Source organism: Larimichthys crocea, chromosome III, assembly GCF_000972845.2.
Source record: "Larimichthys crocea isolate SSNF chromosome III, L_crocea_2.0, whole genome shotgun sequence".
Classification (NCBI taxonomy): domain Eukaryota; kingdom Metazoa; phylum Chordata; class Actinopteri; family Sciaenidae; genus Larimichthys; species Larimichthys crocea.
This window is the reverse complement of record NC_040013.1, coordinates 15,848,603-15,920,691: the sequence shown is the minus strand read 5'-3', so window position 1 is coordinate 15,920,691 and position 72,089 is coordinate 15,848,603. Positions and strand designations below refer to the sequence as shown.

The window sequence follows — 72,089 nt, the reverse complement described above, 5'->3', positions numbered from 1 at the left end:
GGAACATTTCACCCTGAGTAGATAAGAAATGGCAATAAACGGTTAAAGGCAAGAAGTGGAATAATGAGAATAATAAAGCGTTGGTCTTCAGGTCTTTATTGAAAGCAGAGAGCCAGACACTTTTTTATGCTGCAGGAAGCGGCTTTTTTCCTATTCTATGCACTGTCTGCCTCTCTTTACTCTCCCGCTTCCCTCTCCTTTCACTCCTCTCTATTCGGCTCTCTCAGACAATCAGACTTCAGCCAGTCCCATTCTCTGCTTGCCTCTCTTGTCCTGTCATGTCGACTAATTAGTGGGGAGCTCAGTAATTGGCCTTCTAGCTAATTGGCCTGGTGGCTGCCAGACCCAAACAAAGGCCTAGCAGGCTGGGACACAGTGGGGACTGTCCCCCTCCACTGTCTAAAGACTCTCATCAACTCCCTCGCTCCCCCTCTCAGCACTGACTGCTTTTGTAAAAAGGCTGCTCAAGTAGTCGTGGTGCATACACACACACTGATGCACACACACACACACACACACACACACACACACACACACACACCTATTTCTCTCTATTTAGTTCCCACTCGTCCTCTCAGAGCTCACTATTGGCCAATCTGTCTGTTCTCTTACTCATTGCAAGCAATATTTCCATTTTTTTTTTGTGTGAATCAGATCTTTCTCAGAAACCTCAGAGTTGTAAATTTCCTTTATTATTTCCTCCATCTTGGGTTTATTTCTTCCTTTACTGACACTCTGCAGACCAACCTGTGAGCTGCATGCATGACAGCTCGGAGTCAGACATTCTCCAGTCACTCAGTAGATTGACTGATTAGCTGTTGATGGATGTCTGCTGATAAAGGTGTGTGTCTGTATGCATGTGTGTGTGTGTCACCTTTTCAGTTAAGATGCATTTAACATAACAGCCCATTAATCTTAACTCAGTGAGTGATCTGGCCGCCGGAGTCTCTCAGTCTCCTGTCTGTCTGTCTCTCTCAGTCTGTCTCTGTCCCTCCCTGAGGCGTATGTAGATGGCAGAGACCTGTCCTCAACTGTCCACTTAGTCCACAACTTTGCCCCCGTAGCCTTTCTCTGCTTTTCTCTCTCTCACTGACCTCCTCTGGATATTCTCTCAATTAAACTTTCATCTGTCATCGCTGTGCGGGGAAACCATATGAGCCTCACAGCCGTTTTCAGGTTTTCACTGTTTCTGGCACAGCATTCTCTTGAACGTTCATCTGTCTTAGTAATGTTGTTACTTCAATTAATCAAAGTCCTCACATTTCCAGAGACACACTATATTTCCTCAGTTTGACTTACCTTCAATAGTGTTTTAGTTTTGCATTCATGTCTGCACAACACGACTCACAGTATAACAATAATTTGAATTGTTATGATAGTTTAAACCAATTTAGGATACTTGCTAATATGTATATTGATATTGCTTACTAAAATGCATGTTATACCTTCATCATTAACCACTAGATCTTTTACAATATAAACCATGTTGAACAGAATATTAACTTATATTAGCTTTTCAATGTTTTTCTCCAGATTTATTTAACTTTACAACTTTATTGTGATTTGGTTACTGAGATTGTCACTTGACTTTTTTATATTATTAACAGTGAAATTAGAGTCATGTTTATATGTTGTACAGAAAACACATTTTACTTTCTTCTGTAAAAGCCATAATTCAAACTTTTGACCAGTTACTTCATTAGGAGCCACACTAAAATAAAAGTAATCTACACTTTTAACGTGTTTGTGAGACTAGATGGTGTCCTGTGTGTGCTTGAATGAGGGTGTGTGTTGGAGTGGGTATAGTTGCACATAGCTTGCTTACCTGGTGGCTGGGTCGCATGGTTCCCAGTGAACTGCATGGGGATGCAGAGGTCGTTATCAATGGGAAACTTATCGCAGGTCAGCATCTCTGGCCAGGGGAAGCCGTAGGTCTCCATCACGGGAGCACAGCTGTCCCTCACGGCCTCACACAGCGAGCGGCAGGGATAGATGGGCCTGTCCAGGCACACTGGTGCAAACAGCGAGCACAGGAACACCTGGGTATCAGCATGGCACCGTTTGGCCAGGAGGGGCACCCAGCTGCCCGCCTGCTGCTTGACTTCTGGCATGGTCTCGTGATCCAGTAGGTTGGGCAGCCTCATCTTCTTGTAGCCCACATTGTGGCACAGGCGCAGGTCAGCTGGTATGTCCACACACTGGGGCTGCTTGGTGTAGAAGCGGCCATTGTGGAAGTTGTCTGACTGCCAGCTGTAGTAGTCGTACTCATCTGCAGCCGAGACGGTGAGAAGGAGGAGGAAGAGAGAGAAGAGCGACAGGCCCAGTGCCAAGCTGAAGGAGCCCTGGGTTAATGCCCACCTGGGGCTCTTTTGTCCGTGTGCCATGCCTCTCTGAGCTCGAAACAACAATTCAAGAAGGTTGTATCCAAAGTCTCCAAAGTAAGTCAGAGAAGACAAAATGCAGAGAGAAGAGAGAGAAACAAGTGGGCAGGCGTACAAGCTGTAATCCCTTTTTGTGTCCTGAGTATAGACGCGGTGGATTGAAAACAAAAGTGTTTAATTCCCTTCTTCCCTGGAGAGTCAGCCCTCTAAGCTCCCTGAATCACCTCCCTGTGTGTGTGTGTGTGTGAGCCTCAGGTAGTGGAGTGGGGAGGCAGCAGTCAAGGAAGGGTGAGCACACAAGCAGGGCTGCTTATTTTCTAACTTTCCCTGTTTCACAATTTCTCACTCTCCTTCCCTCTCCCTCTCTTAGCACTGTCTCCCTCCCCTGCTCTCTGTCTATCAGTTTGTAGCTGTAATGAGGAGTACCTAAGGTTTTAAGAGGCAGTGGTGGTTGCTCTCAGTGGCTGCCTGCCCCCTAGCAGGCTCCCAGACCACTCACCTTCTTACTGGCGTCCCCTGCACTCACTCACAACAGTCTGAGCCAATCATAACCCTGGGGGCAGGATCCCACTTGCCTTCAGACACTCCTCCTTCCTCTTATCCTCCACAAAACCCCTCCTCTACAACAAGTTAAAGAAAGAGAGAGAGAGAGAGAGAGAGAGAGAGAGAGAGAGAGAGAAAGAGAGAGAGAGGGGGAGAACAAACTATGGCAAGTTTCTCCAGCTGTATTTTTAAATTCATCTCTCTAATATGAACAAGACTCTTTGGTTAGAAACATCCACAAACACAAACAGAGAGACATCATCACCCTCTTTGTCATGCTGTTTTTGTCATTTAAAGACTTTCTATCCCTCTTACATTTACTCATGGGGGGGCTTCAAGAAGCTCACTGCACATTGCTCCACACATAACAAATGATGTCTGCTTGCCATTCAAGCCTTCTCACTTCATTAGTTTAAAACAGTCTGACAGAACGAGGCTTCGGCTGGCATCAACAGTTAGGAAACTTACTCAAACACACACACATGAACAAGCACACATGTAAATGCAGGAGAAAGAAGAAAGTGAATGAATTGGGTGGGAAATGCAGAGGGTGGGTTGTGCAGCTTACAGGTGGTTAGGTGGTTTTACCCGCACTATGGGAGTTATGCAAATGTGTATGTTGGCGGTGAAAAGAGGCACGCTGCCCCTCTGTCTCTTTCTATCAGTGCCACCGACACAGTGAGGTCTTGCGCCTTGGCAGCAAATTCACTAGAGGGGTCAGATTCGGATTCAAAAGGCTGTAGCATTGTGAGCAGGATGCGGGGTCGGTGGCTCACAGGGAGTGTGTTCTTGCATCTTGCGTTTGATCTACGTCACGCATTAATGCTCGTCCTCATGTGAATGGTCTCTAAATGCAGGTTCACGCAAAGACAGCTATATTGTTTGTAAGCCGGTGCAAGCTGACATTTTATCACGATGTAGCAGGATTGTCGGGACACAATCTGCGGCCGGATACTAAGACGAAGTAAAAAGACATGTGATTTTTTTGTATGATTATTATTATTATCTGTATGTGGCAGTACAAACAAGAAGACTAGGAAAGCGTGTGTGTGTGTGTGTGTGTTTTGCAAACAGTTGGAGGTGTACTTGGATGAGAATCAGGGACAGTATTGTTCTTCGCCTGTAGTGTGGAAGATAAAATTCCAGAAACAGCAGTCGGTCCATAAAATCTAATTCAATAAGATGAAATCAAATAGATAGAAATGTGGTTCAATATCAGGAGAGCAGGGACACCAATAAAACTCCATATTATCCAAGCACTTGTATAGTTTTATAGTACCTTGACCACAATTTCACTTATTTCCATAGCCAGAGGGTTATAAATAAGATTACTGCAGCATCTAATCATTTTTTACTTGAGATTGAAGTTGAACAAGTTTCAGGCTTATCGTCCAGAGCTACAGTTCAAATCCCTCTTGACGTATTGGTGCACGCAGACACTGCAGAGTGATTTTTCTGGGAATCGAACGCTGCTAGTAAAGCAAACAAGCTCAATCTTTTCTTAGAGAAGTTTTCGTAACCTGTGATGTGGAAAGATGAGATGGCGGGGAGCTGAAATCACCCCTGAAATCCCCATCGTTATTCAAAGCATCGTTGAGTGGATATAAAGCGCTGCTTTGGTTTTATGCATTTATTGCCAAGGCTAATTGACCATATTTCCTCACCTCTTGTCTTCCATCACTCTCCTCCTGCTTTCATTCTCTAAAGTGTTTTGTTATTCACAGATAGTAACAAGCTCTACTAACCTTTGCACCGCAGCTAATCAATATTACTCACAGCTAATAACCTGTGGACCTTACACTCTCATGAAGAGGCGGTGAGATTGCCGGCGAGATCGCGGTGACGTATCTTGTATACATGTTAGTGTGGTGGTGACCTATTTCAAGACTGCTAGCATTTCCTCTTGATACAGGCACAGTGTACTGCCTTCAAGTCTGTAACAAAAGTGTCTTTCATGGTAATCAATCAACAATGGTTGTCTCCTCTTGTTCTCCTTCCCCTAACTGGCCCCTGTGGCCACCAGCCAATCAATTCCACTCTTCAGTTTCCAGCCCTCTGATTGGACAAGGGCTGTAAGATTAGGTCCAGTCTGTATTGTTGGGCCTAAAGGTTTAGCATGGTTTGAAAAGAGTGTCTCAGCAATTGTATGAGTGAGTGTGTGTGTGTGTGTGTTTAGAGATGGTGGTGGTGGTGGTGGTGTGTGTGTGTGTGTGTGTATGTGTGTGTGTGTGTGTGTGTGTGCGCGTGTGTGCGTGTGCGTGTGTCTGGGATATTCTAAAGAGGAAAGCCCGGGGTGGGTGAGGTGGCCCACCGCCCAGATATGCCCTCCAAGCAGAGTCTGAATTCCAAACCACACAAGAAGATGGAGGGGATGATGTGAAAGACAACAGACACATCCGCATGTTGTCTTTCTCTGACTCAACCTGAACACAAACTGCAGAAAGTACAGCTGATATAACTTCAGTTTGTCAGAGTAAAAGCTTAACAGCTTACTGAACGCTTCTTAGATACTGTATACTGCAGTGCAGCTGGGGTTTTTTTTTTTTCAAGGAATTCCTTCACATTTCAAAAATAAAATTTTCAAGAAAGCTCACAGATTCAAAACAGATGCAAAGTTATGTAACTACAGTCTCCAACAAGAACATGTATCAGGAGACTATACAGAGGATTTAGCCATGCAGGTTTCCTCCAAGAGTAAACCCTCACCTCTTCACCGCACACACTCACAGACACCTCCCAGCCTTGCAACGCAACAATAGGGATTAGCTTGCACAACTGTCAAAACGGGTGTGAAACACACAGACCAGTGTCTCCCACAAATAGTTTTTCCTTCTTTCTCTCTTTATCTCTCTCAGTCTCTCTGTCTCTCTCTCTCACACACACACACACACACACTGAGACTGTAACGGCAAACTGTGGTAGAGGCATAACCGCTGAAGAAGCCACTGCAATAATACCACAAGAGGAATTATTTGAGCATTTTAATTAGTCTAGTCATTTTTCTCACCATGCAAAAGCAACAGTTTTATAGTCGTAAAGTGGCTTCTCAGTTCACAGTGTAGATTATACCTGTCACTGTGCTCCATTAAAGGATCATCAGTTCAGGATAAATGCAGCAGTTTGATTATATTTCCCTTTTAATCTTTATCTTGAAAACTGCTTAAACCGAGGAATGAGAATGAGCTGTATTAGATGTAAAGTCTATGATTTGAAAATCAGCATGAGCAATTAAGGCGTGTTGGGTAATCTGCCTCCTTATCCTGCTTGTTTGCAAATAGCAGGGTTAGTCAGTCCACAGACACACAAACAAACAGAGATTTAGCTCTCCAAGAATGTCACAGACTGGCAACTTGAATGAAACTTGAAATGGATAGCTTGTTGTACAATATGACTGATTTCTGCCTCAGTTCGCCTCTGTTCACCGAGCTGTAGGCCAGGAATGACTTCGTCACGGGGGACTGTTGCACGTAGTTGCTGAAATGTGATGAAATTATGTTGGAAGACTTTAGCACCACACAGTCACATAGTGTTATGCCCATAGATGTCTGTCACGCTGGGCAGTGGTGAGGAGATATGCTGACAAGTGTTTGCTCTCTTCTGTCTTTGGCCCTCTTGTGCACAAATTCACTATCAGCCAAAGTAGCCAAAGTATTTATTTTTTTCTTTTGATAATTTTCACTTGTTTCTTGTTCCAGTTGCAGCATCGGATGCTTTTTCTTTAGCCATCAGGGCTCACACACGGGGTCAGAAGGTACATTCAGTCACACAAACAGACAATGTGACAGTCCTCCATCTGCCGGCTCACCACACACACTCAGACACACACACACACACACGCACACACACCTCCCTTCACTGTCAACTTAAACCCTTACAACTGGCTTCAGCTTCCCCCAATCGGAGTCTTTGTAAAGACGCTTTGACCAGATCACCGTCATGGAACCCAATGTAAAGAGACAGAGAGGAGAAAGGGATACCAAAACTGGGGTGGAGGGCTTTTTGTGTGTGTGTGTGTGTGTGTGTGTGTGTGTGTGTGTGTGTGTGTGTGTGTGTGTGTGTGAGTGTGTGTGTGTGGCCACCAGCTAGTCGGCTTCCAGTAAAAGTGATGGGAGACCTCTGAATCTTGTGACACACATATATGCATATAAACACAAGAAGCAGCCACCTCCAACAGACTGTTATTGTAATGCGGCCGGAGATGATGGCTCTTGTCAGCATTTTGAGTAAAACTTCCTACCACAGTGTTAGAATTCACACAATCGGTACATGTGTGTAAGTGTGAGCATGCTTGCATATCCAGTCCGATATCTCTAACATGGAAAAAAAAATGTGTTTCCTCCAACTGTGGTATGTGCAGTAAGTGTCAGCTCCAGTCTACGTCAGTCAGCTTATTTCAGGCAGTACATTTCAAATGCATGATGTTTGTCCACGTGTCGCACACGGTACTTAACTGCGTAGTCAGCTAGTATGACAGGAAGCCAGACAGGACAGGAGAACTGGAGAGGAGGTGAAAAAGGTGACGAGAGCTCTCTTCACCTTTTTCACCTCCTCTGGCCACAAGAATTTCTTCACAAAGCAGTCGTGGCACATTTATCGAACTTTGTTTGTCAGAAATCAAAAACTTTTATTGACTGAGCTCACTAACTTCATTACAAGCTGGACAAAGTTAAGAGTAACCTCTGTTTTTACCACTTGATTGATATATTTTTTAAGAAAATAGGACGGGATCACTTCAAAGTAGAGTTTTTTTTTATTAGTTTTGAAGATTCAACAGAGGTTTAGCAAAGTGCCAGGCAGTGAAACAAAAAAATTAAATGCTCAAACAAACCACGGGTCCGACTGAGTACCAGCAATTCCAGCTACACTCACATAATCGGATATGTAGAATAAATAAATAAATAAATGCAGGGCTTTTTGAAACGTTGATTTATTTAAATAAAGGATGTTGCATCTTTTTGAAGCTCACCAGATTCCTCTTTGACCCCTCCATTTGACTCACAACCTGTATGTGAGCTAGTGTATAGCCGAGTATTTTAGTAGAGCTGTTATATTGAGTCTTTGGTGTTGTTCCAAGTGTTACTGTTCGTAATGTGAACCCAACTGTGAGCAAGTTGTGGGTTAAGGCTGTTACTCCAAGATCTGCTGTGATTTATGAACTGTGGGCTTCATTGTTAAGCACTTTCCTGTCACTTGATCTGTTTGCTGCTTATGTGTGTGTGTGCGTGAGAGTGTGTGAGTTTATCGATCCATCTGCTCGTCTTTCAACGTGCAATCCCAAATATGTCAGTGAGGACAGTGAGAACCCATTTTTTCTCTTCACACTATCTCTTCATCTTCTTGTTTATGTGTGTGATGTGCATGTGTGCGTCCACATGCCCTCTCCACTCGTCTCTCTGTAATGGCCGGGGTCATCAGTTAAGGATCATACCTCACCTCTGTTGAGAAATAGAGAGATAGGAGTTTCAACAAACAGGGAAGGATTTCCCATATCTCAGTGAAAGATCACTTGATAACATTTTTGGCTGACGAGAGAAAAGGTCTTGGCATTTATGTCAGCCTTCAGCAGTCATTATTTTAAAAATTTAACTTCCCACTCGCTGGCTTACTGAAAGCCAAACACTCTTTCACAGTTTTGGAAAATAGATTTGCAGAGATTTATAGTCCCTTCTCTTCACCTAGAGCCCTTGACACACAGCACACAGCAATGTGAGCTATAGCAGTTCAGAGACAGCATATACTGTAAATGCATCTGATATAACAAAGCTGATGGTCAAAATGAGTTTCATGTGGTTTTACAATGCTGGCTCAAATAAGACTCCAGCATCACTTAAATGTCATGTTGGAAATTGTCTGATACATTATCCAGACCAGTGACATTGTGTAACTGCACATTTCTACTTTCTTCCTGCACTGGTTTAGGAGTAATTTATTATTTAAATTGTTAGTTCTCTGCAGAGCAATCTGCACAAGGTTATTTTCATGACCTTCCACGTTTATCAAGAGGAACACTTCTGACACAAAGTTTAAAAAAAACAAGAGAGTAAGGGCTTTTTATGGTGCCATCACAATAAAAATTCTGGATGTTCTCCAGTTATCAATTTTATGGACTTGGTGACAGCACTCAGGGTCCTTTGAGTTCAAGATGGAAGTGAAACGACACTCAATTAGATGGAAAATATAAACCAAGTCTCCAACTCATTTCGGCCATCCAGTTTTTATCTCTAGCAGGGAGAAGAGAAAGTTAATTTATTTATGATGTAAAACTGACTAAAATGTTTGGTAACATTTTATCTTAACGTCTACTTATTCAGCATTTATAAACAGTATATAAACTATTAATAAGCTAATTACATTAATTTGAATAACACGTGCATTCTAAAGCAACGAGAGCTAGATGTTAAAAGCTGGAAGTGCAACCCTCCCAAATAAAGTGTTCATTATTGTCTTTGTTAACGACTATAACGTAACACCTTTATGGCTGGGGTATACATTTGAGGAACGTCTCATGCACATAATATATATAGTGGTCAACCTAGACTGGAATGAATCCATTACTAATGTTCTTCCATAGCAACTACTGTATATTTTAGCTGTCCTTGAGCAAAGCACATAATTGGAGCCGTTAGAGGCCAGCAGCAGTAGACGACTGGGAGGTACAAGTAAATTGTGCATAACTGAAAGAATGTGACATATTGCATAAGACCAGAACAAACCCTGCCCAAATAAATGAAGGTAAGAACAAACTAGTTAATTGTTAAGTACAATGGTGCTTTTCACTAATCCACTGGGCAGACATGCTACTGTACCGTGTTAATGGAAGAACAGCAGTCTCACATTGGCAGGGAGGCCACTGTTCCAAACCACTTCATCTGTCCTCTTCCAGTCTGGTTACCATACACCTATGCTAGTTTTGGACAACACAAACTTTGGAATAGGAAAAGCATAATTCTCTCCTCTCTTTCACTTGCTCACTGTGTCTCTGTGTGTCTCTCTCTCATTCACATTACCCCACACATACCAATTTGCACAGACGAAAAATGTCAAGGGCAGACCACCTGGCTATTCCATGCCTGGTCAGAGGAAAATCTTCCCGTCTTCATCAATGAGGCGCAGTGTGCGGAGCGTGCTCTGTCCCACTCACATATCACAGCCATTAGACAGGCATGTGTTGGGCTGGCTCCAGGGCAGTGCCTGCTGCTCTGCTCACTGAAGTCCCATTCAAGGTAATCTACACCGACCCAACCAATTTCACAGGTGCAAAAATGTGTAACAAGGAGAACTTGAAACATTATTGCACTGTTCAGATGATCCTTGGGTGAATTCAGCAGCGCAGAAAGGTCTATTTTACCTGCCCAAAAGCTGTTGTGTCGAGTATGAAAAAGCAATAAAGTACATACAGGGTTTCTTAAACTTTTCCACTCAATGACCTGGCACCCGGCCTCATTCAGATATACTGTCTATACTGTCATATAGTTGCCTCCGGAAGTTTAAAATTGAATTTATTTTTGCTGTTCTGGTCCCTGAAAATTTCCTGAAATGTCTCTCTACTCAACAAACATAAAAAAGAAAGCAAAGTTGTAACAGGATGCACCTGACAAACTCTCTGATTTGTTAAAAAAAAACCTTTTCCATAACTAGAGAACATGCGAGTGGGAGTGCTTTGCTCTCCAATAGCTGTGTATACTTGTAGGCTTGTGATATGCTAGCTTTAGTTTCTGATGTTTGGCCCTGAACCATTGTCTCGCATAGCCAGACCTATCCTCACACTTCGTTGTAGTGTTGTGCCGTAGTGTGCTGTAAAACCTGAATGGCATAGCTTTCCTTGTAACTAATTTAGCCTGGTTCGTAGCTGGTAACTAGTAAAGCAGTCTGGGCTGTTGATGAAGGACAGTAGTGAGACATTGTGGGGTTCATAAAAAGAAACTTGATTTTTTCACTATTAGGCTGCAACCTGAGCATTTAGCCCATCTCACACTGCTGTAGCAAATGCTAAACTGCTCTTGTGCAGAAAAAAGCTGAACTGATCTTGCCAAACACATAAGGAAGATGTCATAAGATAAATATAAAACTATTAAATTATCAGATTTTTTATAATTGAATGACTATTTGAATTTGAAATTGATTGAAAATCATGTGTAAATCAGCAATTGCTTGCTTGCCATGTCAACTTAAAAGGACATTATAGAGAAAGACGGGTTTGCAGGTGCTTATTTAAACCATTGTTCAGAGAATGGGTGGATGATGATGCCTGGGTGCTCAAACAAGCCGTCTGTAACGACACCCACGTGTTAATCAAAGCGGCCACTCTGTTAATTCTGCATAACTTTAAGCCTTAATATAATTTGAACAGGTGACTTCTATAAGAATTCACCCTTTGTACAGTTATCAGGGAAATTATCTACAGAGACTAAAACTGTTTTTTGTACTAGGCTGTTTATTTCTGCTGTGAAGTTGGACATTTTAACATCGGAGCTTACAGAAACTGATTCATTCTGTAGCCAGCCTCAAGTGGCCGTTGAATGGAACTGCAGTTTTTGGCACTTCTCCATAGGCTTCACTTTGCAAGCACAGAGGTTGCTGCTTGGTTTAAACCTTTATCCAAAGGTTAGAAAATGTTTGGTGCCAAATATACTTTTTGTTTCCTTCCCGTCTAGTTTGTGCTACCGTCACATAATTCAGTTTGTGTTGGACGATCTTAATCTGCACATGATTTTAGCCATCAAAGGATAATCTGCATTTCATATTAAAGTTAACTTCATGAGATCTTGATTTCCTCCATGTGGCCCCTCCATCAGTGAGCTGCTCTTTGTTTCAGGGCTTAAACCAGTTTAGAAATTAATGGCATGCAAAACTTTGCGAAAATTACATTTTTTATTTATTTAACATACTCATTGATGATATTACAGTATATTTTGCCCTGTGACTCATGCTGTATCTGTCAGGGTATGATTGCCTTTTTTTGTGTGGCCACACACAGATACTCATGCAAACAGAAACACTAACATTTTCCTTTCCCTGCATTCATTTTGATCTTCATCATGGGTGACCTGAATATGAAGGGAACACAAAGAATAACCACCTAGAAAATAATGAAAAGAAGTTTATCTTGGCACAAAAGTGTGACATGACTGAAGTGACGTACTTTGTATGATGTTCTATCCCTGAGCCTTTACAGTCACGAAAGTCACTACAGCGTGTCCATACAGAGCGTGTAGATGTAGAGAAAGGGTTGCAGGCTCTAATGTGTGTTAGCCAGAAGTCCTGGTTGTAAACAGACCTGTCTCGGCAAGGTGAGAAAACAACCTGAGCAGCTGTGGTTCCATCTACAGTAGAAACAGACTCTCCAAAGTGCCAAAGATCATACAATATAAGCTGGTTTTGGATGGAATTACAATATAGCTTCTATTGTGGCACTGTTGGCATTTCCTAGACAAAAGTTTAAGAATTTTTCTCTCTTTTTCTGCCTCTCTGTGCTGTGTCATTTTAGATTAGCAGGCTAAACTCTGTACTTACTATAATTAATCTAAATCCATCCAGATGGGGAATGGTTTCAGTTTCATCTACTACAAGGAAGAGCTATTAGATGCCGTATCCTTTGGGTCTTTTCTCTCATTCTCTCTGTCTTTTTTGGTGACATACAAGTGTCCTTCTCGTGACAGCAGATTTGAAGACAGGCTCTGAATCACAAGACAGCTGTTCTTCCCCCTCCATTTATTTAGATCCATACTGGGTGCTGACAGATACTCTTTCTGTCACTCTCTCTCTCTTTTGATCTTTCTCCTCTCCTTCATCCCTGACCCCCATCTTCTGATTGTCTCTGTCTCCGTGTTCGTTTCCTGCGTCACTGTACTGATTATTGTTGCAGTCTGTTTGCACTTTGTGCCCTTTGACAGTTATAATTTCTAAAAAACAGACTCCTCCCTTCCTGAACTTGACTGCTGTCATCCTGTATGTATAGCTTTTTTACAGCACTAATCGTTTCCATTGGATATGGTGTTTTATGCATTAGCCATGGTGCTGTTGAGCTATGAACATATAGTAACCACTTTGTCCTGTCTTTACAAAATGTAATATGTTCAGAACCAAATATACCTATTAATGAATTAAGGTTAAAATTCCTCTGCCTGGAAATGAAGCAGAAATAAATTCACATATGGATTCAGTTCTTTTTCTTGCTTGTTTTCCCATTGAACAAATTCAAAAAGATGATTTGATTCTGACAATGTCTGGAAAACTTAATCGATTAGTCGATCAACGCTGCTGGAAACTGAGCATTCCTCTCTATAAAACTTCTTCTTTCACTGCAGACCTTTCAAAGTGGAATCTTGGCACAATGTGAACCCCTGTACAGCTACAGAACCACATTCAATAACCTCTTTTCATATTCTGCAAGATCCCAGACAAATTTATTAAGGTCTCTGTATGAGTTTATGCTTCCAGATGAAGCGTTGGCTCCTATAGTCAAACCATCCCACGGTTTTCTTTGCATTATACTGCTACTCTTGTCCATAAAATGCAAACCAACTTTTCTAACATGTGGACACTGACGCTGTGCTGCCAAAATATTTTTGCACAAATCTGTCTCCTCCTCACTAGAGTTCCCTTCCTTTCTGCTCTCACCCTCACACTCCCACTGCGCTCTCACCTCTCTTTTCCCTTCCTTTACTCCTCGAAAATGTCAAGTGGATTTCTGCTGATGGCTGACGATTGCGTTAGTTTGTCTCCATCGCTGCTAGGAGGTGATGGGACATTTGGTGGACGGTTAGAGCTCATGTTCCTTTAAGTCAATGAACAGGAGAAGGTGTAATTTCCTGAGTCTAAGACCCAGGTGGGCTCTAAAAATAATCTAGGCTTGCTCTTACAGTTTGGAAAATGACTGGTTGATTAAAGGTACCTGAGCCAAGAAATTCTGTGATCTGGTCTGGGGCCACCCTGTGTAGCTCGGTGGGTAGACCATGGCATTAGACTGCCAGGTTTCTGTATCATCATAACCCAGAAAAAAAAAAAAAACATGGCATACTAAGAGCATAAAAATACATTTCTACAACGATCCAGCAATCAGAAGAAGTGGTGAGTGACAGGAGAAAACATGATATTGTGTTGTTAGACATAGCATGGCTGGGGAGCGTATACATGCACACAAAACACACTCTGCTGTAATTAGCAGGGTTTCTGCCTTTGGCCCTTCTCTGTCAGGCCCAGGCCAGAGCTCAGCACAGGGCAGGAAGGCTGTCTGAGTGTAGAAAGCACAAAGCACTTCAAAGCAGCAGAAGACTGGCAAAGACAGCAAGATGGCTCGGGAGATAGAGAGGGAGAGGCAGCACATGCAGGGAAACAAGGGAAGAAGAATATCTCTCTAAATCACACTCCAGGGAGAGAAAGAAAGAGAGAGAGACAGTCAGAAGAGAAGAAGGGGAAGAGGAAGGGAGGAAATTTGAATTGCAGTACATGCTGAAGTTATTATCCACATCATGTTTGTTCACATTTGTGCTCTGTGAGAAATGATGTTCATATGATTAAGGGAAGCTTTCTGGTAAATTATTCTTGCATCCTTAGAGATTTTAATAATAAAAAAAACACATCTGAAATTACTGTAAATGAATGTAATGTGAATATCTGTCCGCCTCTGCTGTCTCTCTCACACACTCTCTCACAGACTTCAGCCCCTCTGATTAAGCTCAAATAAAGTAGCCAGCAGTTCTGGGAAGAAGTGGGCACGGTTCTGCTCCGTGTGGCTGCTTCCAAGTACCTGTGATAATAAAAACCCAGTGTGTATCTGAGTCTTTGCGGGTGTTCATGTGCGTTGTGTGTCTGTGTGTGCACATATTCATTCATTCATTTGTGCTCACAAGCTTGTGTGTGTGTGTGTGTGTGTGTGTGTGTGTGTGTGTGTGTAATGAGGCCTGGCATTCATCTCCCAACAGAGAGTGCAGCTAGTGTTCATTATTTCATTTTTAAAAGCCTGCAAGCTGTCAGCAGTTGCTGTTGTTGTGCTTGTCGTCTTCGGTTTCTCCCTGTCTTCTGGATGAGTCTTTCTCTGTTGTTTTCTCTATTAGCTTTTTTTCATTACTTTGATAAGAGCTTCCTCAGTGGTAGCTTATCAAGCGGGGGTACAACAGAACAAAATGCATCATCCTGAAACCTTTCAGAACAAGTTTGATAACACAAATGGTGCTGACTTGTAAAATAAAGTATTGGGTGTCCTTGGCTCTCATTCTTTGGCTTTGTTCTCCTCAAAACCGAGGCACAGTTTCCCTTTAATTGTTCAAAATGTATGTTTTGATTAAACCATTAAACATTAATTGTGGTGCTGAAACAGAAGATGGCAGTTTATTAAAAACAGGCAAAAACAATCCTGTTGGATATATTAGGTTCCCTCTGCATTTCTGCCCAGATGATAGAATAATATGAGCCCTTCTGTTCTTTCCGTTATTAGTCTCAAGTTCTGCCCTTTTTATGTTGCTCATTTCCCAAACGCTGATGCATGGAAAAAGAATTACAGATACTGCGTATCAGATAGTCAATCACTGATTAAGTTTCTCTTGATCTGAGCTATTGTTTTAATAAACACCCAAACCACAGATCTAAATATTAGTGTTGCTCTAAGGGATAACCTTGCATTTATTGTATTCTGTTGTCCTCTTTTTCCAACTTTTGTCAATTTTCATTACTCTGTCTTTATATGTGGGTGTCCACTAGAGGGGGGCACTGGACACGCTTGATCTTTGGCCCCTGGCTAACCTGTCCTGCTTGGAAGACCCTGGATCTGAGCTGCCGCTCCTTCTAACAATGCAAGATTACCTCGATACCTCTGTAATAGTGGAAGGGATTTAGTTAAACCCGCCAGTACTTGAGTTTCATGCCTGGTGTTTTATGAAGCAAACAGACCTTGACCCGAGTGGTGTCACATGTGTTTTGTGTATTTTTCATCAGAAAACACCTTGCACTCTATGTAAGCAGTGCGAAGACATACCTGCTACAAGTAAATTATGAGGAAGTGAATGCTTCTGATCTAGAGTTGGATGACAGGCTGTACCATCGGCCCTCAGGACTCTGCCATCTGCTCTGCCATCTGAAGGCAGGAAACTGGCTGGCTTCATCTTACCTTCTACTAGAGACTCCTCCATTCTGCTCTGTACCTCATCCACAGCATGAAATAAGCTTCCCAACAGCCTGAAATTCTGCTCTCACTGTGGGCAACAACAAGGCTCACTTGGCAAGCGGCCTTAACCCTCACTTTCATTTATGATTACAGTCATTTTCATATGGTGAGTGCGAGGGCGGTGTTACTGTCAAATTGAATGCAGGGGATGTACATTAGTCTATTTCTCTGGAATCTGATTACTTGCAATAATGAGGCATTTTGTGAAAGTTAAGGAGCATTAACCGTGACAGTGATAAAAAGTGTCTTCTGGTCTACCAGCTGCACACCTGGTGTTTCTTGTTGCATGCATGCCACAGCTTCTCACCAGCACATCATCACATTGCCATGCTCTCAGTCTTCATTTGGTAAGAGCTGGATCCTTCCACCATGTAAATAAACAGCAGCCAGATAACTGGCAGGCCGCTTTGCTGGATGTTCGATGAAATAAGTGCATTTTAATCTGTGCAGAGACTTGGCTGCGAAAAGCAAGTCTACAGCCAAACAGCACATCAGAACTTTGAGGGGGGAATTTTTTTTTTTCTTCTGTCTTTTTCTTTTCTTTCCCCTGACAGGCTCATTTTTCTTCTCTCAGTAGGACGGCTGGTGGTGGTGGTATCATTACACTCCACTACATTACAGAGCACTCTATCATGGGGCTCAATCCAACAGCTTTCACGCTCGATGCTGTCAGTATCACTGACAGGGCTTTACTGTGCAAAGTCCTGAAAGCTCATAAATTCTGTATGTTTAATAAGTCAACCTTTTGTGTCTGGTGTCTCGCTGTGTGCTGCCAAAATTTTCAGAGCACCATACCAGGACAGGAGCTCTATGTACACAAAATGCTTTAAAGCCACGACTGTCATCAACTGAGTGAGAACTCTTTCATTTCTGTTGTGGGTGTCCTCTTCTCAACCCAGCATTCATTCAAAATGAAGTGGACATGGGAGTCTCTGTGCTGTTAAAATCTATTATGTAAGAAGAAGAGAGTCTTCTGTCTTTTCCTCCCTCTCACCCTCTGCCCCATCTCTCCTTCCTGGCAGTAAAGACTAATGCAGCGTCATCTGCCTCCTGGCAGGACCCTCTCTCTTCATTACTGGAGTAAGGCCTTTTTTCCTGGTCATGTTTTCACTTCACTTTGAGTGGAGCTGTGTGTGTGTGTGTGTGCATTCCTGTGGATGTGTGCATAATTATGCACTTCTTCTCTTCATAATCAATACTGCTGAGTATAATCTGGCTTATTAGCAGCAGGTGAAAAAAATCATAGATGTACCAAGGAAAAGGGGGGGGGAAAAGGTCTATAGAAATTGTCCATATCTACTCTTAATCTGTGAAGTCATTATAAAAAAAATATTGATACAGTGTAACACAAGCTGTATTTGGTTGGGATGTATTTCGCAAATCTTTTTAAATACACTCTGTATTTCTTTTGTGTCTCCAAACCATCTATTTATAGTCTTAGTTGTCTGATCCAGAACAAACAACAGATAACTTCTTCAGATTGCATCACTTTTTAAAATAAGAAGCAGACTTAGCCGATATCATCTGAGTAGAAGGCAAATACAAATGTAGTTAAAGTGGCTGCTTTTTAATAATTATCCACAGTAGTCTTCATGCTTGGCGTTGTGTGTTGTCGTTGATCAAGCAGCTCTAAGCTACTCTAAGCATAGTCACAGACAGACACAAATAATTTATTTTAGTTCTCGTGGCTCAAATCAAACAGTGCTGAAAATAGTGTGACTTAATAGACAGAACAGGCAGAAACATTGTACGTGGGAAGTTGCAGAGCAACACCGGAGTCAATGTTTTTCTAAAAAGTTAACTCATTGATTATTCATTAATATATTTCCACTGCAATGTTTCTAAAAGGAAAAATCCCCTCATGCCTTAGTAATAAGTTTTATTTTTGGGACTTTTTCTTTCTTTCTTTTTTTTTTTACAAGACACAGTAGCAGGCGCTAAGGTGAGTGAAACCATGGCAACGAACCAGACATACGTATGTATGCGTGCTGTGAGTTCCACTAGCTCAGTGGGAAGATATGTGTGTCTCAGTGCACCAACACACTGGGATGTTTTCTTTGCTATAAAAGCCTTTCCACATGTGTCCATCTCAAACCTGCAGGAGAGACCTGTCGGCCGTATTACAGAGCTGCTTTCTGAACAAAGTCACAAGAGAAAATACAAGTCTTTTGTCATATCTGCAGCTATAGCAAGGTCATCATTTAATTGGAACCTAAAGTGAGAAAACAAGTCAAAACACTGTACTGTAAGCTTGTTTACAAATGTACCTTTATGATTTTACAAAGCTTAAAGCTGTATAAACACTGAATAACTGTCTGTGTGTTTTAGCAGGGAGGGGACAGATATTCTCTGTCTTTTTAAACAAAGCTGAATGTGTCTTTATATGGCAGTGCAGCAGTGTGCATATGAACCATCCAGGCAGGAATCTGTTGGCTCACATCATTTCTCTCATCCCCTTCCCCCCTGGCAGTGTGTATGCAGAAGGACCACAGTTGTCACCACAGCATACAGTGAGAATATCACTATTCAGTAAGACAGTAAGTAAGCCTGTGAACCGTCATTCTGATGGGATTGCAGGAATACAATAGGTGGCTTTTTAAAGAGGGAATAAGATGGAGTGTTTGTGTCAGTCTTTATGAAAATATAGTCATAACCAATGCATGTCATCTGTCATTATTAAAGCGAGAATGCCAGACTTATAAATCATCCCTTTACGGTGCAGTGAGCAACAGAGGCTACAATGATATTTCTATGATTATAACTAAGGTCAGCTCATGACAAAAGCATTAGAATTTGCTCCTTAACTACTCTGTTTTTTCCTACAAAATTTGCATAATGTCAGTCCCTCCTAGAGTGACAAACTACCTCGAAACTGGCAGTGGGGGGATTTCATTTGTTGCGTGTTATTATCTTCTTCACCTCTAAATTAACATCATTGGCGCTCACAAGGGATTTCACGTGCGCAAGTCACATCCCCTCTGTCTTTCTATATTCATTTTTTTATCTCTCTTCGTCACCCCCCCCTTTTTCCCCTTCCTTTGCAACCTCTGCCTGTGATAGCTCAGAGGAACTAAATCCTGCTGATGTCTCTCCCTTGTTCTGAAATTTATTAGGGGAAAATCTGTTTTGCCTGTGGCGTGTCACTCTGCCATTCCAGCTGTCTCATTTAGTGTCACTGTGATATTTTCAGCCTGGCTTGAAATGAATGCATATTTCAATACAGATGGAATAATGTGCAATTTAGTTGCTATTGCCCCTTTCTTACTTGTGTCTTTTTTTTTTTTACAGCTATTCTGCAGAAATGTCATGAAATCTTATGTAGATTATTACAGAAAGGAAGTTTTTCATTTCTTCTGATTGTGTTTTGGCTTGTGGAAGATATAATAGCAAACATAAAGAGATGGCGGCTTCTTTGGTTTGTCCGTCTGTCTTGACTGCAGCCAGCCTGTTTCTGCTTTCATGTAAGGTCTTCTTCCTCTCTGCGTGTGTCCTACATCTCTTTCTCCTCCAGATATCCTATAATTAGCCTCTTACTTTCTTGCCATTTATCTATGCTTTTCATCAAATCCGTTGTTTGACTTTGCAGCTGTGGATAAGGCTCTTCAATCAGTTTAATCAGATTATTTTCCTTTAAATGTCTTCCTCTGATTTCTTCAGAGAGGTTTGTTCCTGTCATGACGTGTGAATCGAGATGATGAAGTTGCTTTGTGTCTAGTACAAACTGGACCAATAGCAGCTGGTATGCAGCATTTAACCAGCCAGCTCTGATATCAGATACAGGAACATCCGCTGGCTCTAAATGAAAAGTCTTCAACTCAGATTTGAAGATTTGATTGCCAGCAAGAGGGACACATCAACATTCCTGTAGGACCAGGCCAACTGTTGACAGGCCACACAGATGCACCAAATAAACCAGCCTCTACTTACGAAAGATGGAGGATGTGTGGCAGACACTTCTAAATGCAGACTCACTGAAAAAGATGACATGTGGAGTTTTATTTAGTTCGACTTTGGTATCCAAAACGTTGGAAGGCATTTGAGGAGATGTTTATTTGCTTTTAAAGGTTCCAAGTTAATATATTTTTTGGGGTTTGAGAGTTCTCATTTCCTGTCATGTTGGAAGAGAACAAGATCTCTTTCAATGTGCTCCTCTGACAGTATCTGCGTATTTGTGTGTGTGTGAGAGATTCTCAACTTGTGGTTAAGTCAATAGGAGAAGAGGGTGTTTGCTATGGCACAAAGCCCAGGCAACTTGGAGGTAGAAAACACGGTATGCATGAACACAAATCTCATGCATCACTCTCTTTTACAGGTAGCATGTGCATGCAAAAGAAGAAGCTGATAACTCTGTATGACACATACAAGCTGCACTACATAAACAAATCTGCTCCAGTGCTCAGATCTCACCAGCAGAGGATAATTTAGACTATCTGCTTTAGGAATGCGAACCTCCCAGGAATTATAATCTGCTCTTTTCAGCTCTGATTTGATTGCCAAGAAAGGGGACAGGTCGACATACCATGACGGCACAGTCACACACAAACTTACACACAAAGCCACAAATGAAGACAAGACTTTTTTATGATGGCAAGTGAACACACAAACAAACATACTTGTTTTATTGTGGAGAATGTGATATCACAGGGCATTTATTTCTAAATATCTATTAAGTGGACTTAATCCTCTTGCACACATGTGAACCAACACACATATGCAGATACATAACGTAGGTGCGGGATCATTAAAATTGTCCCAGTGTCTCTGCTCTGTTGTTTGTAAAGGGACAAGATATCTGGGATATGTTGTTTAGCACCACAAACAACTAGAACGAACCTGATACTGACATTGAACAGGAATATAATAGTCCATTTATGAGCTCAAGTGGATTTATTTCAAAAGGTTTCCTGCTCACAGAAACACAAACCTCCTGAAATATACATATAAAAAGATTTTATTGCAACATTTGTTATTTGTTTGTTTGTTTGTTTGTTTGTTTGTTTGAGAGTATCTGTCTTTCATGTAAAAAAGAAAAATCTAAAACCTATCAACAGAGCAGTACCAGACGTAGACATTGCCTTTATTACTTTTGTCCACACTCTGGACTGGTCAAGTGAACACTCTTCCAAAGCACAGGTGATGATTTGATTAACCTGACAAGTCAAAACCACATTAACCTAGAAACCCTGACAAAGTGCTTAATGCTACGTTAACACTGCAAGTCTAAGGACATAAGAGCAGAGAAACCACAGTAATAGTGTTTTCTTTAGTTCTGTTTTTCTTTTCATTGCGGGGTCAGTATCACCATCTTCGACATTTCACAGCCCAAGCTTCAAATAGAAACTGGCAGTTTTGGAGTGAAGCGGAAACCAAGACTGTTTTGCTGAAATAAATATTTCATGAAGTTCGAAATGTGAAAAAGGCAATATTTGTGTGTGTGTGTGTGTGTGTGTGCACAGTGCTATGGGTCATTATGATAATTTAAGGCTGCGGCAAAGTTATTATTTTCTGCTGAAGTGCACATTCAGACACACTAGAAGGCGTCTTCTTTCATTACATTCTCAATACGAATAGGAATGCATATGTTCAGCCATGATGGGAGTCTGAATGTAACAACCCGGTCATTTTCTTCACTCTGCTTATATCCGCTGGTAACCCAAAAGACAATCAACCCAAAACCAAGACCCAATATCTTTCCTATTTCAGTCAGCGCATTGTATAACTTAATATACGTTTATGTGTCAGTCTTGTGACCAAATATAAATATATGTGACAAGCTTACACACTAACTAGCTGACACAGAGCTGTGTCATACCAATGTGCTACAGTATACTTCGTTATTAGCCACGCCAGCAGCGTGGCTTCAGGGATGATGACGTTAGTCGATCAGTTCAACTCTGGTCCAAAATGAAATAGCTCTACAACTTCTGGATAGATGATATAGAATTAGGTACAAAGATTCACGGTCTGCAGTGTTCAATTCCTAATTACTTCATGTAATGATAGGACACATCGAAAATGAATGGCTGCATTCTTGTCCAATTCAGCTGCTTTGAGATTACTGCTAACATAACATGCTGAAATGCTGACAGCATAGCATGCATGAACAGTAAAAGTTTTGTTAGGCCTTAAAAAGAGCTGAGACTGCCCTCCCAAGAAAAATAACAGAATTTGTATTTGATTGTATCTGATACAGTATGTTTACATTTACCTGACAAGGACTTGTAGGATGATTAATTAGTCTGTCTGTCTGTCTGTCAGGAGCAAATGCGGATGCAGCATGACATCATACTTCTTGGTTTAGGTTTGGGAAACTTTGTAGTAATAAAAGAAGAAAACCATTTTCACTGTTGGTTGGAAACCAGGATGTGTGTTGTCCCGTTTCAGAAGCTGCATTTACACAACCTGGAACTTTTAGTCCCAGGAACTAGTTTTAAAGTAACCAAAATCTTACTCCATCCCATTGTTGTCTCTGTTCTCACCACATTCTAAAGACTAGCCAACCAAAAAAAGAGTTGTTTGCACCACTCTTTGCGCATCATTTTTTTTGTGCATTACCATTCAACATTGGTCCATCTTTCTTCTGTAACTTAAACAAAAAAAACAAAAACTGGTTTGTGGCCACAGATTTAAAAAAAAAAAAAAAATTCCCAATTGTGGCTAAAAGAAAATTCTGCAAGTACTTGACCAGTCACAGATGTTCAGCCCTGTAAGCCCCACCCCCAAAATTCCTGTATTTTTGGAAAGTAATATCCCCTGAACAGAGAATTTTTTGTAGGATAAAGTCCCCAGAACTTAATTTAAATTCTGATAATAAAAAAGTTCGTCCAAATGTTCCTGGACCCTGGGGAAAGGTCTTGTCGGGGCTAAAGTCAAACCATCCCATCCATCCCAGACCGTGTCCCTACAAGGTTTTGCAGCAGTATGTCACGCTCTCTTTGTAACCATGATAACAAACACTTAACTATGTAGTTTTTGTGGCTTCATCTTAACCCAGCGCTGACAGATCAGAAAATACTCTGGCACTGACAGACGAGACGTTGTCCTGCTGATGTGGCCGTCACATCAGAAAACATTTAAATTGGTCTTTTTGGAAGGAAATGACAGGGTTTTTTTCTGTTGTTTCATTTTTAGGATTTGTTTTCAATAGTGGTTAGAATCTAAGCTTATTGTTTGACATCAATTCGATAGTTTTGTTTTTGCTTGTATGTAATGAGCATTACAGCCTCATATAGAGGATAGATAGAGGTTTTAAGTCTCATTGCATTGCGTTCCACTTCCTACACATCATGCACATATAATGAACACTGATCCAGTGAACAGTTTCCTCAGGCTTAGGTTTATGTGATGCAGTGAGTGTAGTCTCTGAAAGCCTTGAGGAAAAGATACACTGGAGAATACCAAATGGGAATACACATACTCACATGCACACATTCACATGCATACAAAAACACGTAAATGTGAATATAAATACACCCCCCCCAAAGGAATCTCTGCCAGTATGTGATTAGATACGCATCTTTTCAAGCAATCTGGAGCAAGCAGCAGGATCCTGGCAAATAATATTAGTTCTGCATAATTCTCATTTTGTTAAAGCTCTTCGATCTTATTTTTGGATTCTGTTTCCATTCACAAGAGTTGGATGCTGCCATATCTTTGTGGATATATTTTTGTGTGTGTTTACGAGCCTCTCTGATCTGAGCATACCTCAGGAAATGTGTATTGTTGTTTCAGCATATGTCATGACTCCTGGTGTCAAAAGAAAGCAAGAGTTTTACCCAGAAATAGCCTCATCAAAGTGATTTCACTCACCGTCTTTCCTCCAAGTCCTTTTCATCTCATCAAAAACATTTTTTTTGTCCTCGGGAACGTCAAGCGCACGAAAACGCTAGCTTTTATGTGGCTTCCACATTTTTAGTCAACATTGTAAAAAATTTAAACCAAGTAAGAAACCCAAGCAAGACCTTGATCTCCTCGTGACCTGGAAGAATTTGCAATTCTTAAAAGTAAAAGAAAAGTGGCAATACAGTACTCTCAAGTGGTTTCTGATAAATGTTTCATATGAGCACTTTCTCACGGTGCATTAAACATATGGGCTACAGTATGAGTCACTGCTGCATGACCACTTTGCACCAGAACCAGCCTGCTTCTGGAGGATAGCAGCGTTGGCTACAGTGAACACCTACTGGATGATTATAGAGCTTGAAAACAGACTTTCATTTAAATAACCAGAGCCTGACTTCATGCTGGCAGTAACAAGTGATTCATACTTAACAGTAATATTTCCCTGTGGACTCACCGGTGACTTAATACTGATCCAATATATTTTTATCTCATGGGTATCAGTTTGGCTACAGTTCTACTTAGTTCAGCTTAGCACTGTAATAGCAATGTAGAGTTTTGTTTTGATGCTACTCCTATAAAAGCTGTTACAGCCGTTTTGACGTGAAATAGTAAACACCAGTGATACTAATTAAGGTCCAGTTCCAATCAGGTTAAACAGAGTCAGGCTCTGCTGCAATAAATGGAAGGGAGCCTTAATTAGTATCATTGGAAACACCTGTGTTGACCCTACTATTTCATGTCAAAATGGCTGCTGTGGAAAAGGTCTATAAAGCTATTTTTTAACATAAATAGAAGCAGTACAATGTGCATATGATCAAAACATTAATTTCTGTCTGAAATAAGCAGCTGTTTTACCATCCTGTCATGAAGCTCTTGCCTTTAGGTGAGGAAATGCACGTTGAATTATTGATAACTAAAGAAATAATTAATAAGGACACTAAAAGAAATACTAACCTCAAAAAAAAAATAATTACTTGATGAATTTTCGTTTTCTTGGACCTTGAGGACTGAACCCTTGAGTGAAATCTTCTCACTTTATGCATTCAATTTTTAGCTCATGTAATTAGCATACCCACCCCCCTCACAGGCGTGCGCGCGAGACTCCACGCGTGCCCGCATGCATGCACGCACGCACGCACGCGAGCTCGTGCCTCCAGCTCTCCTGCCAGGCTCTACAGTCGCGTTGTCCCACACAGCTCGAGCACAAACGGCTGTCGATTTCAGCACGGGACAGATCCTGCACCCTTTCACTGCAATATGGCGACAGAGGTAAAATACTATTTGGCTGCATTTTCTTTTAACATTTTTCTGAACAAAACCAGGACAAAATGATTCAGTGCCTCCGTTTGTTTGTTTGTTGTGTGTGTGTTTTTTATTTTTTTTTATTTTAAGAAACGCAGTCTTGCAAACTGAATGTCTTGCTTGTTGTGCCTCCGATATCTGTATCTTTAATCTGGTTTCGGCCGATTGTTGCCTTGATTCAATCAGATGGCTGCCTTATTCTCAATTTGAAGTCGAGTCATGTAACGTTGTCTTAGGCGCAAGGCAACATTTTTCCATCCAGGAGCTTCAATTTCACTTACTTTCATCACTGTTGATGAGCTCTGCAGACAGAAATCCTCCGACAGAGAACTGGCAGTTATCTTTTTCAGAAATACTTCTTTTATGATTTGTGTGATAAGACACAGAAACCAATGTCATTAAGGTGGAGCATATCCAGTGGGCTCAAAGCTTTGGAGAGTGGTGGGGATGATGATGATGAGGAGGATGAGGATGATGATGGAGTAGTCAGCACCATGGACAGGGACAGTCTCTTTCTGTCTCTATTTCTTTTCTGTCATACTTCTAAATTAGCTTGACGTGGCTTGGTCCTTGCATTAAATGAGCCCACATACTGCTCCTTCCACTTTCCGGTCTCTGGTGTCACACTCTCTCTGCATGCCTGTAATGAATGTAGTTAACATGATTGGCATTCCTAAGCAGAAGATGCAGAGAATCCATGACAGAAATGGTCTTGTTCACCGCAATGTCACATAGTACAACTAGTTACTCCAGACAGCATCAACAGTGTTCGTGGATGTATTTTTAGCCTCAGTAATGCCTGGTAGCTCTCAGGCCAGCAGCACGTCTTCCTCGCTCCCCCCTTTTTTGTGTCCTTGGTGATGTCACCATAATGCTGAACACATAGCTGTCTTACTTGTCCTGATAATGATCTCATTAGAGGAGACAGACATTACTTTGGTAATTCTGGACAGCTTACACTCATGAATGCAATATGTGCTTGAATGCAAGTTTATATGTGTGCTCATGTGTATTTGAGTGCTAGATATACTGACAGCATCCAATTTATGAGACAGTGAAGTTGTATTTCAAGCCTAATGGTGCTGCAGGTAAAGGTGCAGTGGACAAGGATTGGGAAGGATTCATGATTATGTTTTTTTTAATTATTTTATTATTATTCCTGAGGCTGCAAGACATTGGCTCTGATTTCCTCTGGTGGTTTGCCAGTATCCCTGTCCAAGCCCCACACAGTCTCACACACACACGCATGCATGCATGCACACAAACACATACAGTGTGTGGAGACAGGACAGATTTTTATGTCCAAGGCCCATCAATTATCCATGGCATATTTAATGTGAACAGGCTGCAGCAGTTTGTAACCATCAGCATTTGGACTTTGAGATGAGCAGCACAGTTTACATCCCATCTATGCTTTCATCCTCTCTCTCTCTCTCGCCCTGTCTCATTTTATCTTACAACTCATTCTGTGACATTAACTGTATGCCAAGTCAGCAAATGACCACATCAAGTAACTGAGTAATAATCAGCTCTTACTGCAGACTGTTTGTGCTGCAAGGACGCTCTCTGGATCCATTAAGTCCACCACTGCCAGATCCTCCTCTCGGTCTGTAGGCTAGCCCTGGCTTGAGTGTTACTCTGCTGACGAATAATGTGTCGAAGAACAGTAATCATCTCAGAGGTTGGCAATGCTCCACCTCTATCCAAAAAAGAGAAGATTTTGTCTTCCAGCTTTGGTCCCACAGTCAGTGATCTTCCACCTAGATATCATGGAAATTTGACTGTTTTGTCAACACTGTCTAAACTTCAATGATTAATAGACCTCTGGCTCGCGCAGCTTGGCAGTAAACATGAAAAATTTTGCTCCCAATGGCAGAAAAACAGTTATATTACGAAGAGATGAAAAGAGAAAGCTGACAGTAAGAAAAATGCTTAAAAAAGCTATGAGATGACAATGAAACATCTAACTCTTAGTGCAGTTACTGTGTGTGCTGTAGTTTTGCCCTTTGCAGGTTCTGCCCACTGGCAGAATTTAGGCATACTGTCACAGTGACATAAGCTAGAACAAATAAATATGGGAAGGATGTCAGGAATAAAATGAAATGACAAAGAAAATTTAATTTAACTTTGTAGCAGTTTGGTTCTTTGCCTTTTATTTGTCTGCTCTGCCCATGGCTACTTCCAGTCATAAAATATGAAATACATATTTTTTCATGTGCCAGTATCCATTTCTTCTTGTACTGTGCAGGTATTCAACCTCTGTGCAGTTAACATTTACAATTTACATTTATTTATTTATCAATTCATCTTTACCTTATGTTGATTTCGCCTCTGCATTTAATTAATGTATCTACTATTGTAAACTAAACTAATAAATAATAAATGTGCAGAACAATGCAGACCTTCTTAATAGAGTCCTGTGTGATCGGTATGACACTTCAACATTGCTGTCTGCTTGTGTACTATATTTAGACACAGTAATAGACTGGATTTGAACCCTGGATCTCCCACGCAGGAAAATAAACATCAGCATTCTGCCAACACAAAACATTTATCTTAGGGGCTTAAATGGACACAGACAAGGCCAGTCTGCCAGTAAGATCAACAGCAAGTGATTAAAAAAATATTTCATGAGGGCCTTGGAACACCTTCTGAGTAACTTGTAAGGGGGTAAAAGCTTCCTGGTTATTCATGGAGAGAGGGATGGTTTGCTGAAGCGTAAATATTTTATATGAAGCTGTGAGGAAGTACATATTTATATATTACATATAAAACAGTGTATGGGATGTTAATATGAAGTTTTATTGTTTCTTCCACAGTGTGTGTATGTTGCATAATTGTGTGATTGCCCCTTTACACTGTGCAGCTTGGGCTGTCCGAGCTGAAAGTTGACAGTTGCGAGAGAAACGTGAGAAAAATCTGACCGCACATAGAGGTCCTAGATCATACTGTAAGACATGTCCATCCATGGCTTTAGTGACCAAAGACCGCAGTCCTCCAGCGCTTCTGGACCTCTGTTGTCAGATGCATCAATTTTGACCTTTAACCACAACATTCCCATCAAGCTAATCAGTTTTAAACTCTGGAACATTAAGTTTCCAAGTTCATTAATATAATAGGAGAGATATCCTCTGAGATCCTGTGTCTGGACAAATAAATGGACTGATTGGTGGCCTCATAGACACTTGACTCCTGCCTGCTTTGCTCAGCTGCAAGGGAAACGTAGCACTGAGATGTAAGGCAGAGGTCAGCAGGCCAAAACACACCAAGATGTCCCACTGGCCTGAATGCAGTACATGTGGCTCGTTTCACTCACTGTGCCCCTGATAACCTCTCCTTCTTTCTGTCTTTTTTTTTTACCTTTCTTTTGTTCCTTAGGTCTTTCCTTATTCTTCTCATTAATTTCTTCCATATGTATTATCTTCCAATGCTTTCTATTTTTATTTTCATCCTTCTTATTTCTTTTTTCTTTCTCTCCTTTTACCCTTCCCTTTCCATTCCATTTTCCCTTCTTTCCTTTTTTAACAAACCTGAAAGCATACAAATCCACAAAACGTGAGGTTTACATTCTCTTACAACTCTTACCTTAGGTATTTGAGTACTTTGAGCACTTTTTGCTGCTAAGATCAGTTTAAAGTTAATAAGTTTAACCTACACAAGTAGAAATTTGATTTCTTTTATCTCGTCAAAAGGAACAGTGTACTCTTAATGAACCTGACTCTCGAGCAACTGATTCTAACTTGGATAAATGATGCTCAATCGTGTCCTGATAATTGCTTCTATTAATAGAGTGACTTGTTGTGCATCATGATGGCCTGAAGATATCGCAGGGAGAAGGAGGAGGAGGAGGAGGGCAGTGTTAGAGAGACAAATAAGGCAAGAAAAAGGATATTTAAAGCTCTGGCAGACAGACAGATCTTGTGGCTGTGAAATCATTTTGGCTTTTAGCTGACAAAAATAGCATCTTAGATGCTATTCCCGGTTGTGTGTAATCTACCCAATATAGAGATGAAAGCCTGGCACTGTACTGTGTCTGCTTACATGCAAATGACTCTCTCAGGCTCGTACATGCAGGTAATCTCATAAACGGAGACTTTCAATAATAACAACAGTGCACTAGAGAGACAAACTTTAGCTGTGATAGCCAAAGAATAAAATTGTTGTTAATATTGCCTTTTAAAAACACATTTTTGTGAAACACAGAGTTTTAATAAAGTATTTGAGGCTCTTGAATGAATACAAACCTCGTGCCTCTTTCTCTGTTTGTCACTCTGTTTCCTCACCCCCTTTTTGTTCATCCCTCTCTCCCTCCCTCCACACGCCTGCTGTATCTGTAATTACCATCCTCCGGAGAGGAGTAATTTAGATCAGCGGGGGACAGCTTACACTGGCCCACTTGGTTGCTGCTGTACGCTTCTCAGGGGATTGACTGTTTGGGTGTAAAACACACCACTCAGCACCAAAGTGCTGTAAAGGGGGTCTTTCAAAGTGTTTCGTTATTACTGCAATTGGGCCTATTGAGGCAGGGGGAATGCAATGAGAGTGCTAACTACTGTAAGTCTGCACTGCTGTTGATGTAGTAACATAGTACCATTGACTCACTGTGTAGCCCTGTTACACCTGTGTTGCAGGATACTTGCGGGGAAATACTGGATAGCTTTATGTAAATATTGTCTGATTTTTGAACAGCTGCTGTGGATAAGTTGATTTTAAACTTATAACATTTTGATAATGAGATAGGCCTAAACATTTGACTGTAGAGTGGAAGCCTTTTTACACACCTACCTTTTTTTTGTACTTGTCTTTGTATGCCGTACAATAAAAGTTCAGAAATAACCAGTTATACCATTGTATATACCCATTGTGTAACCTTTTTACCATAAAGTAACTCAGTAAATCAGGTGAATGGTATCTGTCATTTCAACTCTGCACCCAGTATGCCTGTTCTTGCACTATATAACTTTGTGCTCCGGGTACAATCACCTGTATGAAGTATGTAATGCTTTATAGCGCTCAGTCATACACTACCCACTATTTCATTTATTTAGTTGAAACTGCATCATATTTTTTGGAGAAAATGTTTTTCTGGTTTTCCATCTGATGTCCCCAGGCTGCTACGCATCAACTCTCAATGATTTACAGAGTTTCCTAATGGACAGTGAAGTAAACCACAAACTGCAAACAGACTATAGCTTCCATTTGCTAATGCTCTCTCAGTTTATTAGACGGGATCAGCTCGGATCACCAGGGGAGCGTTTACACCACAGACGTTTAGAACCTTCGGGAAGAGGAGGGAGGGAGAGGTGTCATGCCAGAATCAGAGCAAGGCAAATGTGCAGTGTAACCTGGCTCAGTAGCCTCTATGGGCATAATGTCAGAGACAAAAAGACCGAACAAGGCGTTGATGAAAGAAGCGATGGCGTGAATCTGGGGTTGACTTTCAGTTGTTGGTGGGAGCTTTCTGAAATAAAAGGCTGAAAGTTGTTGATGAAAGTTTTTGCTGTTGGACTAGTTAGTAATATTAGCTAGCTGTTATATCTTGTGGTGTTGTACTTTTGGATCATGTGTAACATAATCATAACAAATATACGTGTACAACTTTATGACACTGCACTCTGAGACTGTTGGCGGTAAAAAAATACTAGTTTCTACATAATGCTGCTTTAATACTCAGTATTTGCAAAACACAAGTAAAAGATAGATCTGCTACCCTTGTATCTACATGTATTTAAATGTATTTTGGACCATAAATTTAACATGAGTGCTTTTTCCCATGTTGTGTGCTTAGTTCCATAACCTTCAGGAGCTGAGGCACAGCGCATCGCTGGTCACAAAGGTGTTTATACAGAGAGATTACACCGACGGAACCGTCTGCCGCTTCCTGACCAAGTTCCCCTCAGAGCTCGACAACAGGGTGAGCACAAACACAAACACACACTCGTCAACTCAACAACTCACCTGAAACAGCCCGCACACTCTCCATGACAGAATGAGTTATGGCTCAATATAGCATAACAAGATCACTAGAATGATGAGTGCATCCTAGATGGCAGAACACACATGAAAGATGGATATCTAAACATAGCACCTAATCCTGCAAATCGAATCCCTAAAATCATAAAGTTAATGTACAAAGTAAGTAATAAGTAATCCAAACATAAAGTATGATGACATTGAAAGATGTACTCTCCATCCATAGGTGGATATAAACCTTTGCAGCATGACCTCTAATATCCTGCAGTTCAGTGGACAAAAGCAGAATAAATGTGTCACATCTATAAAAACTCTTCTGTGTGCTCAGAAGGAAGGTACGGCCCAAGACAAAGGTTATTTTCACACTGTACACTTACTTTGGGCAGTGGGAGAGAATGTGTTGTTTATTTGAGATGCAAATGTACTCGTTTTACCTTCAGCATCTGTGAATAACATTATGCAGGGATTATTATTGTAGACAAATGTCTAGCAATTAGCATCTGAAGCAGACAGTCCACACACACACACACACAGAGCAAGAAACAGAGTGAGTCAGTGGTAAAAACATTTTAAATCTGCATCACTTCACTATAAATGCTCTCTGTCAGGTGCACAAACCAATACCTCATCTTCATTCTGTAAATAAGGGTGTCTTTCTAAGTTGTTTGACAAAGTCTTGAGTATTTTTGGTTGAACAGAATGCAGCTGGTATGTTTGGAAAGCTGTTTTATAGCTGAACAGCTTGTTCTCACAGTTATGCCAGAACACTTTTTACTTTCACAGTCCTTATGGTGTGTGCAGGCCTCCATATCTCTACCTGGATGTTTGTTTGTGTCTGTAAGTAGATTGAGCGAACATTGCTTGAGGAGACAGTGAAGACCCTGAACTCATACTATGTGGAGGCAGAAAAAATCGGAGGTCAGTCGTACTTGGAAGGATGTCTGGCTTGTGCTACAGCTTATATCATCTTCCTCTGCATGGAGACTCGCTATGAAAAGGTAATAAACCTATCCACACCTAGATTCTAGCACACAAAATGGCTACATAATTCCTGTGGATCAAATAGTTATTGGAAATACGCTTATTTGCTTTCTCCTAGAGAGTTCGATGAGATCACACCGCTCTCACATTTGTGTTTTTTTTATAGGGAGATAAAGCCTGTAGGCAATTAACTTTGCTTATCATAAAAAGCCAAAGCATGAGGAAGCAGCTACCCTGGCTCAAAAGTTCAAAACCTCTAAAACTTTCATATCAGCACTTTGTATCGCATTTGTTTAGTCTGTACACAAACAAACTAAAACAAGAAGTTATGGTTTTACTGGGAGTTATGTGCTGTAACAATGGATAGATAAACTGCCGTTTGTTGGGAAATAGTTACACAGCATAACCTCAGATACTCAGACAAGCTTAAGAGGCATATTTTTTAAACTTAATCAGAGTAGCTGTTCTCCCTGCTTTCAGTCTGTACACTGAGATCTTTTTTTTCATTTAAGTGGTGTTAATGATAACATTTATGATGACTGAATTTCATGTAGCTGCTAGTTTAGACTTGTTTTAGAGTTCTGGCGTTGTGCATGTTGCCTCACACTGTCACAATGTCATGGCTTATTGGGCTGTAATCAACGCGCAGATATCAAAGTGGTATCAACCTTTTTTTCATCTATTTCGGAAATGCAGCAAATAGGCTGTTTAGCTGCTCCTTAAATCCTTGTCAGCTTTTATAACTTCAATATTTACTTGGGGCACACCAAGCATGACTTCTTAGAGAATTTCAGTATCTTCGGCAATCTTTTTTCCACAGTGTCACAATGCAGCCTGTTAGGATAGCGTTGGTATATTATGGATCACAAAGCAAACCTGATGAAGGCCTATGTGAACACACACTGTCTCTGTGGAAAATGTAATAAAAATCTGTTCGTCCTTTTTCTAACCTGTGTGTCCTCTTGAGGGTCAGTCCTAGCGAAAAAGGGCGAAAGGGAGGGTACACCTTGGTCAGCTTGCCAGTCAGTTCACACAAATAATGCATATAAGCAAACAACCACTCACACCCACAGGCATTTCACCAAGACTGCCATACTGTATGAAAAATCCTGCATGTCATTGAATTGTGGGAGAACTGAACTGAGCACCTGGAAGAAACCCACCAGGCCCTAACATAAAAGCTTTTCATTGAAAGGACGCAGCAGGGAGCAGGTTCAAACCCAGGACCTTAAAAATATTCAATCATTAAAAACATTTCTAATTCTTTCTAAATCTTAAAAATATTACGATGATCGAGCGGATCTGGATATTGTTAGTGCGCAGTGGAATATTAATGTCATGGTAGGAACATTTCAGCTCAACCATTATTTATTTACAGCTGGTTATTATAAACTCCAGTGCGAATCCACATGATTTATTTACTGCCATATATGTCCATTTTTATGGAAGTCAGCTTCCTCTCGCACACGCACACACACACACACACACACACACACACAAAAGCATTCATTTGTGTACTCTAATGCACTATGGCTCTCTGAGGTCAGAGCACACAGGGCAGCAGAGCCAAAAAAACATGAGATACGATCTCTTTTGTACAATGTTCCCCACAGCTGTCTGTCCACTATTAAACCCTGCTTTGAAAGCCCACACCTGTGTGCCGGTGGGCAAGGCATGGCACACCTGTGACATGACATTTATCTTCAGTGCAACCAATATGTCCATCTTGAGAAAAGGCAGGTGATTAAATTGTGTTGCCGCTTGTCGCTTCATGAGATGGAACAAGAACACACGCATACGTAACACAATTACATACGCAGACACATACACAGGGGGTTTGATTAAACCTCTTGTGACTCCGTTGGGTACCTGCCGGTCTTTTAGATGAAACTGAAGTGGCGTGACGTCCCAGCATGCCTCTCTGTTCTGATCTCTGTCACCCACAACATTCATCTCCATAGTCTTGCTGCGTTTTGTAAACATTACTTTATCAAAGCAGTGCAAAGGTACTGGGAGCTTGACCAAGAAGCACAAAAGGACTTATTGCTATATTGAAGCCATGCAGAAATGACTTGGTCTGAGGCTCCTTTCATCTCCCTGTCAGCTGGGTGCCGCTCCATTGAGACACTGAGATGCTATCAGCCCCACAGGAGAGTTGTTTATTTACTTGTTCAACTTTATCATCTTGGCTGAATGACGTTATGACTGGCAATGATCAAATATACCCACCCAAGTTGATGCCGTGTGCGCGTACGCGCACGTGTTCTGATAAAGAGGCCACACATCAGTGAGCATGGATCAGTGTTCAGATTCATTGGAGCACCCAGAGCCCTTGAAGCTTATATCTCATCCTATCAAAAGACACTGATTACTCCCAGCATGTCAGAACAGATACATGTGCACACAAGCATTCATAAAGCTTCCCTCACACATAGTATGTGCCCTCCATCTCCTGTTTTTCTTTCTTTTTATTATTCACAAGAATGTGGCTGCATGTATGGGACTCACTCAGACACACGGATACGCACATCATTCACGTTACATTGCACTTGGTGACACAAACAAGTTTCATTCTTGCAGAAGAGTACACACTCATAACATGCATGTTAATCAGACTGCAACACCTTTGCTTGCTTAGGCGATATACAGACACACTCGCAAAGCTTTTTTTACTGAAGGGCTGTCAAGCACATGCCAGTACAACAGAGGCACAGCTTATATACTTGACTGTCATATTGTTACACTGGAGAGGATTGAGCTGCCCTCAGAGCTCGCTTGCAGTAAAGGGATTGGCCTTTTCCCTCCACCACAGTAAACCTATTAGGGCTCTGCTGTGAGTGTCTCTGCTTCCTCTCTTATGATATCTGATTCTCTTTGATGCAGTTTTTAACAAAAGACAGTTTATGTTGTGTTAAGAAATTTGTGGACTGTCATTGTTAAAAAGCCAAATACTGATTGCTTTCTGTGTAAGTATACTTGACAAAGATCTGCCTGATTTAAAGCAACTCAATGAAGCGAACCACAGCCGTTTGATGGTTTCTTCAATGGCTTTTCACTAAGGAAATTTCATGTCTTGTTTGCTCCTCGATTGTAACATTATCCAGACATTACACTGCAAAAGCCTCTTCTTCGTCTTCCAGAGAAATATCCTTATGTGGTTTACTAGCACTAGCAGGGGTCACTATATAAGCAGCTGTGCCTGCAGCTGTAACAGGCCTTTGACATCCCTGAGGAGCGCTGCTCAGTGTGTTGCTCAGTCTCTATTGTTTTAATCTCTTAAGGCTGAGAGTGCTGCAGTGACCTTTAGTTAACTTACAAAAAAGGATGTGAAGCTGTCATTTTGAATAAATCAGTCATGGTTAAAACGCAGGTTACATTCCAATATAGCGTACTTCAAATGATAATCGTAGCCTGTAACGTGAATCCTATTTTTGTAGTTTTAACATTGTACTTACAATATCAAGTTTATTGATAACCTTGCTAAAAAGAAGGTACAGTCACTTTGTCTTGCCTCCTAATAACATTGTCGATAATATGACTAAACCGTCTGAGCTCTCATGTCTCTTTCTAAATTGGACTTCATTTTAGCGATGTCGCCATGATCCCAGATCTCGGGTATAAATTTAGTGAGTAGAAATTAAAACTAAAGCTACGAAAACAAGACCAAAGTCGTAACAAACCTTCAATTTACAAAATGTAATGTGATTATAGACATACAGATGTGCTGAAGATTGCGCATCCTTTTTGTGTACATAAGGCCCAGTGGAGCGTAGTTTAGCTGATTGACATGGTTAGGCAGAGTTTAGGAGAGGCATGGCACATCAGCTGTGTTGGTGTCCACAGAGGCGTAGCCGAGGCTCAATAAGCTGCTCTAATGATGCTACTTTAGCTAATATGTGTGCATATAGCGTCACTGGCAGTCATTTGGTTGCAATCAGCAACAACCTAGTACGACATCACAGTGCTTAGGGTTTTTTTGAACACTCTTCCAGTCTCCTGGGCAAACTGTGTGTGTAGATATACAGACATGCTTGTTTGAATTTGTGTGCCAAGGCATGGTCTGAACTTAGTGCTCAGCTTCACTCCACTGCTCTCTTCACTCTGTGGTTTTTGCACAGTTGATGCAATACGCACTTGCAAAACTGAGAAATAAGACCAATGCCAATGCAATCTAAATAAACTGTCCACCTCACATTTTAGAGTGTTTCCAAAACGCCATGACAGTTAACCAAGGCATGACATTTAGCCTCAGAGAGCCATCTTTGGAATTAGGAACCAAATCTTCCAAATGGAAAACTTCAAAAAGAGAAAAGCTCAAGATCGTCAATTTTAGTAATTCAATTCATTCAGACTTGCTTGACATGAGTGGCTTGGAACTATGTATAAAAATAACTGCTGTACTTAGAGCATAATGGAATTACTTTGAGTTTAGATTATAATGTTCAGGAAAAATAAAGACAGCCAATGACTCGAGAGAGTCAGTATCATATGCCGTATGGTAACTATGCACAGAAGGACTGCAAACTCATTTCTTCCATTTTTCATTTTTTCCACCCAAAGACAGTACAGGGGGAGGTTAAAGTTGCTGCAGCCCTGCCCATGTTTAGCCCCTTTTAGGTACATTGTTGTTACATGTAACACACCGTGAACTTTGAAAAGCAATATGCAGGTAATGGATCCCCAGTTGGAATGTCTGCACAGATTATTTTCTGCTAGACTACATGTTTTCATCATGGTTTCTAATCAAATCTGGATTATCTCCAAATGTACGTCTGTTCATTTTTAACTCCACTTAACCTTCCTATTTTATTCTAGGTGCTGAAGAAGATATCATGCTACATCCAGGAGCAGAATGAGAAGATCTACGCTCCTAGAGGTCTGCTGCTCACAGACCCCATAGAGAGAGGAATGAGAGTTGTATCCTTTGCTCATTTACTGCAGTCCTTAAATAAAGTATGATAAAGACCCTGACAGGACAGGGAGACATATAAAAGACTGATAGGAGGTGGTGGTAGTTGAGCAGGTGGAGAAACCAGGCTTGTGTGTGGAAGGTCACCGGTTAGAATCACTTGAACTCTTTGAAACATCTGGGTTGGATAAATGAATAAGAATTACCTCCTCTTACTCATATATTACCATCAAGGTGTCCTTGAATGAAGCACTTAAACTGCAGCTGCTGCAGAGACGCTGTTCAATGGCCAACTATTGTTCCCGGGAGTGAATTTGAAGCAGGGCAGGGCTGAAAAAAGCATGCATGCTCTGTCAAATGTCCTTTGAAAACAAAAGGTGAAAAAAAAACCAAGGTGAGGTGATGAATCAGCAGCATGAGCTGAGTATGCACTTGTGATTTTGTGGTTTCTTTGCGCCAGTCATCTTGTTTTATCATTCCAATACAAGACTTCACAATCTTTTCAGGTGTTTCTAACTCTTCACAGGGCTCATCTTATGTTCTATGGTCGAGTTGTTACGTTTTCAGGAGTGTGTCTCTCTTTGTCAGTCCGAGTGATCCCAGCACAGTTCCTTATGTAGTTAAAAGGGAGAGGGAGAAAGAGAGAATGTGTCCAGTAGACCATCACACAGGCCTGGCCCAGATTGGCTCAAAGAACAGGCTCCAAGACATCGGGCCAACCTATTACCAACACTTACTAGTCAATACACTCCTCTACAATATAGTCTCTGTTCGTGAAAGTTAGTTAGAGACCTCATTCTCCCAAAGAACAGTAAAGCACATGTCTCACTTGTATCACATTATTTTCTGGTTTGCATGATCTCTTAGCCTGAACCTCCATAAGGACCAATCTGAGTAAACAAATTCTTGCCTTTTAGCTGGTCTTGTTGCCCATCATATTTGGACCCGTAAGGCTAAGCCCAATGTTCCATCTTGGCCCAGTGCAGACAACATTACTTTGGAATTGATTTGCCTTTCTCAGATGATATTTATTTTAAATGTTGAGATGTGAGTGAAAAACCCTCAGCACATTTCACATCTAGTCTATCAGAACATCTAGTTTGAGCGATATTGAGATATATTTTGACTTTGTCATGAGCTGTTCCAGATGCTATGTGCTTTCTTTTTAGAGATGTAATAAGTTCATCACAGCCAAAAACAAGATGCAATGGTATTTGGAGCACCTTTGGGACTAGTCTGAAATGGGGAAATAGGCAGTATCCAATGAGAAAGCAACAAAAACGAGGAAACCAAGGAGGAGAAGATGGAAATATTTACACCAGTCACTGATCTCTCCAAGTAGATAAATCTCACGAGTACACCTCATCAGTTGCTTAGTTTGTACACCCCGACATTAGCATGACGACACTCTGGGATGAAAAATGTAGTGTGAGCTGAACATAAATTTGTAGATTTCTCCTCGTCATGATGATCCTTGACATCCTTTATGTCCTCAGCTAGAGATCAGTGTGTTTGAAGACCGGGGCTCGGGCAGCTCCAGTCCCAGCAGCAGCATTTCATCGGCAGGCAGCAGCGCTCGGTGACTGGAGGGGCAGCGCCAGGCTTACGGGTACCACCACAGGGGCAGCGGGACACTTACCAACATCCGCATGCTGAAACATGAGAGCACCAGGTTCTAAGACAAGTGGAGAAAAAAAGGCGAGGAGGTGATCCACAGCATTCACACTCTCCCTGCTGAGGCCCACGACGTACCACCTCGGGGGAACGGGAGCTGGCTTACACAAACACTGGATACGCAACAGAATAAACACAAGGGCAACAGAACCCACACAGAGGCAGTAGACACATGTAGAAGCCAATATCCAGAGTGTCTGTAAGGGAAGGATCTTTCACTCCAGCAGCTACCCAAACCAAAATAATCATAATTTCTTTTGTTCCAATTTTTCCATTCACATTTTCTCTCATTCCATCACGTCTGTTTCCATGACTCACACCATCCCTGTCATATAGTTGATTCAGCAGGCTTAGCCTTGATTAGACTGGACGTCAGTGCTTGATTGTTTTCAGGGGGGTCACTGTCACTATGTCTATCTGCTGACGTCTACTGTAGTCTGTGCAGCAGCTCTGAAATCTGGAAGGAGGAAAACTACCAGCCTCCAGGGAGACTTGGTGTTCTCCGATCTCGCTGAATGATTGCATTCATGTCAGGTGGGCTAGGGTCAAGCTGCTTTGAATGCTGGCAAATTGGGCCTGCTGTGGGACCGCTTAGTTCTATGCTGTGTTCACATGCATTTGGCTTCAGTATCAAACAGCTAACAGAGAGCACCTTGGATTATTTATCCTTCTCATTCATTGCAGTGGATACTGGTGATCCACAACACAGCTGTAGGTCACCACACTCCTACGCACGCACCCACACATGCATGCGTACAACCGTGCCCAAGTACTCAAACAGACACATATTAGTAAGAGTCATGCACACACATGGATATACACATACGCACAATTGTGGCTAGTTGCCATACGTTCCTGCACACACACACAGATTTTGGCAGAATTATGGCAGACAATATTCTCTGTGGTCTCAGCTCATTGGGAACGCAAGCAAACCCAGGTCCTGTAAGACCGTGCTAGTTTCCCTGGTTTGTGGTGTGTTGTGGGTGTGCGTGTGTCTGTGCCATCAGTCCCAGCTAGTGTGAGATGAAAGCTTGCCGATTATTAAGCAAACGTCAAAGAACAAGGATTAGTGCCCTGAATGAGAACCAAACACACATTGGACACATTCTGTTTGATGTTTGGCAGTACAGGTGTCGATGGTGGTGTAGGAAAATCAGTTCACCTCTCTACCTGAATCTCTTTTAGTCTATCTGAAGATTATTTTAATAAAATATAGATTTAAGTATTTAATACAGACACACACAAAACAGCAATAAGAAATGAAAAGTTTCTCTGCAGCCTTTCAGTTCAGTGCCATCTGTCAGTTTTGTATTATAAAAATGACAGGGGTCAGTTTAAATGTCATTTTGTGAGTGAAACAGTTGTAGCTCCCTCTAGGGTAAGACTGAGGAAGTCCTGACAATATGATTGAAACATCTTTTAATGACAGGATATAATTATCTAACGCCACTTATTCACAGAGTGCAGTGTGCAGGTACCTTATTAATACAATATCTTACATTCACACAAGGCAATTTAGCCCGTGGAGCATAAATTATCTTTTTCTGTGGGAGATAATGCATCTTGTCTGACTAACATGCATGTGTGTGTGAGGAGGCTGATGAGATAAAAGATGATCATTATGTCACAAAGATGTTGATGCCAGTCGACAGGACACCCACATAATTTCTAACAAAAGACAAGAACTCCTGAAAAAACATAAGCCATTTCCATGTCTGCATATTTTATTTATGTTACCACAGTTTCTGTCTTCTTTCTTTAACCATTTTCTGTTTTGTTTTCTTTAAACTCAACTCTTAACACGATCTCTTCATTAACTCTGGGAGCGTAGCCCTTTGCCTCTTTTTTAGCCACATAGTAAGCTATGAGCAGAGCCCCTGCCTTGCAACCAGCCTTTGTGTACCTAAACCAGAGCAGTGTCAAGTTGAAGTTAAACTACTTACTGGAAAGTCTTTTTTACAGCTGAAGACATTTTTCTTCAGTCCAGGTAGTTTAATTTCAACTGGACATTTTAATACCTAAGATGAGCCTACAAAAACATCCAACCACAGCAGTTGAGTTAAGTTGTGCTTGTGTTCAGCCTCCTGTGCTTTTTTGATGCCTTCATGTTTCATCCCAGTGGAATGGATACCCAACCTGGGGCTGATGGACTGACCAATTTATAAATGACTCAACACTGCCAATAAGCAAATAAAGGAGCTCATTGGACAATGTATAAATGAAAAATGAGTGTGAACTGTACAGGAGAACAACTGTACTGTACATGCTTGTCAATGATTATCCATGCTGAGTTTTTGAAGTGTCAAGAAGTAGATGGAAATACCATAATGCTATTTAATTCTAAAACATCACTGTTGCCCAGTATTAGTAAATCTATGATAAATCACTTTATAATGTTTTGATACCTTCTCTAATTTGGGCATCAAGTGACAGAGCAGCTATGAAAGCATATCGTCTGTACAGCTGTCAGCTGCTTTGTAGTATCTTCTGGAAAATGAAGATAACATTTAGTTTTGTCCAAAATAGTTTGAAGTGTTGATAATGTAGCTTATGTTATTGTTAATGACAATAACATTGTCAGTTATTATAGTGGAGGTAAACGGGGGTGATGATGCTGATCCTCAGGGGAAAGTGTAAAAAGTGCCAAATTCAAAGGCTCGAGTAAAGGATAGGTTCACATGTTGAGCCATGCTGGCAGCTTTAGGGGTGGAAATGTTGCTGTGTCGGTCGGTCCACCATGATTAACTGTAATGACTTTGGTGAACTTTTCATTTAGCGCCATCATCAGGTCAAACTTTTAATTTGTCCAGAACTCACCAAAACGACCAAATCTTTACAAACTAATGACATTCCCATCAGCCTCAGCTGTACTTTGGATTTACTGCCAATTAGTAAACGTTAAAATGCTAATATGCTAAAACCATGATGGTGAACACATCCTATAATAGTGTGTCGTCATTGTGAGCATGTTAGCATTTAGCTTAAAGCACCACTGTGCCTAAGTACAGCATCACAGAGTTGCAAGCATGACTGCAGACTCTCTCTGTTGTTTTAAAGGTCCAGTGTGTAGGATTTAGTGGCACCTTGTGGTGAAGTTGAAAATTGCAACCAAATAAATACTCTTTCAAGCATGTAAGAAAAACTCTGGTTGGCAAATTCACATAAAAAGCAAAAGTTCATGTCTAGATCAGTGTTTGGTTTGTACATTCTAGGCTACTGTAGAAAAACGGAGGTTCAACATGGCGGACTCCATGGAAGAGGACCCGCACTCACTGTAGATATAAAGGGCTCACTTTAAGACAGAAAAAACACAATGATTCTTATTTTCAGATGATTATACACTAATAGAAACATACTAATGAATGTTATTTTCCATTCCTGCAAAGAAATACCCCTAATAAATTACATACTGGACCTTTAAATATGTCTGACACAACATGTCGTATGTACATTGAAAGAGCAGAAAGAAATACAGGAGCAATGTTTACAGCAATCGATAACTCTTTGAGTGACTTTTTAAGGAACACATGGGCATATGAGTAGTGTATTTATATAGGCTTGAAAAACTCTGAACCTATCCTTTAAGATTGAGGTTTAAAAAAAAAAAAGAAGCACTGTGTGCCATATATAATAAGGCGTTATGTAGCTTGTTCTTCCAGGAATTACTACTTTCATCATTGAAGACAGAGTGAAGATTATGAGATGGTGTTAAATGTATTCTCATTAAAAGATGTGTTTTGAGATAGAATTATATTATCATGGAGCAGAATAAACTTTAGGTCCTTTGAACTTTTATCTTGCTGAATATGGAGCTAACCTCTGTGCCAACACACGTCTTTGGAAGATGAACAGAGATTTAAAACTTGTGGACCAAGTGATTATGTATAGTCCATTTCACTATGTAAATTCCCATGTCATATATTTATCCTGTACTGTATTTGAGAGTGCAGCAAGTATGTTCAGACACATGGAGTCATTCAGTAAATCCAGATAATGTATGTATGTTATGCTGTTAAAAGTGCAAGATTATTCATAGTGCAATATGATGTCTTCCTGAAAATGTAAAACATGATGTGTAGAGTTTTGGTTCCAGCCTCTTTGAGTTGCTTTGAGTTCTGAGCTGTTCTGCCTCGGGGAGACTAATTCTGCATTGATGTTTAATGCTGCATGATGTGTGTGCGTGTGTGTGTGTGTATAAACAAAGTGAGTACCAGATGAGTCCCTTAGTTGTGCTGCTACAAGAGAGAAATTTCTATCTTATCTTGGTGTTATATATGTGTTTACATCAGATTATTTACATATTTATTGAAATGAATTCATGTTTTGTTTTGTTTTTTCCCCTCAAAGCTGATTATTATTCAAAACCTGGGAGAAGAGTTTCAACTGAGATGAATAAAGTGTTTGATGAAGCTGAAAGAGAATTATTGTGACTGCTAGCTGCTGTTGGTATCCAACATGGTTCAATTCATGCTGTTGTTTGGAAACTCGACCCATGCCGTGTCTGCTCTGAGTTCATGTTAGGTAGAGGTGGGGATCTCACTCTCTCTCTCTCAGCATATTCACACAAGGAAACTCTCCAAAACTCCAAAAGTTATGAGTTATCTAAGAGAAACTCGTGGGCCATGTGCCTCAGTTATGTCAGTTTCATTCTGTACATAAATGTATCACTCTTGGTTGAATATTATAACAGGCTATGCAGAGATGCAAAGCAATTTTGCTCCAACAAACATATGTTAAGTCACTTAATCTAGTTATTTAATATTAAAATCATATTAATATTAAGGAAGTGGAACAAGTCTGTCTGTAAGATAAAATATTAGGTGTTTTGGCCACTTGGTGGCAGCGGAACAAGTTGTAAACACCACTGACATATCATCAGTGTTGATATTATTAGGTGTTATGGTGACAATATATCCTTATCCGCACAAAGCAGACATGGAGCAAAGATTAACATTCTTTTTATGTCATGTTTTTGGCCACCTGACACATTTAAAGCACTCCAACACTCACTCTCCTCCCAGCTCATGGGAAATATTCATCTCTTTAGCTGCTTAAGCCTCCACTATTCAACAGCTAGTCCTTAACTTTGTCTGTCTAACATTTGGTGCAAGGAAGTTAGTGTACAGTGGGTCTAGCAGAGCTTTTTGCTGAAAACAGCTGTCTGGTGTTGTGAGAAATGATGCTGATGACGACACTGAGAATGAATCAAAACAGTGAAGTTGCCCAAAGGCTGTAAAACCAAAATAATGAGGTGAAAGATGCTGAAATGCTCTGTAGAGCTGAGGGGAACTGCAGAGTAGTTGATAATTCTCTGCGGCTTTGTCACTAGAAGCAATACCTTTCACATACACTTAATCATGTGACCCAAAAAAATAAAATAAAAATATTGTTTATAGCGATGATACATGAAGGAGGGAAGCAGATTTTGTGTGTTATATGCAAAGTAGTTGCAGTATCACAGTAGTAACAATTACAGTATCTTACAGTGTCCTAAGAGAGGCAGTGTAAGTAAAAACTGTGACCAGCTGACTTAGTGCACATGTTCCAGTTTAGATGTGATTCAGTTTTGCCTTGAGGATTACCAAAATTTAACATATAAAAACAACAGTTTTTTGGTTTTTCAGTTTTGTATTAAGTACCACCAAACCCAGAGCCCAACTACAAAAATGGATCAATTTCTGTAAACACTATGACTTCCACTAACCAAGGAATTTTGCAACGGGTGTGTGACTAATACATAATTGACCATAACTAATCATGCCTTCTTCATCACAGCAGTTGTTTTGTAAGTTCAGTATGTGGACAATGTGTGTGTCTGCAGACGGTCTAATGAACACCAAGGAGAGCATGAAATGTGCATAATGAGAATTTCTCCTCTTCATTGATGGTTTTAATACAATTTTAGGGAACTAAAAGTTTAAATATTATGATCTAGCATTTAATTATTTAGCTAATAAAGTCATTTTATGATGTGTTGATGATATGTTTGAAATATCAAGTTAACCATCCTTTTGGAATACAAACTGCCTTTTTCTTATTATCATGACTATCATGTTTTTAGCTAAAGTCAGGATACAGGATGAGACAATTTGTTTACACTGTAGCAAATTGGCACCATTAAAATATACCAAATTAGCTGTTAGCAGCTGCTGGTTATAAAATATCAGTGTACAGACAAGTATCACTAGATTACTTTGATACCGAAGAAACACAATGATTCTTAGGCAAGTTCTGGAGTTATAGAGAGTGTATTTTTTTCTATGATTTCTAAGTGCATTTTTGGACATTCATTCGCATTGCAGTTGATTATATCCTTGGAAAGTGTAAGTCACACTGAATTTAAAAATATGTGTATCTGTGTTCAGATTTAACTCAGTTATGACTCAGGGAAAGAGTATGATTTTCATTGCTGGCCTCTCCCTTCCACCTCCTCCCATACTGGTAGACAGAGACACTTTTAGTGACTAGTTGGTGAATAGTGTGGAGCTAAAGATCCAGATATTTCCCTCAGGAGTTGGCGGAGACCAAAAACAGCGCTATAAGAATGAATGTTGTTCCATATTTGCTAAAACGCTACTGCCACACCAGCTTTGTACGGTGATAACATGTCAGTGTTGCGTGTGCAACTTGTTGCACTGCACCCAAGTGTCCAACAAATCATCTAATGTAGGCTTAACGAAACATTTTTTAAACAGAGATGTAGAGTGACTTGTTTCATTGAACTTTTTTTTTTGCAGCAGCAGCAGCAGACTGTTTTTGTGTGTGTGTGTGTGTGTGTGTGTGTGTGTGTGTGTGTGTATGTGTGTGTGTGTGTATGTGTGAGCATGTGTGTGTATAGTAGATCTATCATAGCCTGCTCATAAGGCTAAAAATTAGTGATAACGTTCTGGCAGAGGCTTGGTGAAGATCACAGGAGTAAAGACAGAGGAGGAGCGGTGAGAGTGAACTGATATTTTCTCAAAGACAGCAGAGGAGTGAAGAAACATCTCAACACCTATGGGGAAAGGTCACTCTGACACTAACAAGCTTCTGTCTCCCTCTACACAGACCTCTTTTGTTCCTTAAAATCATTTTCCCCCTACCTTCTGCTACAGGTTGTTGCTGCAATTGTTTTGAGTTTCCAAGTTTTAAAAATTCCTCGTTCTTTGGCTGCACGACACTTTCTCTGTAATATCTACTTCCTCCACTCCCTTCCTGTTCTTTCATTCCTTGTTCTCTAAACAGGAAAAAAAAAAAGTGGCCTGCTTTACCTTTTCCACAGTTTCTTTGCTTGTCTGAGTCACGAATGGCCAGAAGGGGGGAAAAAAGCACTTTCTGGTATTGATTGGTTAAAATGTTTATTCCTACAAATGACAGAAAAATCAGTATCCCACCACTGCCTCTGTGTTCCACAAATGTTTTGACTGGCAGTGGTGCCTGGCAAACGCAGAGCAGTCATTATATTGAACTTTACAATTATGTGCTTGCATGTAATGCACCAAACATGGAGTCCCACAGGAGAAGCATCTGATAAAAATCAGGCCTGTAGTGACATTAGGGTACACATAAATGGACAATAACTTAAATTCCTTGAACCAAAACTAATAACACAACATGAATTTAGTCTAATGCACTCGGCAGTCTACCACAGAGTCTCATGAGGGATCAACACTGCACTTACTCGTTCCCTGCCAAACATTTATCCACATCAGCCCGAATTCAAGAACACGGTGACTTATAATTGTGCATTTAATTGCTGTTTTGCAACAAACAGAGATATTTAGTGCTACTGCTTCCTTCAAAATGGAGACAGTGTGGGTACAAGACACATACATAGACACACAGACTCCTTTTAGCTCATAGTTTGAACATGTGCGTGGATGTTGTACCCGATTTTGAACATTTGTTTTGAAATTCTGCTGTGAAAACCACAGTGCTGAGATACTCTTTGAAGAGGTTAAACATGGTGGAAACTGTAGGATTTGTCTCTCTGTGTTTTGGCCGCACTTGATTTATTGTGCTTAAGCCCTGTTTTGGAGACTCTTTTTTAAATCGATTTTCTTTTCCCCCTGCTTTACCGCTGCCCTGTATGTTGGCTTTGGCATGAATATCCGCTCAGTTTATTTAACCTCAGTGTGATTGACAGCTCTTGTGTTGTGTTTGCCGCTGGACCTCCCCCAAGTGTAGCCCAGAATACTACATAAAAACAATGGTAAGCGTCTAATGCTGGAAACGTGTGGTTCCAGTTAAAATGTCACTTCTGATCACCTCGGTTAATTGTGAGACGGAGGTTATTGTGTGTCGTTCTCCTTAGATCTGTTGTTCAAGGCAAATCAATGGTGCCGGGTCAGTCTCTGCCCTTCTAACTCCTTTTAAATGTTGAACAGAAACAGGGATGAAACAGGGATAAATGCTGACAGAGGAAAAGCTCTCTGTTTTGACAACAAGCATAAAGCCAAAAGCGGGGATTAGCAAAAAAAGATACATAAATTAAAGAACAAACGTTGACAACGTCCACTGAGACTACTTATTGGACATTATGTGTCTATTTTGACTCTTATCACAACTTTCCACCATGCAACCACATATATTTTTTGTATAGCTCTACTGTATATGTGCATGTGTGTCTATAACTTTACATTTGTGTGTGCATGTTTCCATACAGCATGTGTGTTCAGTATTACACAAAGCATAAAGAAGGAGAAGGAGAATATTTGGTAACACTTTATTTGGATAGTCCTACAGATTAGGTTGAAGTATTTGTAACATTTCAACAGTTCATTAGTTGATATTCAACAATTAAACAACACCACCACTGATTAAAGTTTACCAACAAAAAACATCTTGGTTCAGATATGTTAATGAATTTTATATTCTTTAGATCAGTGGTTCCCAATCTGAGGTCTGGGCCCCCTCAGGAGGGCACCAAAGATCACAGGTGGTGTGAGCCTTTGTGTATTCTGAGGTCATCATTAGTTTTGCACTAACAAATCATAATAACACATTTACTAGATAATTTGCACAAAAGTCTGTATAAAATATATCATATAGTAGGCCACACCTCTGCAACCTCTCAACCTTTTTGACCTTCGCTCTCAGTTTCATCAGTTTAGCTATCCATCCTCATTTTTCCTGCAGTCAGAGCCTCACTACTTTATAAATGTGACATGGCGAGAATGTGCCATTTGTGGCAAAAAGCTCGCAAATGATAGCATGAAGTCAAGCAGCTTTTCTTAAAACTCAGTAGGGGTGAACAGAGAGAGAGAGTCAAAATAGGTTTGGTACAACTGCTATAGAAAATCAGTTACAAAGTGAAATTTACAGATGAAATGTTACAAATATTCTCTAAATTGTCTGTACGCGGATTATCAAAATGAAGTGTTACTGAGTACTTACATTAGGCTCACTTCTTCCATAACAACTTTATCTATTTTTTAGAATTAGGTTAGAATAAAATAAAAAAAAATAAAAAAAGATGTGGCTCTGTGGTTAGTGCCGCTGCCTCGCTTCTAATCCATGTGCTTCAACTGCAGCCTGTTTGTTCAGAGTTCATGTCTATGTAAGTCACGTGAATGAGACACTTCTTATTTTGGTAAGAGTAATGATGATGCTGTTTTGACCAAATTCATTGCTGAGATCTAGAAACACAGACACATTTCTATAAAAGTCCAACAAGGAAAGAAACATGATGGGTCAGACAATCCCTTAAGTTCACACAACTTGTTTGGAAGAGAACTTGTAAAATGAATATTCTTGGTTTAACTTTGACGTACTGATACAGTTTTTCTGTGCTATGATTGGATAGTCCGCCCAAGCTGTCTGATCATCTGACTACTCCTTCAGACATTTTTGTAGCAGTGCTGCCACGCTCCCAAGTTTCAGCAGTTACTTTAGTCAGTACAACATATTTGATAATGTGTTATAAGTTATTCAATAATCGTTGACATGCTGAAAAAATGGCTTGAAATTAGCAGCAATTACAATAACCTACAACCTGCTTAACAACCAGCTGCTGTGTGAGACGTCATTCATGCTCAAGTGCCTGCTGAAGTAGCTTCATTTGCAATTACATTGACTTGTTTTAATGTTTGGGCACAGCACGGTGAAATTAGTCAAATAAATTGAAATCAATTGACTTGAGGTGTGCTGGGTCGATTATAAACAGGGATGATGAAGCGTTCATTTTATGCAGCAAACGCCAATGCCTCCTTACTGGAATTAGTCCTGCACTGGAGAGAGGAGTTTGCACGCAGCACTACTCTGCTCATAAAGCTCTGAAAAGCCTTTTCGGTTGTTTGAATCAGGGACAAGCTCATTTTTAGAAAACTAAAGAGAAAATAAACATCCATACTCTCTGGCTGAAGCTAAAAATCCACATTAATGCAGTCTTTACTTCAAGTCTCCTTCCGCTCTTTTTACCGGTCATTTCTGTACAACACAAATATTTTCTTAACATATCCTTCTATATCTGATCTTCTGTCATTCCCTGTTTATGGTGTGTGTACATTGTGCAAATGCCGTTTTTGGGACATTTTGTGATTAGTGGTCTGAAGCACAAAAAAAAGACGTGGATTATTTTTCCACATGGAGCACATGCCCACATGCAAACAGGCTGCGCACACACACACACACACATACACACACACACACACACACACACACACACACACACACACGCACACACCAGTCCAAACTTCCTTGAAACATGCAAATTGAGCATTACGTTCCAGGTTTTATTTATCATGGGGACATCTCCATTTGCACTTCATTTCAGCACAGAGAAACACAGCTGGAGTTTCAAGAACGCAAACAATGCCGTGGCAGTGACCATGCCAAACACGCACACACACACACACACACACAAACATTTTTTCCGCAGACTGTTTAACATCATTCAATGAATGTTCAGCTACACTGCACAGTTTAATTCCTTTTAAAGCTCACCTTATCCTTAGCTGAGTCTATTCTGTTATTGTAAGTACTGATAACGTTTCTACTTTCGCTAAAATATGTAATTCTACATCCAGGTATGTCTGAAGTGGTTGTGCAAAGTAATCCATCACTGTGAATACTGTATTTTCATTTATTTTCTTCAGCGTTATCTCATAATGTGAATAAACTCCAGTTTCACTGGACACAGCAAAGCTTTGTTAATTTAACTAACTATTTTCAGTCACCTTCTGCATGTTTGAATGGGCAGAGTGGATACAGTAATTACTGTACACAGCATGTTCAGTTGCGTATTGCATGTACATATATTTAAGAGTTGTCAAATCGCCAACAATCTTCAGTGGTACCCTTTCTCAGGTCAAACTTCACATCCCATTTCAACACATTCATAGGAAGCAAACTGGATTCACACACCCATGTCTTTGACAATGAATAAATGATGGAGATTAACTCAGATAATGTGAGCAAAAGGGTTAAAAACAACTGTGTCCTTTGAAAGCGTGCAATTTTGTTAAACAACTTGTTCATGCAATCTGTGAGCTGACACTATCAGTCCTTGGTGATACAATTCAAGTCGGACCCAAGAGTGTGATTCAAACTACAAAAAAAGTTTCCATTCTGTCTTCTTTACAGCAACCTCAGTTAAACCCCTCGGACTAAAATGTCTGAGCTAATATATTCAAATATTTAACTTGAGTGGACATGATCTTGCTGAACCCTTTGTAACTCTCACTCTCCACAGATTCTTTGGCGTACGCAGAGAGCATGACGACATCGTCAGTGTGGTTCCAACAGAGATCCGTGGTGAGTAATTTTAATTGCTTTAACACATTCATCATCGTTTGTTTATTAGTATTTCATGCTCCGATGCCTCTTAGTTTTCATTAAAAATGTCTCAGAGAGAAATAAGTTCAGTCTCTAAATCTCAGCTGAAATGTTTGATATTTACAGGTGGCATCTGTGGTTTGGGTCCAACTCATTAGCAGGCTCAGGGACTGATGTCAAGGGCCTGAGTTTGGATCTGTATCTTAATGGAATGTGTGAGGTTTTTGGCTAAAAATGTCCAAAATATAACACTTGCCTCAGCGAGTGAATAGGGAGAAATCTATGAATCACACACACACACACATATGCAGTACTCTGGAGGACTGTACACGCCAACACTTGATGAATCTGTCCCTCTGCTATGACGGTGATTGTGGTCTAAAACTGGATAAGTTGAGGGAGTTGTGTGTTTGTAGTTTCTGCACTGGGATGGCTGAGATGCTCGGCAGCTGCAGAATTTCTGTTCGTCAACATGCTGTCATCATCTTATACTGTAGATGTTTTCACTGTTTGTTCCCCTTCTCTGCCAAAATGTTTATGAATTTTTTAAAAGTTTCAAGAAGTGTGTTGCAACGAGTGTTGAATAAAATAAATAGTTTATGTGCTTTATGCATTTTACTGCAGGATATTTTTTCTTCCTTTTGTCTTTGTGTCTTTTTGCCTTGATCTTAAATGGGAAGGGTTGGCATGTTATTATAAACTTTAAATATTGTGAGTTGATTTTTATTTAAGATTCATATTCATAAGTCTGGTGATATTTTTGATTTTTCTTACAGTCATGATATCCCCTGAAGGAACAGCGTGTAGAGATGGCCACGTAGTTGCTGATTGCAACCCAGTCACCTCACCCTCGACTTCCAAACATGAAGGAGAAACTACAGCGGGTGAGAAACATGCAAAAATTGTAAGCATAAATAACTCCTGTCTAAGTAATATTTGCTAAAAACTACACTTCCCAATGGTTTAGGTTTAATTTTTTAACAATTTATTAAGAAATCAATTTTTTAAAATGAAAGTATACTGTGTATTTGTAAAGTGTTAAGTAGTGACCACAGATAGAGTGCCACAGTGTAGAGAAATTATAAAGTATTGTCAGTAAGAGACTGACCAATGATCATTGATTAGATTTTTTTTCATGTGATTTCTTGACAATAACAAAAACATAAAACATCACCAGACTTCTGCTTTAGAGTCTTATATTATGTGTCAAATGGTCTAATGAATTATGAAGTCCAGTAGACTTTCCAGCTATTGTAATTTTAAAAAATGTGTCCATTTTAAACAAATTCATCTGCACTACATTAAGGCTTTCATCTTGTGCTGAGTCTGAAACATCACATTAACTGGTGAGTTTATTTTAGGTGTTTTTCAAAAATATGAATTTGTCTCTATCTTTATATCTTTATCATTTTTCCTTTTCTCTTAATGTTCTTGCCCATTATTTTATTTAAATGGAAAAATAAGAAATAAATTCAATTCTAAGCTGTGGTAAATATTGTAATCTAATGCTCATTCAAAAGTGGCAAATTATTTAAAAATTGTTAAAAAAATCATGAAGGACAGGTTTAAGTACCTTCTGGATACTATACTTAAAAAAGAATATTTTCTCCTTCCCATTCTTGTGCTCTCTCACACACACACTTACATGTGTGTTTATATTCTCCACTGTGCTGTTATTCATAGGTAACAAAATGTAACCTACCATCGGAGACAGATGGTCTGGCATACAGTATGTTCCTCTACCCGACTGCCTCTTTGGAAACACACACGCACCCACGCATGCACATAGGACCTAAAGCTTGGAGACCTGGTGTTCCTCAGCATCCCAGTAAGCCCATAATAAGAATGAGAGTGACATTGTAAGGATTAACATGGTGGCATTGTGGAGATACAGATGGGGCCTCAGCGTGTCTCTAATGAATGTGATCTGTTGAGCCAGTAGATCTGTCTGCTGTACAGTATGTGCAGTGGTTTATATGCTGCAGCTCCACTTATTGACTTGGCCTCAGTTCAGGTCCCACTAAGATAAGTGCCAGGTGATGACGTGAGGGCTCTGCGGGTGTGACACAGTTAGTTCTGAACCCCGTAACTCCCAGCGGGCATGCTCCCTGTGTTTCTTCATAGTCCAGAGGGGGGCCGGGAGCCAAGAGGTGACACATAGCAGCAGTAAGTAGTGGGGTGGTGGGGAGGGGTACTGTAAGTAACTGGTGGAAAAAGATAGTAGAGGTCCACAGAAGAAGAGGAGAAGAAGAAGTAGATGTTTTCTCAGAGAGTTCCTGTACATCCCGTTTAGCAGTGGACGGTGTTATGAAGGGGAGAAGTTAGTGACAGCTACAGTAGTCCAGTCTGGAGATGAGTAGAGACGAGTGGTAGCACAGAGATCGAGAGCAGCCAGAAAGAAAAGCCCAACCACTTGGGTTCGCCAGAGGAGCGCGCCCCCCCAAAGTAAGCCACTTGGGCTGCAGAGAAAGAGGCGAAACAGAGGACAGGGAAAAGTTAGCCAACATCTGCGTCTTTATGGCTGAAAAATAGCTCATTCACACGGGGGAGTTAGTCATGCAAGACAGCGGGGTACAGAGAGGGGACATGGCCAGAGGAATGTTAGCACCTTTAAGCCTTTACTCAAAACCAGAGTAATTAGGTAAGCTTATGGCATCTCATTCTCTGGCAGTGCTTGCTTTGTTCTTCTGATCTTGGTAATCCAGCTAAGTCTACCCTGACTTTGCTAGGACCACTCACCCACACAGGCTGACCCATCATCATTGGGCTCAAAGCCCTGGTTGCATCTCCTCTTGGCACGGCACTTATAGCTGCCATAGGTGTTGGTGCAGACAGGGCGGTCAAAGGGGCACACAGAGGGGAACTGGGTACACTCATCTTCATCTGAGGGAGGGCGGAGGTGAGGGAATGAAAGACACTTTTTGTCTTGATTTCAAACAAGAACACAAACAGAACGAGTAACAGATAAATCTTTGCAACTTGCCTGTACAGCGGCCATTCTCATTCAGGGCAAATCCATGGCCACACTGTAAGACACAGTCAGTCTAATTAGAAACAAGGACGTTTTTGGATGAAAAATCCTTTAAACCCGACTGTGATTATACAGACAGGTGATGAACAAAAGAACAAACCTGATGAAATGAGTGCAGAGACACACATTTTGCAGATGCTTCCATTGAGATGGCAGCATTTTGCTGGCATGACTTGGTAATTGCTAATTAATGAAAGTTATTCCGAGTGATCATTTAATTTATTCCATGATGACAACATTTGGAAGAACACTGTTCATCCCTTTGGTAGACTCCCTGAGACCTGGATAATCCATGCCAATAAACATTGAAGCTGTTGTGGAGGTTTGTAGAGGCCCGACACCTGGTTTTCGCCTTCAATTTGTCGCTCAGCTGTAGAATTTTTAAGGTTTTTATGATGGCATAAGGTTTTTGTTTGTAGAAAAATTGTACAAAAACAATTGTGAGGGCTATGCATGGCCAATGTCCAATGTCCTTCTATGCTGGAATACTAACAAACATTGTGAGTTTTTCATTAGAAATCTACTTCTTTGACTGGATCCACCAAAGAAGAACATTTTAGTTCTCTCCAAAGCCTAACACTCTTTTAGTAATGAGAATTTGTGATTGCTATAAAGTACTCATGTACCTCTATTTCCACAGTAGGAGTGACTTCCTCCTCATCTCTTGGATAGTGGATCTCCAGCACTGAGTTGATGTCTGAAGGTTCCAGGGGCCGGGCTGATGAACGGCCGTCTGGCCAGTACACCTCGACATTGGTGGCCACATCCTTACCTGGTTAGACATACAGCACAGACACAAACACACACAGAGAAATATTCATATGTCCTTTTAGTGATTCTCGAGGCATCTCAAAGTTCAGTACATACTGTTGGTTATCGTGTCTCCTTGCTTCCCTTTGGACAGAGTGGCACTCCCCTCTTCCCTCTCCATTAACTATTTTAATCACGCATAGAGAAAGCCCCTCTCCAGAGGGCCTCAGCAGCCCTTAATTAAAGTGGCATTTCTAATGTAAACAGATCTTGACTTACCTTGCCAGACAGTGATCTACTCAGCAGGTGTGCTGCCTGAGAGCCAAAGAATAATTCACCTGTTCTGCACCCACATGACACCCTCTCATATAATGCTGGGGAGTCACATGTCTACTAGTGGTTCTTTTTGCAAGTATATTTTGAAGTCACAATGGTGTGGAAAGTGTGTTATGATTAATCATTCATTAAAATGACAGCCTCTAGAGACGGTCTGTGCTTGGACTCGGTCCTAGGTACCAGGACTGGATGACCACCAGCTGACAGTCCTATGGGGGCAGGAGGAGGTGGTTGCAGGCCGGCTTCCAGCTGCAGCACCTGTCCCCGATCTTTCTCTACTTTGTCCACTCAGCTCCCCGCCACAGAAAACCTCCCATGGGTGTCTAATCAGGCTGGAGGTATTACAACAATGCTTTCCACATGGAGCTTTCATTTCCTTCTCACTTCTCTGAATAGCTTTTCTGTTCATTTCTCTTGGTTTGTTTTTACCCAGCTGTAGCACAGAGTGATAGTCAGCCATCAATCAATAGAGAGTAAATCAACAACAACAAGTCTGTTTTTAAGCAAAATGCCAAACATTTGCTGGTTTCAGTAAAGCTTTGCGTCACCTAACTGTTGAAATAAAAACCTACCGAGGCCAAAGTGGGCGACAGGCTCCATCTCACACAGGTACCCTGATCCACCATCGATGATCCGTGTGTGTGGGCCGCTCTTTTTGGTGTACACCACCACTTTAGCTCCTCTGGCGAAAGCACCAAATTTGGTCCGGGGAATCACTCGCAGCCAGGAGTTAGTGGTTCCCTGAGGTGCAGACAGAATGAGAAAAGACAGGGTTTTGGGTACGATTACACCATCAAGCTGATGCTGAGGCTTTTAAGTGGTCTCTCAAACACTCACCAGGTTGACTTTGTAGATAGAGAGCGGCTGTGCTGCACTTTCACCATGAGACACCAGCAGTTCCAGACGCCCATCACCATCAAAGTCTGTGGCTACAGCTCCTGTAGAGCCATCACAGTAATGATGCAAGTAAACACTTCAGGAAACAGCCTGCATAGTAATCATTATCCTCATGCAGGGAAAATGGACATAATGTTTCAACAGTCATAGCATAATTATGTAGAAAAAGGTCTTTTTTTTTTCTCTCTGATGAAGCGCATGAGCAAACTCAGATCCCTGGTGGAGCTCTGGTGCCACCTAATGGTAAAATTTTGGAGTAGCAGATACAGACAGCTGTCTGTTCTGCCACACTCACCGGTTCCTCGTCCGTCAGGCTCTGACGCCTCACCAACATTAAGTTCTTCTATTTGGGGGTCTCCATGTTCTCTCCTGCTCACCCTATCAAATCAACATCATGGCAGTTACCCATCAAATCGCTGCAAAACATTCATACCACGGCCACTATAAATATAGAAGCAGTGTTGGAAAGCAACTGTTCATTTATTAAGTATTGTGCCTAAGCATATATTTGGGGTCCGTTATACTTTTACTACATTTCAGAGAGAAATAATGTACATTTTACTCCACATTTATTATATTTGGCAAATATATAAACATAATAAACATATGATCAGCTCATAAAATATGATTTTTAATATGACATTATTATAAAGTAAAGCACTCAACAGTACACAAAGTAGGCAACATTATCTTCTCTCCAGCTACAACATTAAAATGTTGTTTACATGTTAATGCATCAGTGATAATAATGTAAAATATAGCAACATAACACCAAAGAGGGGATCATTCAAATTTTCGCTTTTGATATTGTAATCTATCTATCTATCTATCTATCTATCTATCTATCTATCTATCTATCTATCTATCTATCTATCTATCTATCTGACATTGCTTCCACATCAAAAATGAAAACAAACCACTGGGGAAACCATTTCTTCTATTATGATTATTAGTATTTGTTGACACATACAGTACATAATAAATTATCCTTTCTAAAATCAAATATCTGTTGATTTTAATTGTCTGTTGATTTACCTGCTGGTAATTTTGTAGCTTTATTTGATTGTAAATTGCATCTTTTTGTAAAAGCACTTTGGTCAAAATGTGTAGTTTTTTAATGTCTTAAAAATAAATCTGCAGAAAGATATTGTTTGGAAGATGTATGCACCTTCAGTGACAAAGCATTTCTATCTATTTCCAAGTTTCTTGAAGTTATAATTTCATTTCACAGTGCACTAATTTGCTGATCTGGCTGTTAAACCTCTCAGCTCAGCTAAATATTGATTAGTTTTATTGAATTAATTAGCTTGGGTACAATAGTTTGCACTTGTTTTTTTTTTTCAGTGCCAGAGTTAAATTAGCTGATTCATCTTCATACAAGACAATAGCAGAGCCAAGAGCTGTGGAGCAGTGACCCCTGTCAGACCTTCACCGTGTCCAGAAAGACAAATTCTCCTCCAGTGGTCTGGCGTGCAGGAATATTCTGATCCAGGAAATCTCTGAGGCTTACACTGATTATTGATATTCAGTATGAAATGACCCACCAGCTCATGGAAACATTCATCAAGACTTCTGCATCCTGTTCAGAGAAATATGCCAGATCAGATTTTTATTCAGACAGGATGGGTTTATTCTACTATTAAGTCCTAACAATTGATATGTATCATATATTGCATTTTGAGAGCTGAGCTCATTAATATTATCTAGAGAGGAAGCCAAACCGCAAGCCAAAAAGAGACCCAAAACTGTCTTAATGAAAGATTCATTCATGTGTGGAGGTGGAGGCGGGATGCCAGACTAGATAAGTATCCATGGCTGGGAATTTAAAATTCTTCTCAGCTTCCAAGCCCAGTTTTAGAATATTAAATCAAGACACAAGAGTAGTTCATTAAGCTCATCATCAATCTGCTATTAAAACTTACTATCATACTTGTACAACATATGTGTATGTTTATGTGTGTGTTTCTGTGTGAGTACCTAAAGAGCCTGTTTGCCGAGGGGCCCCTGTAGGCGATGTTATTGAAGAAGACCTCCAGCTCGTTGTCATTGTCAAAGTCTGCAGCAATAACGGTGCGAACTGGGGACGGCATGGAAAACTTCTGGGATGCTATGTCCTGATGTTGGAAACAAATTCAGCACAACCAATTCATTATAACCAAATTCTGAGAGTTTCACTCTACTGCAGGTGTATTGATAAACAAAGCGTGTCTTTATTGCCACGCTCATCACATTTTGATATGTGACACATGTGTGTGCATGCATTAACAATTGACGGATGTTTTGTAGTGAATTTTCTATACTTAGATGTGAAACTTGTGTAGAAAGAATGTTACAGCAGTCTGCATCATTGCAACAGCCAACCACATCACTGACCACAGTAAGCCACACACAAAGCATAAAGCAGTACAGTGCTAACACATGCAAACTTTATTACGATGTTTATACAAAACTATAATCATTGCATGATAAGAGACCTCAGTGGTCAGTGCACATTTGAAGCTACAGATGTCTCCACGGTTGTTTAAACGTCCAGACATAAAACAACTATGCGGTATAAGTCTGAGGTCAGCATAATTCTTTGAATAGTGGGAGATCACCATTTCATATAACTGAAATTAAGAAAGAATTAAAAGATAGCTGTATAAAAACAGATAAGGTTGATACACAAAGGTGTGTTTTTTGTCTTATCTGTTGGTCATGTCCACAGAGCAGTCAGGGGTAAGTGTCTCAAGGGTACTAAATTTATTTATTATTGTTCTTTTCAGTGAAATCTATTCTTATTGTGGCTTGCATCCTGTATGTGTTCAGTCCAACATGCGGACAGATAGTGCGAGCTGAGCCAAAGAGACAGTTCATAACATGAAGGTCACAAGTTCAGTCTCCACAACATGTCCATCAATAATCCAGCCCTTGAGTTCGACACTGATCTGTCATCTCACTGTCACCCCAGTTTCATCTAAAGTCTAAAGATAAAAGCAAAGAACCTGTTTAACATCCTCTGGCTTCAGAAAGGTAGATGGCAGCTATTCTGCCCCCAAAAGAAGTCTCCTCAGCAGAGGAGTTTTTGCACGAGAAAGTAACGGATATCTCCTCGCTTCAGTGACACGGTGATAAGTCGGGGAAGAGTTATAGAGCAGCCCTTCACTCCCTCCAGTATTTACTCCCTGTTTTAATTATAAGGCTCATAAAGTCGGTGGGGGGAGGGCGAACAGTGACCTTCTGCTTCTCAGGTGAAGGAGAGGGGATGGCCAACTGAGGCCATGAGAGATGTACTATTGTATATTATTAGGTGGATGAATAGATGTGCCATAAGGAAAAAGAAAGGACTCTGACCAAAACAAATATGAAGCGAAGAAACATATAGGTTCAATAATTTTTTGTCAAGAATTTTAAAATGAAAGATAATAGATTTCATGGAATTAATTTTTTTAAATATATATATATATATATATATATGAAATAAATATTATAAATAATATCCTGACAGTTTTACGGTCAACTTAGTATCATAGTATTTTACTACACTATTTTTATTGAAAAATAAAACTTTAAAAAATATGTTTCCACCTGTTTATAAGGTAAAATATACATTTATTATAAAATTGCTGTTTTGATCTCGGTATACAAAGCAAAGCAAAACTAGTTAGGCCCTTTTCCTTCTCTTTAAATACATATTCAATATGTGTGGGTGTGTTTTTGCGTGTGTCTGTATGTTTAACCTATTGCAAGGAAAACCTCTGCAATAGATTTTAATTAAAGCACAAACAGGCCTAATCGGCACTTTCCACTACCCAGGCAAGCTGCTGTTTCAGCCCAATTTAATTAGCGGTGTACTGGAGTGATACAACAGCTTCATTATGCATGCCAAAGGTCAACACGGCTAGTAGGAGTGTCAGCTTGTGTGGGGGAAAGGGGTCTTAAATGTGTTGTGGGCTCGTGATTTAACAATCTTGGTTTTAAAAAAAAACGTCAGCTAGCTAATTCAATTTGTCTTGTGTTTGTGTATTAGAGCGCATTGCGCGTGTGTGCATGTTTGTGTGTGTGAACCACGCTGATGGAATTGTCTTTGAGCTAAGCATCACACATTAACCCCTTATTTGACCCCTATAAAGATGTCTCCCATGACATTTATCTCTTTGGTAAAAGATGCAGCCGCAAGCCCTGGCAGATAGATCACCGAGCTCGAAACCTCCGCAGATTTACGCACAGCAGAGCTCGTCTCTGTCTCTGCTGCTATTTACTATACTACACAAACACATGTACATTGCTGGCTCTCTCACACCAGTCGTCAATAGTCGTTGATTCAGTAAATCACTGCCCGTCTGTCTTTAAATCCCACTCGATCCCAAAGTGAAGCAGCACTGACAAGTGCTAATTCACTAGCCATTCGTTAGTACTGATAACTCTGTGATTCACAGAGTTAATGGGCGAGATTTGCTGCCTTTGTGCTGCTTGTTCATTAGTCATTAATTCTGGAGAGAGAAGAAGAATAAGAGAGAACCACAACCTCGCTCTTAAACTCTCCTACATCATTCGCCGCGCCTGATACTCTGATGGGGCAATCATTCGACACAAATACTGTAGAATCTTTCTTCCAAAGAAATACATCCAACCAAACTACTTGACACCTATATCCATCCATCCATCCATTTCCTGTAAACACTTCTACTTATTAGGGTCGCGGGGAGCTGGAGCCTATCCCAGCTGGCATTAGGCGAGAGGTGGAGTACACTCCGGATAAGACATCTGACAACATATTTATTTTGTAATTTGGGTCAATTGGCCTCTGGATAAATAACTGAAGGCCTCAGTACTGTTTAAACAAAGTGCTTGTCAGATTGTGTCATAGCATATGAAAACCCCTGGGTGAAGGTTTCATCTGACTACATCTGATGTTTCGTGAACTTTCTAAAAACCAATCATGCCACTTTCTGCAACGTTTGGCCAGGTGTGCAGAGGTGTGAAAGTTATTAGAGTTTATACTTTCCTCTGAAGCTATTTTTTTTCCGCTCCCTACATTTCCATCACTTTTTGCATGTACAATCATAACCCCGCTCATTTTGTCTTTTCACTTTATACTCCAGTGTACTGGAACATACTGAGGTCTTAAAACCAACATTGATACAAAATGTTTTTGTGTAACGATTTGCATTAAGAGTTGTTAAACACTCAGGAAACACATTTGGATCTACCTTGAACTTATGTTTGCGGTTATTCAGCTGCATGTACAGGCGATGAGGTCCATTCCAGTTCCCGTAGACGATGTCTGTCTTTCCGTCACGGTTGAAATCTGCCAGAGCGACCCCTCTGCCATGCTGCATGGGGTCCTCCACACCTAAAGGAATATGGTAATACACTCTGTTCTACAATAAAGCCCGTATTGTTTTTGCAACACATTCACATGAACTGATCTACAAGGTTGTTAAACTGTATGTTCCTCTCACCCGCCTGCTGCGCCACATCAGTAAAAGTTCCATCTCCGTTGTTCCTGAACAGGAAGTTGGGTCCGTACTCGTTGTCGCAAAACACATCGGACAGGCTTTGGCTGACAATGGGCCCCACCACGACACCTCGCCCTCCTGCACAGACGGAGAGACAAAGTGCAGAGAATTGGGCAGTTAAAAAAAAAGAGGGAGAACAGAGATTTTTAGAAAGTAAAAAGGAGGCATGATTGGTGAAACAACAGAGAGAACAGAGGGAGAGCGATCAGCTCCATAACAAAAGTGAATGGCAAGAGATCATTACTGTCTTTCCGGGCCATTTCCTCTAAGCAGGGCAGGTCTTTCTGCTGACACAGACACTGAATCTGATGGGCTACACACACATAAACACACCTAGGCACGAGCACAAATGAATACAAAAAACACAAAGATGCGACACATGCTGAGAATTGTTTGCATTAACCAAAAACCAGCAGTAATTTTCTCCTCATGAAAAGATCTTTTTGACTGTTCACTCTCTGAATATCACCCCAGGATTTTCCAATGACATTCTAGAAAGTGAAGTGTCTCAATAAAGTGTCTCATCTGAGACCAGCGGAGTCTAATTATGGACTTGAAAGGGCTTTGATTGCCCTTCTAGTATGCAGAGTCAGTGCTGTGAGTCAGGACTCGCTCCTGATTTACTGGCCCGCTCCATCAGCCCAGACAAATATCACTCGCCCCCTATGGCCATAAACCACTAATGTCTCTCCAGAGATATGTAACCATTAGATATACAACTCCACTGACTGTCCCTCTGTTCTGATTAACGGCAGTTTGATGACAAAGCCATCTACCCTACATCATTCACGGTGATTCTGGTCCAGCCCACTCTGCCCCCACCCGTGGCTTAGATGACATCCTGCATGCAAAAAGATCCTCAGATGATGAAGATTGATTCTGTTACGCTCATACAAAGTCATCCCCCGTTTCTAAAACTTACTTGGACATCACCGTCAAGGACTTTTTCAATGGTTACAATAAAGTATCAGAGAGGCGGAAGTAAATTTTTTTACTTATGATGATCTCTATTATTAAACACAGATCACAGTGAAATTATTCATTTTGGCATTTACTGTTATCCTCTTCAATACCAATCCATCCAAGCAAGGGAAGTGAGCTGAGGTGTGGCAAATTTTAGTGCCGTTTTCTGAAGTAAATAATCAATCTCAAGGTCATTCATTCAGTTTCACGAGCATTTAAATGGCAATGTTATTCAAAGTAATTCCTCTGCTTAGTTCAGGGGAGGATCATTATTGTCTTGTAAGAGCAAGAGCAGTTTAAGAAACAATAAAAAAAACACCCTTAAATTTAAAACGAGTAGAGGCACTGAAATAGTGAACACGATGCACACCACAGAAATGCAAAAGATTAGAGATTAAAACTGCAGCACATAAGTGCATGGTATGAATTATAATCTGCAATAAAAATGATTGCAGATGGAATAAATGAATGACCCATATACACCTAATTTCAAGAAGCCCATATCTTTCTTACAGGGAGGATGATTTCACCAGTAGTTCACCTGGTAGAGCGTGCGCCCCATGTACGTATTAAGGCCTTACTGCATCAACTCTTTCTCTCTCTCCCCTGAATTTCCCGTCTCTCTCCAGCTGTCACTGTCTAATAAACCAAATCTTAAAAATGTCTGACAAGGCAGGCTGCTACTCACCAGTTTTGTTTTTTTGTTTTTTAACCAGCAACTTGTTGCTGTCTGTTTTGCACACTTACATTTTCTTACAAATCAGTCAGTAGGAGGGTCAGGAGTGATTCTATAAAAATAGTAACCTTATGTCAACATTAAAAATATGTAACCTTAATCTCGCAGTCTTTCACGTTCTGGCATGTGCAGTGACGCTTTAATCAGACCGACTCTGACTGAGATGGTTGCACATAAAATACAATGTGCTGTAGTGGCGTCCAAATACTTATATTACCAGCTTCAGAAGTCTGGGGAAACCACTCCAGGCTGTGATAGATGCCGTCTCTGAGCTGTTGAGCTGGTCTGATCTATGTGTGCGTCGCCCTTCGCTTCCCTGTGACTTTGACTGGAGTAAACAGCTGACAGGGCCAAAAGAGCCCACAAACACTTCTCCCTCTCTCTCCAGTCCTCTCTTTCTTCTTCCATGCTTTCACTTGTCATGTCCTCTTTCTCTCGCTTTTTCTTTTTTTTTTTTTTCTTGCCTGGCACCTGTCCAGCTCTCCCTTACCCAGCCTCACATCTAGCATCCGCTCTGTACTAAAGTCCTATACTTCAGAATCCATGGGTCCAAGCAACAAGCACATGCTCCTCTGCAGATATATATATATGTATAAATCACACTGAAGGTCCAGTGGTTGATGTTAAAGCAGAGGTGTACGTCACACACACACACACACCTACCAGTAAGCTTGTTGACTCCAGCCTGCTCTGCCACGTTGGAGAGGGCGATGACGCCCTGTGAAAGGTCACTCGCTGCCTCATCCATTTCTATGAGAGCATGAGCACCCACGCTGCCACTGGCATAGTTAGCTATGTAGATAGCGTAACGGCCTGTACCCTGTGAAAATACAAAAAAAGATTAACACTCGCATTGTAGTACTTTAGATCGATCTCTGTCAGGAGACCACTTTTTGAGGGTTTCGTCTAGGAATCAAAGAGTTTAGTCTGTAAATTCTGCAATGCAATGCATACTGAGAGAGCTGGGACCACTCCTCACCCAAAGAGATTTGGTGAATAGTGACATATTAGCTACCTAAGTAGACTATACAGTATAATGTCCAGACATGGCCTTGTCTACACACTCTGGTCTTGGTCAAGACTTGGTTTTGGTGTTAGTGGTCTTGAGAACAACATTGTTACTTAGTATAATAAGGTACTATAACTAATTGATTTGATAATTCAGCAGAACCTTTAAATGGTCACATTACCTGATTTACAGAAAACATGCAGTGTTCAACCTTGCACTGGTGTGTGATTTATCTGCCACCCACATACAATGGAGATCAGCACCATCTTTTCTTTTATAGGAACTCCTTTTACCACAGTAATTGACGTGGAGTCAGTGACAAAACCGCTCACTGAAAACATGTTAATCTGTCTCTAAATACTTACCAAGTTCCCCGCACTGTCTGTGGTTTTTAAATCCCACTGATGTATTGTATAGGTATATTGATGTATAATATATATATATTTTTATTATTATTATTATTATTTTTTTTTTTTTTGGCTATGTAAGTTGATTCCCCTGTGTAAATCTGGTCTCTTTCAACTCCTGAGGGAAATATTTGGATCTTTAGCTGCTAAATGCTTTACCATGTTCACAAGCTTGTCTCTGACTGTGTCTATCAGCTGTTTGGTGCTGAGCATGTCGTGTACAGTGAGTTTTTTTTAGCTGAAAACAGCTGCCTGCTGTTGCTGAAAATGATGCTATTAAAAGTGTAAAGCCAGTAAAGCAGAAACTCACTATAAAATCGAGGAAAGGTGCAGATTCAGGTAATAATTTGCAATAGGTTCACGAATGAGCGATTCCTTTCACATTGTCATTATATTCTAAATAAATCAATTATAACTTTATAGGATTAAAGTGGTCATCTCTAACCATCTTATTTCATTATTTTGCTATTTTTGTCAATATTGTTCACAGGTTCTCCCAGTCAAACCTTTTCTGCCCCCTTTATCTCCCTTTACCCTGTTCCTACCCTTTACCCCCTTTCCCTCAGCCTCTCTGCCACTACTTCTTCGTCTGCTTCCCTTTGGAGATTAATTTCACACTCCATTATCAGTCAGAGTCCCTGCAGACACAAACTCACAGATGGAACCACACTAATAGACTACACACTCAATTCCAATGAGCTTTCCCACCAGGCCTAACATATTTCAATCAATACAAACACATGCACGTAACACACACACACACACACAAGCCAGTTCACCATTTGTGTTAACTTTACTATATTTTCACAAGACAAGGAAAGTAAATGAGTCTAGTTAATGTAAATGTCATGAAGCGTCACGTTATGGCCTACTGAGGTGGGAGGAGTGTGTTGCACTTACACACACACACACTCAGTCAACTACAATGAAAGAACTGAAGGCCACTGGCAGTTACTTAACAAACTTAAAAGTCAACGATTTTTCAATAAGCCTTTCACCCAAGGCCAATTTCTGCCACTGTGATCGGCGTTTTGAAATAGTCTGACATGCATGCCTGCATTGTGTGTGTTGATGCCCTTTACATACATCAGTGTTCACAGCGATCACGAGGAAGCCTGGATAAGCTTTCACCTCTGATCTAATTTAATTTCAAAGGAAATATATATATTGTTCTTTTTGTCAAACATATTTGAATTATTCTGCCTTTTAAAATCCACCATTCTCTCTGAAGCCCCATCCTGTCTGCCAGTGCAAAGTGAATCAGTTCAACATGAAACCCCTCAATACGTCTCCTTCATCAGTTTGGATAAGAATAATGATGGGATGTCACTTTCAAGGAGACTGGGAGGGATGAAACAGTTGGATGACTAATTATCCCTCCTTTTCTCTAAATGATAACACTTTATTTATGAGTAAACAACACCGAGCATATGAGCTACCCAGCCGACCACACACCATGCTTTAATTCTGGCCTGTGTAACATTTTGCTGTTGTTACAAATCTGTTCTAATAAATCCTGCTCAGCAATAGGAAAATATTTCCTCTCTCTGCGTGTCAGTCTGCTGGAACTACTGTAGCATGGGAGAGCACACATCAGGGTTTTGGCTTCCTCTAAAAGCATTATGCCATCAAAAGCAGATATCTTTCAAATCGGTTTGGCAGCTGCACAACCTATCAGTGCTCAGTGAGATGGGACTGTGGTTAAAAAAGTCTATTGTAATCCCTACTGTTCTCTTTTCTCTATTACTTTCTTTATCCCGTCCCCTGATTGGAAGTGAGAACTGTATTTGTGTGTGTGTGTGTGTGTGTGTGTGTGTATGTTAGATAAGAGACAAAGAAAGAGTTTGAGCGTATCAGTCAAAGAGAGAAAAAAAGGGAGTAAAGGAGGTAGAAAGAGGGGAAAAACAATAAGAAATGGACTGAGAGAAGGAGAGAAAATGCTACGAGCAGAAAGCAGTAGTGTGCAGTCATCACTCCTCCCCTCGTACGATGTTCTATAAAACAAACGAGCCCTGGCTTCTGTAATTACACTGGTGCGATGGACAGAAGAGAGAAAATGGCACACCATTCCCCCAAATGAACTGTCATAGCACATGCTGAGAAGGGCGGCGTAGGCAGGGCATGAGTTATCACTGGTAAACAAACAGAAGCACCCATGCATGTACGCAGAAGACACTCTGGGGAGTTTGTATATATATGTGTGTGTGTGTATGTGTGTGTTGTGGATCTGCATATACTCTGGGTTTGTCCGTGTGTGTGTGTGTGTCTAGTACCTTTCTGTCCACACAGGCCACTGAGCGCCCAGCCATACGGTTGGCTACATCTCTGTGTTCATTAATGTCATCGTTCAGCAGATCTTCAAAGCGTCCATTACGGAACTTAAACAGCTTGTCAGAATATGTTGCCCGACCTTGATGTGGAGAGACGTAGAGTTCAGGTGAGGCAAAGATTGCGCACAGAGTAAAGAGGCATTATGCGATACAAGAACCGCGGGTGACTGGAAACAGAAGAGCAAGTCGCTGTGGCTGCAAGTGACCTGTATCATTTTTACAAAAATGATGGAGGTGAGGTGTTGCAGTTTTTGGCTGTGTGTGCTCTATAGCTCTCAGATTGATTAATAGCATCACAAAGCTTATCTGTTATCTGATGATGACTAAGATGAGATAAGCTTAATATCTGCATACTGATTCTCCTGCTTTGTCTCTGTACAAGAATACAAGAGGTACATCCTCTGTGTTAGCGTGTGCACATATGCATTCATCACTGTATTTTTTTTTGTTATTAAAGTGTACCTGAGCGTGGAAAAGAATATACTGTACCAGAGAAGGCGTTATTGGTGTTAAGGACATAAATCTCCTCCCGACCATCTCCATCGATGTCGCACGCTGTCACCCCAATGGCGTTGCCTTGACGGTCTCTCAGGGCGTAGAATGGGGAGCTACGGTTGTCAACCGCGATGTTGACAAGCCTTTTCTTCTCCTTGTCGTACTTTAGCACCAGGTTTGGGCCATTGTAGCTGTCAACAGGCACCAATGGAAAGAAGTTACATCTTTATTACAAGACTGGAAGCAGGAATCTAAGTCATAAAGTGCCATTTTTTTTGTCCTACAAGCCATGAGTTGTACCAAGATTGTTATAATTGCTGTAGCTATAACCTGGAATTAACTACAAAGTCTACATTTTCTTCAGGGTACCAATTAAACCAATCATCCTTTTATTGCGCCAGGAGAATGTGAAGCAGCTGCCTGCTGTAGCTGTAAAGTTCCACACATATTTGGATACATTACCAAAACTTTTGAAACTCCGTTAATGACAATTAAGGCCACAAAAATATGACCTATCAGCACTTTAAAAACTCTAAAGTCTAAAGGGAACAATGCCAGTGTCATATAAACTGAAAGACTTCACCTTAAGATTCTTCTAATGTCCAATGAAATTACATCCTCTATAAGGTTTTGTGATGCCCTCTTGTGATACCTGCTGAATAGGATGTCTTGGCTAAATGACATTTATTAAGCAGGGTCATTTTGGTCCATCTATATTCCGTTAAGCAGTGGGAAATTCATTACTGCTTCACTGAATATAGGCAGGCTTGCCAAACTCTTCCCATCAATGGTGCTCTTTCCAATCACATTCATTTTTATCAGCTGAGTGAGCCTCAGGGCTCCCTTCTCTTGTCTTTTAGTCATTTGCCTTTGTCTCCAACCTTTTAGCTTGGAAATGACTGTGTAGTTTTATTTTAGTCTCCATTGTAAAGTTAGATATCACTCAACAGCTAACTAATTGCTCTAATTGTGCATAATGAAAGAAATTGCTTGTAACACTGTAAAGAGGGACTTTAGGGAGTTAGGATTCATGAAGCTTGAATTAATGTAATGCTGAGGAACACACACACACACACATAACTTGTCTCCCCCTTTCTCACCCAGCTACAAACATCTCCAGGTCTCCATCACCGTCCACATCAGTGACGGCCACGCCGTAGTTGAGCTGGGTGGGGTTGTTGTCATAATCGTGTGGAAGGACGGTCTTAGTTATAGCTGAGAACATGGGCTCCGATCGCTGAGCCGAGGAGAGGGCTGGGAGGGACAATAGCAGCCACAATAACATCCTCACCTAAAGGAAAAAAAAAACACACACACCAAAAACCTGAATATGAATAATGCTACCATGCTGTCCATCTTGTGGCAGCTTCAAAAACCTCTCACACTTTTTCTGTCTCAAAATAATTTTTCAAAAATTTGCAAAAGTGCAGCAATAGTACCAGTCTGAAAAAAAGAAGAAGAAGAAAGTAGAACAATGCTGCTGAGAACATCACACTCTTCGACTACAACACACATTGGTCCTAGCGGCCAAGCCAAATGAGAATCACATAAAAAGTATAAGTCATACATTTGCAAACTGCAACACATGCCCTTGTTGCTAATTCTTCAAATACATTGCGAGGCAAACATCAGCAGATCGTTGGCAGAGCTTTCTGCTATACTCAGACATATGAAGATATACCACCACAATCAGCAGCGTTCTGCAGGGTTAGATCTGAACAACCCATCACAGGCAGACAGGCTGAGGAAATACAGGACAGAAAATCCATACATGGAGTCAGGCGTTAGCCAGAGGCCAAGTGAGCACAGTGGAAACCAATATGACCTGATATAACTGACTTGAGGTGCTGTTTCAAGTGACCAACTCTAAATTAGGAGAGCTCTTTTTTTCTTTTTTTTTTTTTAATAGAAGGGTTGGCTGATGTATAAGTGTCCTTTTAGTGGTCAGTAGATAAAAGGTGAACATCGAGGAATTGATCCAATCGACTGGTGAAGTGCGGGCAGGTAGAGAGGTGGTTTCTGATGCTCACACTGAAAAGACAGAAGAGAAACATCACTGAGGGGAGAAAGGAACGAGGAAGGTCACCTCCTTAAGGCTCAAATAAAACGTTCATCATCAACAGCGCTGCAAAAACACACACACACACACACACACACTAAATGGCGTTTACAAGCTGACAACTTGATTTGCTCAGGCTGTGGATTTATGAACGCCGTCTCCGCCGTAGTCCTCATTGCACCTGTAATGCCACTGAGCTGTTCCCATCTATGCTTCCAGACCGCTGCAGATTCTTCCTTTTTTTGCTGCAAGTGTCCAGATGATGTATGGCTCTTTAACATCTCCCTCAACAATTCAATTTGAGATAAAACCACATTGCTGTTTGAGTAATACTCTCAAAAGCACATTGGCAGGGAGAGGATGCACCTTTTCTGACACCTGCAGAAATATGACCAGGGCTAATGCTAGTTCTCGTGGCAGGCAGTGATAATGCGGGCTGGTAGCGATGTAGACTGTGGCTGTTAGCAAGAAGGGTTAATTAACAACACAGCGAGCTCAAGATGAGGCAGTTTCTCCCCATTAGAGCAGGATGTAATGACAAATGAGCTGAGCATTTCCAGACTAGGCAGCTTTACTACTCCGTGTTAGATAGGGCCAGTGATCCTTAAATTAAAAACAGGAGGGTGAGTGAACTTGAAAAGTAAAAATAAAAGTGTTGACAATGGTACACACAACAAGAACTTTTAGATCCAGTCTCCACTACACACTCACAAGTCAGCAGCTGAACTTTAATGTCCACACATATGATAAAATATAAGACAGGGCTTTATTCCTGTGGAGCTGGAACAGGACAGCGGACATATTTCAATGTATCATCAGTCTGAAAACAAAGAAAAAGTCAAGTATTCACAATAACTTAATCTTACTAAGTGATAACAAGATAGAAGAGGAATGTGAAAAAGGGACAGATGAGTGCCTGAAAACCGTTGGGGACGGGCCTGATAAAATGGTAGGGTACTACATTATCCGTTCAAGGACATACAGTCACTTTGCCCCGCTTTCACTGCGGTAAAGACTTCTCATTTTAGTCGCCAAGTAAAGTTGCAATGTGACTTTTCTACGATCAAACAATTCACAAAACAACTGACGCACTTATTGGGGTTTAACATCTGCAGGGTCAATAACAAGCCATTCCACTATAAGAAGAGGAAGCAGCATCAAATGGAGTAATTTGTAGTAAAACAGTCAAAGACCCTGAAATAGCCCTGGAAACAAAAAAAATTGTTGTTTGAAGCAGAGAAATGTTTTCAATGTGGTTATTTATGTTGGCATTAAGAGGCCATTACCACAGCGTGCAACATCAGCATGTGCTTTCTGAAGCGTTCAAGCCCAGCTCTGATCCTGATAACACTGCGACAAAGAGCCAGCAACATCTTCACTTTCAAACACACACTTCCAGAAGCTCTTCTCTGTGAAGGACACACTGACTGCAGAACACACACACACACACACACGCGCACACACACACACACACACACACACGCACGCACACAATTTGCTATAGCAGTGCCCCGTGAATTACACTTAACAGTCACTCTGAACAATCAACAATTGCCATTAATGTTAAGCTCCAGTTCATCCATCATTTACCTCAGTGAACATCAGACAATACGTAACACCTCATTCACAGCAGAGACACACAGTGCAACAACTCACTACAACACCCCATCTGCTTCACAACAAAACACTAGTTTAAAACATTGTATATGTCATGAACAAAACTTCATGAAGAAAACAGTTTTGATCATTTTTTGTATAAAATTACACTTGAATTTAACACCCATATGATGGATGACACTGAACTTGAACTTTTAAATTTATCATAGTGAATAATAATAGCATCTATCCATAGTCTTTTATATTTAAAAGCATTAAATTCTATAAATACACAACTCTAAATGAGTATACCAAGTACAAAAGCAAAGACCAACTCATTACAAATAAGAAATCTAAAACTGGAATAATTGCTGCAATAACGAGCCGTCTTTTCTCTCTGCTCAGCAGTTTTTTCCCCTTTATTTTAATGAACCCACTTTGTGTGAAGCAGCACTTAATCCGTGTCAGTTACTGTTGGTGATGATAAAACAGTATCTCGAGATATCAAACTGATAAGCAAACTGATCTCACTCGGGACTTATGATTTGCTCTGACAAGAAAGTTGCGTTCAAACCAGGTCGGAGATCAACTTTTTTTTTTTTTTTTTTTTTTTTTCTACCGGCTCTCTCTGCAGCAAATCCCAGCGGAGCGCTTCCAGTCATCCTGAAGCCGGAGGAAAGGCAGGAGCATCAGCTCCAGCAGCAAGCAAAACTCAGGTACTCACAGATGCAGAGACGCTCGGAAAGTCCCGACAAAATCCTACAGCGACTGACAGCGGAGGAGACAGAGAAGACAAGTCGGCTAATTGTGCTGTGGATGCCGCAGTTATCTCAAGGGTTTTCCCACTTATCCCCTTTACACAACTTCCAAAAGATTTGCTTTATGAAATCACTGTGTGATATTTGAGCCAATCGCCGGACAGCTTGCGAGATATTTAAACACGTAACCAATAACAGAGCTGGGAACCGCTGGGTGGGCGTGTCCCCAGGTGTTCATTATGATTCGGCAGTGGGGCGCAGCTGGGATGAGGATGCGGAGCTTCCTCGGTCCAGTTAGGATGCTCTGAGTCCTGCCCCATCCACGTGTGACCATGTTTTTTTTGTTTTTTTTATTTAAAATTTTATTTATTGCTCTTTTTTTCTTTCTTATTTTTGAACATCAATAAGGAACCATCAGTGGCTTGAATTAAAAACGGAGCAATATATGTCAGGTGTAAAAAACAAAAAAAAAAAAAAAAAAACAATGTTGCTACATTTAAAGAAGTATTTATAAAACTCAGTTTTCTGGGGTAATATCGTGATGTGTGTGCAGTTGTGTGGTCTAAACCTGCTTTCAGGTGTTGTTTAGCATCAGTAATGTGGATACTCACCTCTCTTTAACACTAGCCCACCCTACACACGCTGCAGATGTAAGCAAAGCAATATTTTTTAATAACAATCAGTTCATGAACACAAT

General features: G+C 40.7%; 3 protein-coding genes across 5 annotated transcripts in view; 1 reads left to right on the top strand and 2 right to left on the bottom strand.

The window, feature by feature from the left end:
• sfrp5 (secreted frizzled-related protein 5) overlaps nucleotides 1-2,889 on the bottom strand; it is a 13,366-nt gene extending 10,477 nt beyond the window's left edge. Inside the window, exon 1 of the mRNA XM_010744672.3 lies at nucleotides 1,826-2,889. Coding sequence (XP_010742974.1) covers nucleotides 1,826-2,384 — 559 coding nt within the window. The 5' untranslated portion in view covers nucleotides 2,385-2,889. The remainder of the gene's footprint in view (nucleotides 1-1,825) is intronic.
• A 21,781-nt stretch (nucleotides 2,890-24,670) lies between these two features.
• On the top strand, nucleotides 24,671-41,942 carry LOC104930821 (golgin subfamily A member 7B). 2 transcript variants are annotated; one of them, XM_019260824.2, is made up of 6 exons: nucleotides 24,671-24,811; nucleotides 25,016-25,197; nucleotides 31,019-31,144; nucleotides 32,049-32,201; nucleotides 37,000-37,101; nucleotides 38,590-41,942. In XM_019260824.2, exons 1-6 carry the CDS (start codon nucleotides 24,793-24,795, stop codon nucleotides 38,674-38,676), a joined length of 669 nt encoding a protein of 222 aa, XP_019116369.2. In that variant the 5' UTR covers nucleotides 24,671-24,792; the 3' UTR covers nucleotides 38,677-41,942. The 2 variants fall into 2 exon arrangements, with proteins under 2 accessions (XP_019116369.2, XP_027128929.1); XM_027273128.1 differs by having other exon boundaries at nucleotides 24,678-24,811; nucleotides 24,983-25,197.
• Nucleotides 41,943-52,050: 10,108 nt separating this feature from the next.
• Nucleotides 52,051-71,711, bottom strand: crtac1b (cartilage acidic protein 1b). 2 transcript variants are annotated; one of them, XM_027277390.1, is made up of 15 exons: nucleotides 71,359-71,711; nucleotides 68,080-68,270; nucleotides 66,974-67,170; nucleotides 66,428-66,564; nucleotides 63,402-63,558; nucleotides 60,983-61,117; nucleotides 60,731-60,873; nucleotides 57,516-57,652; nucleotides 55,834-55,916; nucleotides 55,479-55,579; nucleotides 55,214-55,382; nucleotides 54,182-54,327; nucleotides 53,508-53,550; nucleotides 53,264-53,407; nucleotides 52,051-52,983 (listed from the first exon to the last, which is right to left on the bottom strand). In XM_027277390.1, the coding sequence occupies exons 2-15, from the start codon at nucleotides 68,262-68,264 to the stop codon at nucleotides 52,856-52,858; spliced, it is 1,905 nt and encodes a 634-aa protein (XP_027133191.1). In that variant the 5' UTR covers nucleotides 68,265-68,270; nucleotides 71,359-71,711; the 3' UTR covers nucleotides 52,051-52,855. The 2 variants fall into 2 exon arrangements, with proteins under 2 accessions (XP_027133191.1, XP_010743999.2); XM_010745697.3 differs by lacking the exon at nucleotides 71,359-71,711 and having other exon boundaries at nucleotides 68,080-68,314.
• Nucleotides 71,712-72,089: the final 378 nt, after the last annotated feature.

Bases quoted from the DNA above. Each gene is read 5' to 3' on its own strand.
- LOC104930821 (XM_027273128.1), top strand. The intron at 31,145-32,048 runs GTGAGCACAAAC...GTCTGTAAGTAG, and splicing joins CCTCAGAGCTCGACAACAGG to ATTGAGCGAACATTGCTTGA. The intron at 37,102-38,589 runs GTATCCTTTGCT...TTATGTCCTCAG, and splicing joins TAGAGAGAGGAATGAGAGTT to CTAGAGATCAGTGTGTTTGA.
- crtac1b (XM_027277390.1), bottom strand. From the start codon at position 68,264: ATGTTATTGTGGCTGCTATTGTCCCTCCCAGCCCTCTCCTCGGCTCAG. The intron at 67,171-68,079 runs GTGAGAAAGGGG...GCCTGTTGACAG, and splicing joins CTGGAGATGTTTGTAGCTGG to CTACAATGGCCCAAACCTGG. The intron at 53,551-54,181 runs GTACATGAGTAC...TGTGTCTTACAG, and splicing joins CTCCTACTGTGGAAATAGAG to TGTGGCCATGGATTTGCCCT.